At 36.6% G+C, this 67,060-nt stretch overlaps 3 protein-coding genes and 2 long non-coding RNA genes across 6 annotated transcripts in view; all 5 read left to right on the forward strand.

Moving 5' to 3' along the window:
- The window catches only part of LOC124356152 (zinc finger protein 425-like), a 2,774-nt gene extending 998 nt beyond the window's left edge, over positions 1-1,776 (forward strand). The window contains exons 1-2 of one of the 2 annotated variants that reach the window (XM_046807308.1): positions 1-1,029; positions 1,468-1,776. The exon at positions 1-1,029 is cut by the window's left edge and continues 998 nt beyond it. In XM_046807308.1, coding sequence (XP_046663264.1) covers positions 1,020-1,029; positions 1,468-1,667 — 210 coding nt within the window. In that variant the 5' untranslated portion in view covers positions 1-1,019 and the 3' untranslated portion in view covers positions 1,668-1,776. The remainder of the gene's footprint in view (positions 1,030-1,467) is intronic. The other variant, XM_046807309.1, reaches the window with a different exon arrangement.
- Positions 1,777-27,656: 25,880 nt separating this feature from the next.
- On the forward strand, positions 27,657-29,411 carry LOC124356153 (longitudinals lacking protein, isoforms A/B/D/L-like). Its single transcript, XM_046807310.1, has 2 exons — positions 27,657-29,045; positions 29,182-29,411. The coding sequence occupies exons 1-2, from the start codon at positions 28,982-28,984 to the stop codon at positions 29,388-29,390; spliced, it is 273 nt and encodes a 90-aa protein (XP_046663266.1). The 5' UTR covers positions 27,657-28,981; the 3' UTR covers positions 29,391-29,411.
- Positions 29,412-29,845: 434 nt separating this feature from the next.
- Positions 29,846-35,913, forward strand: LOC124356155. The gene is made up of 2 exons (XR_006921821.1): positions 29,846-30,504; positions 32,891-35,913. It is a non-coding gene; the product is annotated as an uncharacterized LOC124356155 (long non-coding RNA).
- A 14,695-nt stretch (positions 35,914-50,608) lies between these two features.
- Positions 50,609-60,536, forward strand: LOC124353452 (zinc finger and SCAN domain-containing protein 10-like). Its single transcript, XM_046803290.1, has 9 exons — positions 50,609-50,665; positions 51,918-52,116; positions 52,811-53,042; positions 53,857-53,861; positions 54,410-54,652; positions 56,855-57,036; positions 58,074-58,224; positions 59,512-59,685; positions 60,325-60,536. The coding sequence occupies exons 1-9, from the start codon at positions 50,609-50,611 to the stop codon at positions 60,534-60,536; spliced, it is 1,455 nt and encodes a 484-aa protein (XP_046659246.1).
- A 2,550-nt stretch (positions 60,537-63,086) lies between these two features.
- LOC124356154 overlaps positions 63,087-67,060 on the forward strand; it is a 4,398-nt gene continuing 424 nt past the window's right edge. Inside the window, exon 1 of the long non-coding RNA XR_006921820.1 lies at positions 63,087-65,756. This is a non-coding gene — a long non-coding RNA (uncharacterized LOC124356154). The remainder of the gene's footprint in view (positions 65,757-67,060) is intronic.

Here is a 67,060-nt window from a genome sequence, read left to right on the forward strand (position 1 = left end):
ACTGTGACAAGGCTTACTTCCAGAAGCACCACCTGGCGCGCCACCAGCGCTTCGAGTGCGGCAAAGAACCGCAGTTCCAGTGTCCGCACTGTCCCAAGCGCTGCAGGCACAAGTACCATCTCACCTCGCACATGGTCAACAAGCATCGGGAGTTCCTGGACGGCCGAGTGGTTAACATGCACTGAGTGTAGACACACTGTATTACTGGGCGATACGTTCACATTAAACTGTTTCTACAGTCCGTTAGTCTAGTGTTCTGACCCTGAACCTCCAAGGAACAATCTTCGTATAAATCTTAAATGTCACCATCAACATTCAATCGTACTACAGCGGCAATATTTCAAAGCATCTTAGCATTACCATCTTCAACATCAGCAATCGAACCCTCAAGTGTGTTATACTCGTAAGGATTATCATTTGTCATCCAGGATGGCTTCTCGGCAGCACTGTTTTCTTCTTCTGTCTCTGCTCTGGAAACTCTTAACAATAAAGTTGTATAACTCCAAACTGTAAAGTATTACTATACCTCAGTATCAGGGGAATAGGTAGTGTGCGAAACATTTACGTCACAATTCTCTGTTTTTGTTCTCTTAGGACAAGAAGCTTATGAAATGATTTAAGTCCTATAAGAACCTTAGGGCAAGGTTGGGGGTAGGAGCCGCCTCCTATCGAGATCCAGAGCACTACTCTCAAAGTCATGTCTCCCGGAAGAAAAGTAGACCAGCTCTGAACCAGCCTCTCTAGTCAAAGCAGCCAGGGGGTGGCAAACCCTTGTTAAGACAAGCAATAACCTCTGATATTTAGGGAACGAACCGCGCCATCTCCAACAGTTATATCCCACAATACACTATACCTACCGATCTACCCCTGCACCCTAGAAGCCCAACATTTGCGGTTAGTAATGTGCCGCTCCTGGAAATCCATGAGGTTGCCCAGATTTGAGTAACATCGGTTTTCCCTGTGCCCAGTGGTAGGTTCAACTATACCTCTGCTCTTGCTACTTAGCAAGATAATTTGTAATGCGAATAGGTGAGTTATTAGAAATTAAAATATTCTTGAATAGAGTACAGAGTAATGATTTATAGTTATAAACTCTCATGCTGTTTTTGTGATAAAACTTTATATTGTTTTCGTTAGAATATGTTTGATGGAAAAACACGTAGAATTTAACATTATACATATATACCTTTGCCTTGTTCACAAATATATTCCATTGTTATTTTTGAGATGTCATGACATAAAACCAACTTAATTTTTAATTCTGGAAAATTGTGTTATTTCATGTTTTCGCCATGAAAGAGAAAAAAGAATCCCTTCATGATTTAGATTGTTTAATGTTACTGTTACTTCCACAAGGATGAGCCGTCTCAGTTAATTGTTCCTGATGTCTGCCATCAGACGTCTCAGTTAATTGTTCCTGATGTCTGCCAGCAGGCGTCTCAGTTAATTGTTCCTGATGTCTGCCAGCAGGCGTCCAGAAGCCATTCCAGTGTATGCGGTGTAGCCGCGCGTACTCACGGGCGTCAGACCTCACGAGGCACCTCCGACTCGAGTGTGGCGTAGAGCCGCAGTTCCAGTGTCCACACTGCCCCAAGCGTTGTCGCCACAACTACCACCTCAACTCTCACATCATCAACAAGCACAGCACGCTACTTCCGGGAAACTGATGACCTTGACCTCAGTGTGTAACTACATGTTTCCTGTTTACCAGACCTAACTATATGTGCAATAATTAACTAAATTCCATGTTTTGTTATTAAATTGTTGATGTTTTTAGATTTTGTATATTTATTTATTTAGAATAAAGACTGACAAATGTTAATTCATTGTGTGTTGAGTATGGATTTGTTCAAGGTGCAAAACAGTGCTCAGTCAAATTAAAATTGTAGCGCTGCTTGTGGATAAGATGAATACTATACAAAGTCACTTTACATGTCAACCACACATGTTTCGTGACACGAGAATGAGTAAAGCTATAACTAAGGATCAAATGCAAAGGAGTGCCAAAAACTGGTGATGTGGGTTTGAATTTAAAAAATGTTTAATTGCCTGGGACATGCTTATAAGGCTTTATTTTAAAAATCTGGTAAAACTGTATTTGAAAAAAATATTGTACTGTTTCGAAATGGTGGGGCAAATAACAAAATTAGTGGTTTACAAAAATGTAGTTTAGAGTTCCAAATTTTATGCACACTGAAGGGATTTATGAAGCTAAGAGATGTAACAAAGATTAAATGGACAAAGTTGTGCGTAATAACAAGACCAACAAATCAATGGTTGCAATCACGTCGTTCACTCGCTGCGCTCAAAAACTGTTTCTGGTCCAAAATTTCAAACTGTCACAGTTTTCTTATTAGTTCATATTATGAAACTGATTTATATGAAATCTGTATGAAATTTCTTCTAGTTTTTAAATATTATAATGAAAAGATTTTTCAAGACCAGCAAGCAGGTGCTGTAGGGTTTGAGTAAATATTATAACGCTACAACCCATTTGTCACTTAATCAAAAGAAAGTATATTGTTTTCTGATTTGAAAAATACCATATGTATTATACTTTTCTTGTGGTTTCGTCAAATAATGATCTGCAGGATAAATTAAGTCGGAATATGTCCGGAACGTCCTCGTCACAGAAAGCTTCCTGGCTATTATACTTGCAGAAACGTTTATAGACATTTTGTGTTTATACCACCTATAACTGGACTAAGATGTTAAGAGCCGTTAGTTTTTAGTTAAAAGACCTTGAGTTTTTCTTCAGAACAATGTTAAACCTCATGCACTCCGTCCGTAGAGTTATGGTTCTCATTTTGGGATCAGCAATACGGATGCAAACGCTTTTTAGTTTTTCTTGTAAAGTTTATAGTTGCTCATATTTAAACAGTGACGTACAAAAGATTTTGAGATTTCTTTCGGAATGACCAATAAATACACGAAGAAAAATAACAAAGAAGTTTGGATACATATTAATTGTATATTTAAAATGAGACTATAATTCTATAATTCAAAATAAGTTTGTAAAAATACATGAGGTTACCATTGTTCTTATGGGGTTATCAAGATGACTGTCGCTACAGCCTGGTCTTAACTCCAGTTTCAGTGTGAGCACTTCATCCTACAATAACATAGTTGTAATACAAATGCTCATGACGACAACCGTAACCTCTATCAGATTCCAATCAAAATAGGTACAGCAAGTTTGTACCTCGCTTATACTCGTATTAACCTTAAATCTGTATGCCAGCTTGCAACCGTTTGCATTACACCGAGTTTATCTCGACTGCTTCACAATATGGAACAAGGTTTCATCTTTTTTAACTTAAAGCAATTTAAAATGTTCATGTAACAGTGTTTATCTCGTAAGATATCAAGATAGTGTCGGTTACAGTTTAGACAGAGAATAGTTATATCTTAGCTATAAAAAATACTAGAGCAAAGAGAAGACGTGTTTAGAATCCTGAGGTGCTTGCAACGTTCATTCATATATGTGTCTTGATATCTGTTGAGAAATTACAAGGTTTCAAAATTAAATCAAACACAGCACCAACATGAGTAACACATTACAATAAACAAAGCTGTCCATTTAGTAGTGTGGAGAAATATACACAGTGATATACAGTAGTTGGTTTCTCATGTTTACAACATTTATCTCTATATGTTTACCTCTCACATATAAAATGAAATGAAAAACTAAGTAACAGCTATTTTGTTAAAAAAATCTTACCTTTTAAGATGTTATAGCTTCTAAGTACTTCAAAATCTTACCATTGCAGGTTTCCATATCATGAACTCTTTTAAACTTAACAATCAAAACCAATGATGAATATTCCACTCTTTTTATTTCAAAAGGACTGTTATATATATATGCGATATCAGCGTTCTACAATCGATTGGGATATTGTCAGCAAACTGAAGGCAAACACTTTGAACATTTGTTATAACTGTTTTGGTAAGTGATTTGAAGTAAAAGAAGTAAAATAAAAGATTAAGTGTCTCAGTTTTCTCTAACAACCAGAATGTTTGCATTTGAAAAATTCTGTATTTTATAATCTTTGAGTGTCCGCCATTTTGTAATGCGTCAACTGTTTTACGTCAGATTTTCGCCAAAATGTTTCTAATTAAAAGAGCTTTAATTTGATGTATGACTCGACCTATGCTTCTATTTAAGAATTTTCACCAACCCCTAGCGGGACGTCCCCCATAAGCAGGATATCATGGTGAAATACATAAAATAATAGTTTTATATGAGCAAAAGCCTGATGTAAATTTTGGTTCTTATATTGTAATTAGTTCAAAAGTTATTAGACCGTCCCGGGACTTTTCAGCACCCCTGTATATATATATACGTATGTATGTATATGTTCTGGAAGAGATGTTTCGTTAGAAATCGAGCTATTAACTGATTTGATCTTCTGATCTTTTCTATCTCTAAAAAATCTTAACTAACTCGTGATATTTCTTTTCATAATATAATTCAGTTTACATTACTCCAATTTGATTTTTATTTGTAAAAGAACGTCAACATTTCTTATTCACAAATTGTCTTAGTAGTAACTATTTTTCTTTTTATTGACAGTTTTCTTTTTTTTATGTTTGCCAAGAGGTCAATTATATTTGACTTTTAAAAATACTCATATTATCGGAGACAATTTGTTTTTCTCTATCACTTAAAGTTATTTATTAACAATTCAATAAAAGTTTGGTGTCCCAACCGGACCAAATATCATCGTCAATGAAACCTTGCTTGTGTGAGATTATGCTGATCTGAAGTGAGATTCTGAAGTCCTAATCAGCCTACCATCGCAGTACATGTTCACAAAGCTTCTGGAATGACTCACTAAGAGGAAAATTGACTACAAGTATTCAAGCTAATTACAGAACAGCTCATTCATCTATGCATTATGAATTTAGAGAAGCGCAGCATACTTTCGGTGGCTTTTCAGGGTGGTCGAAATGAAGGCTTGGCACTTGTTTCTTTGGACATAAAATACGCCTTGACAAGACCAATAGGTTAAGCTGTAACAGGCGATTTATGTTTAGCGGCATCGTATCCTAAGGATGGAGTACTATATTCACTACCTAGTGTGAATGTATTCTATTTATTTATGATAAAGAATTTACGTTTCATGTGGAATATGAAGTAAATGTGGGTTTGTAAAACATAAATTAGGATGCAACGATTTTGCTCAGGCATTTTGTACATCAATTTATAAGTTGTCATTGTTATTTTCAGGCAAAATAATTGTATTCTTATTGTACATTGTTGTTTTAGCCATTCTAGAGAACCTGATGGACGACGAGATACTGCAGGCTCCAACAAGTCCAGACTTGTCTGGGTCGTCGCACGGCAGGCCGTACGTGTGTTGTAGTTGCGATTGCTCCTACAGTTATAAGAGGGACTTGGTGCGCCATGTGCGGATGGAGTGCGGGATCGATCCACAGTTTCACTGTCCTTATTGTCCAAAGAGGTTCAAGCGGAAGTATCATCTGGACAGGCACATTGCGCACCGACACCAAAACAATGTACTATATAAAATTCCCTAGTAGAAACTCATGTCAAATTGTAATAAAAAATGTTATAATTAGTTAAGGTTTTGTTTCAAATCATGCGCCCAGGCACAGAGTATGAATACAGATCTCTCATTGGGTAACATTTTGCAGCGCTGTCCTACTGCAATTATTTTTATAACCACAGACTGGACCTGCAAGTGCCTCCAGTTTATAGAATACTTGTGAAAGTATCAGTATATCAAATTTTCTTGTACTATAGTGACCAAATAATAATGATTATATTACTCCATTGGCAAGAATAATGTTTTGACCATATAGATTGTAGATTAGGATTGGGACACATACAAGCTTGGTACATCAGCACAACGGCCTATTGTATCATCCTATGTATAGCCTTAAAGAGACCTATTACAGTTCTTTCCACAAGATTCCAGAACTCAGATGTTAGCGGTGCACAACCATTCAAAAGACCAGTGTCAGACAACACAAGGTATTGCCATAATAATTAAAAACGAAGTGTTGTAAATGTCCCATTACGAATCTCCTATCACCCTTTGCCAACTTATACAGAAACGAATTAAGTTTACATGTGGATTCCATGCAACACTTTTTCTAAATCTGTTACTAATGACAAACACCCAGAATTATAGTATTGTAATTCATTGGCATGTTAACGTATTTTTTTTTCTATGACAGAGAAAAAACTTCACTTGTGTTCAGCATAGAATGAATTCAGTCGATGGTGTTAGACGCCCTCTCTGGCAAAGCTTGACTCTCGCGAGTTTTGACCAAAAGTCGACTTATTTTTGTAATTTACAGTCTAACTAATTGATGACTTCTGTATTGCACATATGACGTTATTAGCTGTGAATATTGAATCCTATATGTGCGATCTCTTCTAGCGAACATGTAGTCCTTTACAGTTTGTTTTTTCAATAAATATATTCAAGTACCAATTAAAGTTGGGTTCTAATGTAGACGAGGTTTTACGTATTGTGAAGAAACCTATTCCAATTATAGTATAAAGTATCACGAACAGCCCAAGAAGTTCTAGCATGACTTGGGAAATGTAGTTCATTTCCACTTATCACGTTCATCCATGCTTCTGAACTGAAGAGAAGTACAGTTCTACGTTTGTGTCTAGCTCAGTGTGTAGCATATAAAGTGGATATTCCCTAGAGGTACCCAGTCTGGGAAGGTTTTACCTTAGATATCTATTCTCTATGATTGTCTTAAGTCCTTGATCCGATATCTGTTCGTGGAAAACTCAGATGCCCTCCCCCAGTGCTATATGCCTGGTACCACTTTCAATATCTTATTTGATCAGTGTGCATACACTTCAAGGTAGCTCCAAAGATCACAGTCCATAGAACAGTTAAGGTGTGCTCCTATCATACTAGATGCTATAGCCAATTCAATCAAAGCGTCAAACGTTTAATTTCTCACGATTTACTCATGGCACAGAACCCAACAGACTAACATTTAGTTCCTTACGGATGGAAGATCCCAGACAAGTTTGGAGATTAACTCACAGATATCCAACCCCTTCTAGGATGTCTGGTTATAAGTGAAGATGTTTAATGCCGTTCCCTCTAAATTGACTAAGAAAATTGAAAGTTGTAGAACAATACCCCATAAGGAGGACAAGATAGCCAGCTCCTCACATGGGCTCGTTCCTGCAATTCTGGCGTATACAACCTTTTAGCCTTAGAACCTTACGGACAAATTATTTGCCCATTTGTATTTTATAGGTAAACAGTTTTGACTGTGCATTAATGATGTGTTCTCCATCCTAGAATATCGCCCGGATAACAGGATCCTGCTGGCTCCAACAAGTCAGAACTTGTGTGGGATGCTACAAGAGAAGCCCTTTGTCTGCTGTAACTGCGCTCGCTCCTACACCACTAAGAGGGCCTTGCGTCAACATGTCCGCTTGGAGTGCGGGATCGAGCCTCAATTCCATTGCCCTTACTGTCCGAAGAGGTGCAAGCGGAAGTATCATCTCTTTAGGCATATTGGGAATCGACATTCAAATATAAAATACAATCATTTAAAAATAAATTCTTCCACTAACAAAATATTGTAAACGTGAAATGTATGTTTAGATTTCTTCTTTCTTCCTAATCTTGTATATCTGTGACAAATATTTGTCGTTTTTGCTTTTAATATACTATTTATATTTCTTTGTTATCAGTCATATATTTCTCCCTACCCTTGATATGAATTACTTGTTTTATTACCCGTATCGCCATTTAATTATGAGCTTGAGCTAGTAATACATAATAATTACGTTTAAAACCGTACAAATCTATATGTCCTTTTAACGCTTTTTATCTTTTACTTCATTCTCCTCCACACATACCGTTGGAGAGGCAGTGTTCTTTCCAAACTTGCAAAGGAATACTTGCGTACTTAATGGAACAAGTCAAGCCTCTCGTCCTGGCTTCGCAATTGTAGTATAAGGAAAAATAGGGATATTACTGAAAATTACATTTTTATATTTTACATTGTGGGAGTGACGGTTGGTGATTCTTGAGCACATTGGGTAACGGGCATGTAAGCTGAGTTAGTGGATAATGAAAACCGATAAGCATGGCATAATTGTATTATCGTTTATGGCAATTATTGTATATAATTGATAATTATATTTTGTATGTAACATGTGTGAAAATACCGCCATGTTCAATAAACAGAGGAATAATTATTTTGATTTTTGGAACTCTCTCTTATTTCTTACACCTTGCACACAGATGGATAGTTTTATATGCGTTTTGGACGCGCAGTTTTGATGTAATAGCTCGCACATTTGACATAGCTAGTAAGTTGGTTTACCACTTTGACTCGCTCCAGGTCACAAATTTATCATCTGCAAAAACTGTTGCAACCAAGCTGGGATTTAATATGAGTAATTTCAACGAGCTGAGTTGTACTCAACAGAGTAACAATTATGAGTGTGGACTAAGTGTTCTGTATAAACTGTTTATCGAGGGGCTTTATAGTACCTTAGTTACCAACTATCATGAGTCGTTACTTGTACAGCCTACTGCAACTACAGAGCTCTCTGCTGATGGCTCTAATTGCTCAAAAACCAATGTAAATATTAGTGATATTGATAATTACTCGTTAAATAGGCATAACAATGTTGAATGTAAAGAGGTATCAGAGAATCATTCGGAAACTTGGACAAGGGTCAAATGTAAGAGCAAGCGTAGTATTAAGGACAGAGAATGTAAGTTTTCTCTACAGAACAACAAAACAATACAATGTACCAATCGATTTCATGTGCTTGAGTTGGAGGGTAATGATGTAAATGAAACAATTAGGTGTAATTCATCAGGAAAATGTAAGAGCAAGCGTAGTATTAAGAACAGAGAATGTAAGTTTTCTCTACAGAACAACAAAACAGTACAATGTACCAATCGATTTCATGTGCTTGAGTTGGAGGGTAATGATGTAAATGAAACAATTAGGTGTAATTCATCAGGAAAATGTAAGAGCAAGCGTAGTATTAAGGACAGAGAATGTAAGTTTTCTCTACAGAACAACAAAACAGTACAATGTACCAATCGATTTCATGTGCTTGAGTTGGAGGGTAATGATGTAAATGAAACAATTAGGTGTAATTCATCAGGAAAATGTAAGAGCAAGCGTAGTATTAAGGAACAGAGAATGTAAGTTTTCTCTACAGAACAACAAAACAGTACAATGTACCAATCGATTTCATGTGCTTGAGTTGGAGGGTAATGATGTAAATGAAACAATTAGGTGTAATTCATCAGGAAAATGTAAGAGCAAGCGTAGTATTAAGGAACAGAGAATGTAAGTAAGTTTTCTCTACAGAACAACAAAACAGTACAATGTACCAATCGATTTCATGTGCTTGAGTTGGAGGGTAATGATGTAAATGAAACAATTAGGTGTAATTCATCAGGAAAATGTAAGAGCAAGCGTAGTATTAAGGACAGAGAATGTAAGTTTTCTCTACAGAACAACAAAACAGTACAATGTACCAATCGATTTCATGTGCTTGAGTTGGAGGGTAATGATGTAAATGAAACAATTAGGTGTAATTCATCAGGAAAATGTAAGAGCAAGCGTAGTATTAAGAACAGAGAATGTAAGTTTTCTCTACAGAACAACAAAACAGTACAATGTACCAGTCGATTTCATGTGCTTGAGTTTGGAGGGTAATGATGTAAATGAAACAATTAGGTGTAATTCATCAGGAAAATGTAAAAATGTAAGAGCAAGCGTAGTATTAAGGACAGAGAATGTAAGTTTTCTCTACAGAACAACAAAACAGTACAATGTACCAATCGATTTCATGTGCTTGAGTTGGAGGGTAATGATGTAAATGAAACAATTAGGTGTAATTCATCAGGAAAATGGAAAGTTAAGTCCTTAAAACAAAAAATGAAAAAATCTAAACCATCTGCTAACATATCTAACCAATGTTATTCAAATGCAGTCAACGAAGCTTTTTCTCACTGCAGTGCCTTGCAGTCTGATGTAAGAGGAAATGTGTCCAATAGGGTAGATAGTTCAAAGTGTTTAAATAAAACAGAAAACAAAGCACAAACGAGGTCAATGTCAAGTGTTTTATTGATCGGAGATTCTCTTTTGCGTTCCTCGGGGAAAAGGTGTGCAGAGGGAGCTATCGTGGATGTAAATCCGGGGTCGAGAATTAGTCATATAAAGGGTAAGCTTGAAAAATATAAGTCTGCACAACCTGAAATAATATATCTCTTGGTAGGCACTAACGACCTTGGTCGTGGTTACAATGGTGGCCCTGGGTATGACGGTGGCTGGGGTAAGCGTGAGGCACTCCATTCGATGGCCGACTTGTTGAGTACGGCTAAACGGATTTCCCAAACTCTGTTATAATAGTGAATAGCGTTCTCACGAGGAAGGATATCAGTCAGAGAGCCCTCTTCTATTACAATGATCAACTGATGTTGATGTGTAATAATTTTAATGTCGAATTTTTTGATGTCACTGAAGTGATAAGGCCCTATCATCTTGCACGTTATGGAACACATCTGAATAGAAGGGGTAATGAGTGTTTTGGTAACCTCATTTTTCTCTCACTGAGAACGATTCATGAAGCAATGTCTAATGTGTCAAATGTGTGTCCCAACTTTCAGGTATCGGCGGTGACTGATGATGTGTGCCCCTGTATTCAATCGCCATCCGATTCAAATCTGTGCCTTAGTCTTCAGTCATCTGCTGATGTGAGCGTAGCACTTTCCAGTCCTCGGTTATCACATGAGCAAAATAAAGTGCTTCCCAGTGCTTCTCATTTGGCTCAACTAAATGATTCAATTCTGTGCTCTTCGAATATTGACCAGTCGGGAAACGACACAGACGTGCTGCCGGCAGTTGTAGGGTAGCACATCCCCCCGGAGACTCTGCAGTGGCAGATCCTGGACATCTAGATAGCCCGCCTGATACTGTGAAGATTCTGCATCAAAATGTTCGGGGTCTCAGTAACAAGATTGATAATTTTCAACTTTTTATTGACGCCGAAAATGTAGACATAATTTGTTTATCTGAACACCACCTGAGAGATTTTGAGTTTGAGGTTTTGTGACTGCATGGTTACACTGGTGTTGCAGCTTTCTGTAGGACAATTTACCAAAAGGGAGGTGTTTGCATCTTAAGTAAATCTTCAATAAAACACAATGTTTTAGATGTCTCCCGATTTTGTTAGGAGGGTAGGTGTGAGATTGCGGCAGCGATCTTTCAGTTCAGACAGTTTCCTCTTCTTGTTGTTGCCGCTTATAAGCCGAAACCTTTTTCAACGTCAGCGCAAGAACATGAGATGTTTTATGAATGTTTATCCGATTGCCTTCACAATATCACAAATCCAGCAGTTAGAACTGTTGTTGTGGGTGATTTCAATGTTAATCTCTCTGTTCTTGACATAAAAGTAGATAAGCTTTAATCCATGATGGCATCTCACGATTTAAGCAATAAAGTAACTTCATTTACGAGGTAATTTAAAAACTCCCGGTCCCTAATCGATCATGTATATACTGATCTTTCTGAAGACATTTTCAGTTGCTCTGTCGTGATAAATGCCTTGTCCGATCACCATGCACAAATCTCACATGTCAGGTGTTTATCTGGTCCTGGTTGCCCTAAGTTTATGCTTAAGCGATCATTTGTTGAGGAAAATCTTCGTATTTTTAGACATCTTCTGGGTGGGGAAACATGGCATGATGTTTATGCGGCTAGAACAATGGATGATAAAATGAGCTTGTTTATGTCCTCTATAGAGTTTTATTTCATTCAGGCTTTTCCTGAGAAAAGAGTTCGGATTCGTGGGCGTTCTCCAAATGCCAAAGTGTCTTTAACCCAGGAGCAAATTGAGCTACGTGATTTGGTTGTGTATTGGTATTATAAAACTAAAGACCTGAGTTCTTCTGATGAGAGAAGAAAATACTACCTTTCTTTGAAGAGGCAATTTAGTGCTAGTGTAAGGGAAGCTAAGTCATCTAAAGTTAAACATTTACTGCAGACTTCCTCAAATAAAGTTAAGACTGTGTGGGACATAGTGAACGAGCATAGAGGTAAGGCAAGAGTTTCAGCAGATATCCCTCGAACCATCAAGGATAGTAATGGAGTCATTGTTAGGGATCCGAAAGACACTTCCAACTTTTTCAATGATTTCTTCATTAATGTGTCGAATGCAAGTTCATCTTCCACATCGTTGTCTCTTCTTCAACAACAATCAAGTGCAAGGGTGTCTTCATTTTTCTTTTCACCTGTTTCTGAAGTGGAAGTATCTGACATCATCAGATCTATAAAAGCAAAGGCTTCTTCTGGCTTCGACAATATATCATCGAAGCTTCTTAAATCATGTACGGAGTATTTTGTTAGGCCACTTGCCCATTTGATAAATTTTTCGTTTGAAAATGGCGTGTTTCCTAACATTTTAAAGTTGTCTATAGCGAAGCCATTGCATAAAAGGGGACTAGTTGAGGAACTTGATAATTTCAGGCCTATTTCGATCGGATCGACATTTTCTAAGGTGTTTGAGAAGGCAGTTTTGATAAGGTTAACGGCTTTCCTGGAGAGTAATAACGTTTTGTTTGACAAACAGTTTGGTTTTGTCAAGGGAGGCTCAACTGTGAAGGCAATGTTTGCTCTCTTGGATAAAGTTGTTACAGCTCTTGATGAGGGAAAGTTTTCTGCTGGTATCTTTTTTGATTTGAGAAAAGCATTTGACATGGTTTCGCATGAACTTCTTTTGCAAAAGCTTGACAGAGTGGGTGTGCGTGGTTTGGCAAATCAATGGCTGTCATCTTTCTTGAGTCAGCGTAGACAAGTTGTGGAAATTCCATACGTTGACGTAAATACTAGGAAAAGATGCTTTTCTGACGAGCAGATTGTCAAGACGGGTGTGCCACAGGGCTCCATACTAGGACCCTTCCTCTTTATTTTGTATGTGAATGACCTCAGCAGTTGTGTTTCGAGGGGCTTGTTGTGTTTGTTTGCTGACGACACATCACTTGTAATTGATGAGTCTTGCCGTTTCAATATGGAGATGAATACGTTTGTTCAGTGTAATTCAATAGTCCAGTGGTTTCAGAGTAATGGTTTGGCCGTGAATGCTGATAAAACTACATTGCTAGACTTTTCGATTTCATCAAGACGCAATGACTCTTTGAGTGTTTGGGTTGGCGATGCAGAGGTTTGTTCTGAGCAGATGGTCAAGTTTCTAGGCCTAATTGTTGATAGGAATCTTACCTTCTCCTTTCACGTAAATCATGTCGCACGTAAAGTCTGTGCTGGTATTTTTGTTCTTCGTAGACTTTCATCTTTCACGGGAACCGATGTGCTTCTGACGTCATATTTTGCATTGGTTTATCCCTACCTTTCATACGCTGTTGAGATTTGGGGTTTTGAAAATTGCAGAACAAAACATGTCTTTCTTTTGCAGAAGAAAGCGGTGAGAGCTATTGCTGGCATCCGTCAATCAGAATCCTGCAAATCACATTTTAAGAAGTTCAATCTGCTTACTTTTTCAAGTTTATATATTTACCACACATTGGTATTTTTTAAGCAAAACCAGGGCATTTTCGAGTCACTAATTCCACAGTCTAGACATTACCTCAGAAATAGCAACAAATTAAATATTCCCCCCATGCGACCTCTTTTTTCAAACATCACTGTTTTTATAATGCTGTAATTTTTTATAATTCTCTTCCTGTGGACCTGAAGAATGTAAATGATGAAATGGTCTTTAAGAGAACACTGAAGGCTTTTTTAATAGAAAATTGTTTCTACACCCTCAGTGACTTTATTGGTAAATAGTCTGTATGTATAGATATAAAAACTGTACATGTATTTTTTTAATATTTATGACGCAATCCAATGCATGTTATATGTCTGTTTGGAAATAAAGGATATTTGATTGATTGATCAAAAAATACATAAATATCTGAAGACAATAAATTATAAAGTTTCATAAGGGAACTAAAAGAATATGAAGATTGAAATTTAATTCAATAAATAATTACAAAGAAAAACCTACAGGGTCTGTTTAGAAATATCTATGCATTTAGATTTAATTTTAAGTAAAAAAGAATGCTCCAAATCTTCCCTCAACATATTACAGAGAAAAATTTTGTAACTAATTTCCTCAAGACTATCAGTTTCAAAAACATTAATCAACTCCTTATCAAATGTATAATAACTATTTAATCTATAATATAAACATCTGAAATATATTTTTGTGTCCTTTCCATTACATTGATGTTTATGTGAAGGAATTGGTCCTATCTTACTGCAGAAAATGTTAGTATATTACTAATGAGAAATATAAAAATATATAATAGCAAATAATTTTTAATGAATAGAGACTGCTGATTGTATATCATCCCGTATTCTGTTGTGCCCTATCAACAAAGGACGGTCGGCTGATAGGGTTCACTTACAGGTGTTTCTGTTACTCAGGTACCGACATGTTTAGCGAGTCACAACTCCCGATGATCTACCACGACGGGAAGATGACAGAAGCCAGGTTCTGTTGTGCCTTGCCAACCAAGGGAGGACAACTGATAGGGTTCACTTACAGTTGTTTCTGTTACTCAGGTACCGACATGTTTAGCGAGTCACAACTCCCGATGATCTACCACGACGGGAAGATGACAGAAGCCAGGTTCTGTTGTGCCTTGCCAATCTAGGGAGGACAACTGATAGGGTTCACTTACAGGTGTTTCTGTTACTCAGGTACCGACATGTTTAGCGAGTCACAACTCCCGATGATCTACCACGACGGGAAGATGACAGAAGCCAGGTTCTGTTGTGCCTTGCCAACCAAGGGAGGACAAGTGATAGGGTTCACTTACAGTTGTTTCTGTTACTCAGGTACCGACATGTTTAGTGAGTCACAACTCCCGATGATCTACCACGACGGGAAGATGACAGAAGCCAGGTTCTGTTGTGCCTTGCCAATCTAGGGAGGACAACTGATAGGGTTCACTTACAGGTGTTTCTGTTACTCAGGTACCGACATGTTTAGCGAGTCACAACTCCCGATGATCTACCACGACGGGAAGATGACAGAAGCCAGGTTCTGTTGTGCCTTGCCAACCAAGGGAGGACAACTGATAGGGTTCACTTACAGTTGTTTCTGTTACTCAGGTACCGACATGTTTAGCGAGTCACAACTCCCGATGATCTACCACGACGGGAAGATGACAGAAGCCAGGTTCTGTTGTGCCTTGCCAACCAAGGGAGGACAACTGATAGGGTTCACTTACAGGTGTTTCTGTTACTCAGGTACCGACATGTTTAGCGAGTCACAACTCCCGATGATCTACCACGACGGGAAGATGACAGAAGCCAGGTTCTGTTGTGCCTTGCCAACCAAGGGAGGACAACTGATAGGGTTCACTTACAGGTGTTTCTGTTACTCAGGTACCGACATGTTTAGCGAGTCACAACTCCCGATGATCTACCACGACGGGAAGATGACAGAAGCCAGGTTCTGTTGTGCCTTGCCAACCAAGGGAGGACAACTGATAGGGTTCACTTACAGTTGTTTCTGTTACTCAGGTACCGACATGTTTAGCGAGTCACAACTCCCGATGATCTACCACGACGGGAAGATGAAGGAAGCCAGGTTCTGTTGTGCCTTGCCAACCAAGGGAGGACAACTGATAGGGTTCACTTACAGTTGTTTCTGTTACTCAGGTACCGACATGTTTAGTGAGTCACAACTCCCGATGATCTACCACGACGGGAAGATGACAGAAGCCAGGTTCTGTTGTGCCTTGCCAACCAAGGGAGGACAACTGATAGGGTTCACTTACAGTTGTTTCTGTTACTCAGGTACCGACATGTTTAGTGAGTCACAACTCCCGATGATCTACCACGACGGGAAGATGACAGAAGCCAGGTTCTGTTGTGCCTTGCCAACCAAGGGAGGACAAGTGATAGGGTTCACTTACAGGTGTTTCTGTTACTCAGGTACCGACATGTTTAGCGAGTCACAACTCCCGATGATCTACCACGACGGGAAGATGACAGAAGCCAGGTTCTGTTGTGCCTTGCCAACCAAGGGAGGACAACTGATAGGGTTCACTTACAGTTGTTTCTGTTACTCAGGTACCGACATGTTTAGCGAGTCACAACTCCCGATGATCTACCACGACGGGAAGATGACAGAAGCCAGGTTCTGTTGTGCCTTGCCAACCAAGGGAGGACAACTGATAGGGTTCACTTACAGTTGTTTCTGTTACTCAGGTACCGACATGTTTAGTGAGTCACAACTCCCGATGATCTACCACGACGGGAAGATGAAGGAAGCCAGGTTCTGTTGTGCCCTTGCCAACCAAGGGAGGACAACTGATAGGGTTCACTTACAGTTGTTTCTGTTACTCAGGTACCGACATGTTTAGCGAGTCACAACTCCCGATGATCTACCACGACGGGAAGATGACAGAAGCCAGGTTCTGTTGTGCCTTGCCAACCAAGGGAGGACAACTGATAGGGTTCACTTACAGGTGTTTCTGTTACTCAGGTACCGACATGTTTAGTGAGTCACAACTCCCGATGTACTGACAGAAGCCATGTGCCTTGCCAACCAAGGGAGGACGATAGTTCACTTACAGTTACTCAGGTACCGACATGTTTAGCGAGTCACAACTCCCACACGACGGAAGATGACAGAAGCCAGGTTCTGTTGTGCCTTGCCAACCAAGGGAGGACAACTGATAGGGTTCACTTACAGTTGTTTCTGTTACTCAGGTACCGACATGTTTAGTGAGTCACAACTCCCGATGATCTACCACGACGGGAAGATGACAGAAGCCAGGTTCTGTTGTGCCTTGCCAACCAAGGGAGGACAACTGATAGGGTTCACTTACAGGTGTTTCTGTTACTCAGGTACCGACATGTTTAGTGAGTCACAACTCCCGATGATCTACCACGACGGGAAGATGACAGAAGCCAGGTTCTGTTGTGCCTTGCCAACCAAGGGAGGACAACTGATAGGGTTCACTTACAGTTGTTTCTGTTACTCAGGTACCGACATGTTTAGTGAGTCACAACTCCCGATGATCTACCACGACGGGAAGATGAAGGAAGCCAGGTTCAGGTGTCCCCAATGCTCCCGTCTGTATGTCACTAAGGGCGCTATGGTCAGACATGTCAACTATGAGTGTGGTAAAGAGCCCAGCTTCGCTTGCGAATTTTGTCAAAAAATGTTCAAGCGAAAGTGTCACCTGAAACAACACGTGCAGAAATTACACAATTGATATTAAACAGGATACTGATTCGTCTCTCAAACTTTTGATGTTAAATTATCAACTTCATGTTAGGTAAATAAGTTTATTTATATAATTCTTCAAATCAATACTTTATGTGTGATAAGCTGTCTGATATGAAGATTCTAGGTTTTACTAAAACTACGTTTTCTAATAGGAAAGTATATTTTAAATTTGTCACTTTGTATTTATTGGATCTTACCAATAATGTGAATAAAACTGTTGCATTTCTAAAATATTTGTTAATCCTGTTAAAAGATTTTAAATAATATAATTTATAAACCATTAATATTCATTGTGTCTTATTCTTAATACCAATGACCAAACTGTTAAAGCTTTTATATCATACTGGAGTTGTGAGACAACGTTTACTGCATATCATACTGGAGTTGTGAGACAACGTTTACTGCATATCATACTGGGGTTGTGAGACAACGTTTACTGTGATAAATTACATTAGTACTATTTGTGATGCCTGATATTCTAACCTCCGTAATTCCGAAACACTTGCTGATCTAATCAATGGTTTACTTGTCACACTTTTAGTTGGCAATAACTCACAAACTGAGGAATAACCGCTTACTCATGGATTTAGTAGTATGAGGAGCTGTCTGGAAAGTGACTTTTTTGAGCTTTAAAAAACACAACAGATATCAAAAACTTATTTAAAACAATATTTATAACATTCAATATCTATAAAATATAAAGATATTTTCCTAACCGATTAAAACACGTGTCGTAAAACCAATTTAGAAATTTTCCGATATGGCCGATTGTTTGAAAGGATTTTTCGGCTTAGTGAAGTGGTATGACTCTACATCATTGATTGTTTTTTCAACGCGGAAATTGAGTACAATGCGCTAGTTCCACCACCTCCCAATAGGGATTCTAATTTTGTGTTATAACGAGGAAGGCAAAGTCCTAGAAATTTCTTAAAAACCTGCTGATTATTCGTCCGCTCTCTCTTAAACGACGAAGACCAATTGCGCACACCAATGTTATATATCACATATCGGTACATAGCGAAACTCACCAATGAATGTCAGTAGCTAAGGTGTAGCTATTATTACAGTAAGGATTCACCTGTAGAAGTATTTTATTTGCAATGTTGGTATTTATTGATTTCAATATTAATTAACATAGTAAACAAATTTCAAGTGGCGCGAACTTCCCTCCTGACTTAAAAATAGTATCTTTAACATTCCTCTTTATATTTTCCGACCAATTGAAGCATGTGTCGTATCTCAAAATCAGTCTAGTATTATTGGTGACAACTATGTGGAAGTAGTACGTGTGTCAGTACATTAACACATCGGCACTTTCCGGACATCTCTCCTACTCTTAACATAAATCAAGGCTTTCGATACCATATACATGGGAGTACACGAGTTGCACTTAAAATTACCAAGCATGACTGTTAATTGCAGCTTTTACAGTTTACCTTTTAGATTGATTTTAAAAATTAAAGTATCGGTTAATCAAAGTCATCGGTTCATAGCTACTCATCTGATACTGTTTGGTTTTCCTGCAGATCCGCTGGCAGAGGAGTGGCTACCTCGATTCGACGGGTTGTCTGTGCTGGATCCCGCGAGGTCTTCTGTGATGGACTCTTCGAGACCTTCGATGCTGGACCCCAACAAGCAGTTTCACTGTTACAAGTGTGAACGTTCGTACATGACGAAGGGAGCTCTTCAGAGACATCTGAAATACGAGTGTCAGAACTACCGCCTCTTCACGTGTCCGGTTTGTGGAAAGACCTTCAAAAGATCTTGTCACGTAAAGAATCACGTGTGGTCAGTTCACTCGATGAACCCCAACATTGCACCTTCCTACCCGGAACACCCTGTACCTTACGAGTCGACAGGTCTGGTGAAAACGACGCGCAAACGGCCATCGCCCAAAAAGTCGAAGTCTGAAGAGATCAAGTCAACATAAGCGTGATTTGATGTTCCTACTTTTTCATCTTGCCTTCGAATAACATTTTATTTTATTCATGCAGAATCTCATGTTATTTTTAATGAACAATAGACATGACCAATTTCTTACATTATATAAAGGACATAATGTCTGGTGACAGGTTGCACTCCAACAATGTATTACACATAAAAAGTCGAAATAAAATTTTAGCTACAGTATTCCATTCAGAAAGATATACATGTTACTAATTGTTTCTAATGTACGAGTTGGTCTGTTTTAAACAGCTAATCTTTAACCTCATAATTGGTCTAGCGCATTGTTGGAAAACTAAGATTTTACTTACTTCCCAACTCATCCAGCACAATTGAACTTGAACTTTCTCAAATAATCTACTCATATGTTAATTTAACATTTCGATACAAAGTCATTACATTTTATTCCTCCTCCTGTTGTCTGAAATTTTAAAAGTGTTGTTTCAAAATTAACACTAAATTTTCATACATTTATATAACATTCGTGTAAAATTTCAACTTACTAAATTGGAAATATTCTTTGGAAATATTCCGATATATGCCAAAATTGTTTGAGTTTTTTTTTTAATTATGACAAAAGTGATCTTGTTTTCAATCCAAGTTTCTCACGCATTTTATGTGTTATTTTGGTGCTTTGAAATCTAGTCTGAGTCAACCTGTGATACTAGTGTTATGTGCCGAAGCAAAGGCTATAGACAAAAGGCTCAGATTATCTGCAGATGCCTTATGTTGCATCAGTTACACAGGTGACGGATCGTTTATACGCACGAGCTGTGCTGTGGCCCGAGAGGTTAGTTCTGAGAGACAACGTTCACCGTCCACCGCTTGCGCATGTTCGATCTTCACAAGCGTATTATGGGTGATGGTGTTGTGCGTGGATCGTGTCACCAGTTTAAAGATGGCCGATTGTCAAATGACAAGGATAAATTCGAGAAATGTCAAAGCTGAAGCCATTCGACGATTTTGGTGGTTGTCAGTCAACATCTTTGGCTTTCTACACCACTCACGTTCAACACCATCACTCGTAATGATTTCTCCGTAAACACAGCACATTCTCAATGGATTTCTGCCGCACTATTCTCTTTTGCTTGGAGGAACGAGTAAAGCTCCTTAATTCACATTTGGCGGGAGAATCAATTTAGGCGGCCGTGTTTATGCGACTGCAGCTCAGAGAAAACTGACTACTTAGTACTTACAAGTGTTGTAGCGGGGAAGATGCGCGATCGACTACTGCGCACACCGTGCACCTGCCACGTGTCTGGCCGTCACGGCGTGAGATCGGAGGTTGAAAAAATGGCTCTCTTGTCGTGAAAGATTTATCTAAGAAGTGAGTAGAATTATGTTCGATGCACAGAAAATGTGGGTACTTTCCTGATACACATATGTGTTGTATGTGCCGCTTCCTCCCCTCTAACGGTAACATTTCAACAGTTGACTAATTTTAAAATTTTCCTAGGAATATGTAATAACATCACGGTGACTTTTTTATGAATTTATAATTAGATTGAGTACAACCGTAAAATCTACAAGCAAAACCTAATGAGGTGATATAAAACATATGGTTGTCCATGTATTAAAATGAAATGTTCAGTTGTATTATTCAACAATACCATATTCGTTTAATTGTATCGGGTCTTTCATGTAAGAATAGTGTTTAAATTATAACTTGTGAAATGTACTCAATACCGTATGAACCATTTAGTAGAGTATTATATGATTAATGCGTACAATCTTTAGTGCTTCTCAATCATAGAGACAGGGAATCTTCATTTGATATTCATATACTGTAACAGTATCGCCTTTTATTGTGATGACTGTTCGTTAATGGTTCAAACAAATCTTTGTATATTGTATACTTTTACTTGTAGTTCTTGAATTTAAGAAACCAAAGCTATATTTAGAGGTCATTAAATTATATAATTTTACTAAGTATAGCTTAATACTGTATGAATATGAATTTGTTACGTTTTTAATGCTTTACTGTTATTTGTCTTTGCTGTACATGTTCTTATTCGATTTGGTACAATTTGTTTTGTAATTTAATCCACAGGCATGAATATTGTTTATGTATACTGTACATTGTTTATTAATAGTACTCTTTATGTTGCAATTAGATTTATGTAATCAAAACAAAATGAGTCATGCAATTTAAAAGAATTAAATTCCAAAATGTTTTAAAAAGGTGTATTTAAAAAAAAAAAATTTTTGTATATTGTTATTTTTTTGGATTTTATAAATTTTATTTTATTCACATTTTAAATGGATATAAATTATATCTAAAAAGCCATTGTTATAGTTATTTTTCCATATAACCAATGTGACATTTAAAGCAATAAATTTAAGTAATTAATCTTTTAATAGTCTCCGTAGGTATACTGGAAATAATACACTATGCTGAACTTTAATTCAAAAGATATTATGCGTATTTTAATATTAATAATAAATTGAAACATATATAAACTTTTGCTTGTATATATGTAATTTAACTCTAATAGACATATAAAAATTTCCATTTAGAATGTATTTCATTCAACTGACACTAATATATGAAAATTTATTATAGTTACCCTTTCGGTAAAGGCTGTATATAAAAGTGTATACAAATATTTTGGCCACAAAAATTAAATAGTTTGGTTATGAACATTTTTACTTTATAAAAAGCCTATGAGTTATTACAAAAATTTGACAACTCAATTTGTATAGAATTTAGTTCTGGAGACTAAGTAAAGCCAAGCTGTCTTTTAAGCTGTAATTCATTTATTTCAATACGCTTCATGCTTCTGACAAAAATTACCATGATTTGAATGGATGCTGTAATTTTGGATTAATGCTGGAATCTTCAGTAAAAGTTAGGTTGTTGTTGTTTTTGAGAATGTAAAAGAGATCAAACATGTGTTAAATATCACGGTGCTACTAAATGGAAGGTAAGTTGGTCTAAAAATCACTTGACTGTTATTGCTAACGGCTGAGCTTACACGTCAGGTGTCGTTAGGATCCAAGTCACCTGGCACTTGGTGACGTAGCGTCATAGTCGGTTTAACTGTACCAATACTGTATGTTATTATACTACAGTATTACCGGACACGATACTAATTGCCAGACCTTCATTACTCTACCTTTCCTGTGACCAATCCGAATATCCTCTCACTCCGAAAATTGGATAAAGGACCTTTAGGTGTTACAAAGTGTATATTTTTAATGAAACACGGTTTGAATAGCTCTTGATTTTGAATGCTTCGTCTCTTTGGTTAGGTTGACTGCAGACACCACCAAAGAGATTTGAAGATGTACAAATGTATAATTATCGCTAAACATTTTACAGACATGCCCTCAGGTACTCACCCAGTGGCCACGAGACTCAGGCCAGCAGAGCCCAAGGGTCGAGTGTTCTGCCCGGACTGCGGCCGCAGTTACTCCAGGCCCTCTCACCTCAGGCGGCACCGCCAGTTCGACTGTGGGTCGGTCTCTCGACAGTTCGCCTGCACCATCTGCACCAAGCGGTTCAAGCACAAGCACCATCTCAACGATCACGTGACCTACGTCCATCTCTACCCGCGTCAGGCCAGGAAGCGACTCTGCCTCGACTCTCTTCTAGAACAGGTCGATGGTTGATCCGGGAGATGTCTAAATATGTTCCCACCGTGCCAAAGGGTATCTAACTAGAGTTTTATCTTGATTTCTCGAAGAAATTTTAATTACAAATACTGTAATTTAATTAAGTAATAGGCGTAATATTTATTCTAATACGTGTATCAACATTTAAAGAAATAGACATTGACAAGAAAATTCATCTTATTATACATTGTTTTATTGATTTTTTTTATTTTACAATAGATTGTTTCAAAAGAATTAAAAACAAAACTAAATAAAGTTTTAGTCAAATCTAATAGATGAAATATTTTATACGTTTTGGAAGTCACCTTGTGGTAAATTAAATTATTTTATTTTCAGGTAAAATATTTTTATAAACAAGAATTTATTTGTGCTGCATCTTGGTTGGCATCAATTGTATTGCACAATTAAATTATAATTTTTTAAAGTTTTGTTTGATATTGTTATGTTTGTGTTACGATTTTATATTAAACGTTTTTACATGCTCGCTTGTTTTTTAAATCCTATCTCTATCTTGTTTTTGTAATATAACTTGAGTTGTTGCGTTATTTGGAGAGGTTTTAACTTCGTAATCGTGTGTTTAATTCGTCGCACAAGTTTAATTATACATGTACATAATATATTTTCTATCACTAGTAAACATTACATCCAAACTAGAAATATTTCTAATTATGTAACTTATCAACAAGACTTCGTTTATTCCACTTGAACACTATAACACATATTAAATAATTATTCCCGATTAACATAATTGTATGGATAATGAATCTATGTTTTTCATTTTGTTACCTAGACATATTTATATTAGAACAGGCTTTACATACTGGCTATAATATTAAACACTACGATGTGTTAATGATGTATCTACGTGTATATTATAGATTGGTATATACTCGTATGTATATTCACATATCTCACATGTTGCAATAAATGGATACTTGCCAAGGAAAAGATTAGAAACAACGTATAAGACTGTCAACGAAAATATGGTTTATGAATGAACCTGTTGTATGATGTATCTACGTGTATATTATAGATTGGTATATATATGTATATTCACATATCTCACATGTTGGGATAAATGGATACTTGCCAAGGAAAAGATTAGAAACAACGTATAAGACTGTCAACGAAAATATGGTTTATGAATGAACCTGTTGTATGATGTATCTACGTGTATATTATAGATTGGTATATATGTATATTCACATATCTCACATGTTGGGATAAATGGATACTTGCCAAGGAAAAGATTAGAAACAACGTATAAGACTGTCAACGAAAATATGGTTTATGAATGAACCTGTTGTATGATGTATCTACGTGTATATTATAGATTGGTATATACTCGTATGTATATTCACATATCTCACATGTTGGGATAAATGGATACTTGCCAAGGAAAAGATTAGAAACAACGTATAAGACTGTCAACGAAAATATGGTTTATGAATGAGTCTGTTGTATGATGTATCTACGTGAATATTATAGATGGGTATATATATGTATATTCACATATCTCACATGTTGGGATAAATGGATACTTGCCAAGGAAAAGATTAGAAACAACGTATAAGACTGTCAACGAAAATATGGTTTATGAATGAACCTGTTGTATGATGTATCTACGTGAATATTATAGATTGGTATATACTCGTATGTATATTCACATATCTCACATGTTGGGATAAATGGATACTTGCCAAGGAAAAGATTAGAAACAACGTATAAGACTGTCAACGAAAATATGGTTTATGAATGAACCTGTTGTATGATGTATCTACGTGTATATTATAGATTGGTATATATATGTATATTCACATATCTCACATGTTGGGATAAATGGATACTTGCCAAGGAAAAGATTAGAAACAACGTATAAGACTGTCAACGAAAATATGGTTTATGAATGAGTCTGTTGTATGATGTATCTACGTGAATATTATAGATTGGTATATATATGTATATTCACATATCTCACATGTTGGGATAAATGGATACTTGCCAAGGAAAAGATTAGAAACAACGTATAAGACTGTCAACGAAAATATGGTTTATGAATGAACCTGTTGTATGATGTATCTACGTGAATATTATAGATTGGTATATACTCGTATGTATATTCACATATCTCACATGTTGGGATAAATGGATACTTGCCAAGGAAAAGATTAGAAACAACGTATAAGACTGTCAACGAAAATATGGTTTATGAATGAACCTGTTGTATGATGTATCTACGTGAATATTATAGATTGGTATATACTCGTATGTATATTCACATATCTCACATGTTGGGATAAATGGATACTTGCCAAGGAAAAGATTAGAAACAACGTATAAGACTGTCAACGAAAATATGGTTTATGAATGAACCTGTTGTATGATGTATCTACGTGTATATTATAGATTGGTATATACTCGTATGTATATTCACATATCTCACATGTTGCAATAAATGGATACTTGCCAAGGAAAATATTAGAAACAACGTATAAGACTGTCAACGAAAATATGGTTTATGAATGAACCTGTTGTATGATGTATCTACGTGTATATTATAGATGGGTATATACTCGTATGTATATTCACATATCTCACATGTTGCAATAAATGGATACTTGCCAAGGAAAATATTAGAAACAACGTATAAGACTGTCAACGAAAATATGGTTTATGAATGAACCTGTTGTATGATGTATATTGAAACATTTTGTTTGATACAGTAGACTATATTATTATTCTACATGCTTAAATATACAAGACCTGTACGTATATTTAATATTAGTATATACAAAAACACTTATTTGAAATTTCTCCTAAAAATGCCGAGTCCTGCACAGTATTACAGTATTACAATAGTTACTCCATTGTTATCTTTGCCGATTTAGTCTATTACTGTTATCATTATTGTTATTGTTGTATTATTATTTTTTATTACTTGTTATTGTTATTGCACTATTGTTATTGGTACCACTTTCGTTATGTTTTACATTGTATTAGTTTTATCTTGTTATATCTATTTATTTCACTATGTCGTAGGCATGGTCAATTGCTGAAATTGCTGAACTTGATTTTTCAAACTATACTTTTTTATGAGAATTTATTACTGTTATTACTAGTCATCGTAAGGATTGTAATTTTGCAAAATGGTTATACCGTGGGAATGTAAATAAATAAATAAATAATGCAGTTGGAACATTAAAATCCAAAAAGTTATTTTAGTTTTATATTTATTTATCTGTACTCGTGTATGGACCTATAAGTTATTAATTATTTTATACTATTATAAATTTCACATTAAAACCCCTCATATGTCTTTGTATATTTTTCATAAACATGAAGGTTTATGATACATACAAAAGTTAGTTGACTTTAATTGTTTCCATATAATCGAGGAAATATATAATGTTTCCGTAAAAATTGTAAATCTTTAACCTTCAACTACTCTCTTGAGTGGTTGATTGAAAATTTTAACAGGAACTATTTAAAAGAGGTGGATTAAATTATCTGTAGCAAAGTTATTTTGTTGTAGTCTCGAGAAATATCTGTATAGATTTTTGGATGGAAATGATGAAAATTCTCCAAAAGAGTGATTTGAGAGAGAAATTCATCACGAAAGAGAATCAAAGAAGTTCCCAAAATTAGGACAAAATGCGTATTGTGAGAGTAATCTAACATCTCCCTATCATAATTCCTGCTTGACCTAAAGTTCACAACCAAGTTTCAAAATCAATAATACGAAGAGAAATGAATATGGTTATGGCGCCATCCTAATTGGCATGAGCTGTACCTATACCATTAATATTATTTATTTAGTGTGACAGATGCTACAAGATACTCGACTTTGTCTGATAAGCGCTCAATCTATAATATGTGTCACCTACTCGTTTATTGGGTAATATCTCATGTGGATGTGTGTGTCGTAGCTCGGAGATATTCTCTGCCAATGGCAAACCCTACTTCTTATGGTTTTAGCTTCTAGTGCACCTTGAGGTCCATTTTAGTTTATTAATTGTTAGGAATAATTTCAGATTTCGATGCTTATAACCGTGTCTCACTGTATTTACTAACTTGTTACTGCGTACCAGCCCGAACCAAGGATCATGTCTGCCCACACTGCAGCAGAGCCTACTACAACAAGACCACCCTGACGCGACACCTCAGGTTCGAATGTTCCGTGATCGGTCCAGAACCGCAGTTCCGGTGTCCACACTGTGACAAACGGTGTAAACTCAAGGCACACCTCCAGTCGCACATTCTGCACAGACATATGCCTTCACAGATACGCCTCCAACAGTAGACACCGTACTTGTTTTGTATTTTCATAAGGAGTATACAGAAATGTTATTAAACATAATTGTAATTGTCTGTTATTTATTCCCTGTAATATAGTTTCCTTAGCAAGGTAATACTGGAGTGGAGTCGTTATAGAACGTGTGAGTGGGTTTTGTTCAGGTGATAAGAAAAATTATGTAATTAGTCTCTGTACAAAGTATAAATATAGGTTTATAATAAACTCACCGGCAATACCTCTTAACGTATGAATACAAAATTTGATTTCTACGAAAGTTTATTTGTTCCTTACTTAATTAAATTCACTAAGAAACAGCTTTACTCTCTGACCTCTATAAACATTGCACTGCGGGTAATAAATAACATTTAAAAATAAGTAAACAAAATTCACAGAATTTGATGATTTTTCTAAAACATTTCTAAACTTAATTATAAGGCTACAGTATTCTTTATTTTAACAAATATAATAATTAGTTTTGTATTAAAATGTAGTAATAATTGAGAATTTTTTCGTAAATTTTGTTTTAATATAGCTCTAGTATAAAAAATATTTAATACGCATTTTGTAAGCTTTAACACCTTCATTGTGGCTCTATGATAAGTGATTTTGGTTTTACGTTAATTTTTGTGGCGCTCTGTAGCAACTGTTGCAGATAAAGTGTAAACTGCATCGATTTGATTCAAATTCAAATCCCCAGCTCATACCTTATACCTCATACCTTCTCTCATACCAGCTCATACATACCTTAAGTTTTGTAATTCTGTAGTATCACCTAGCAAAATTCGCAACTCTGTGGCATAACAGCAAATTTCGTAATTTTGAGTATGACAACTAATGTGCAAACTGTCCATGTATCATCTTTATCTTGTCGCTAGACTACTAATGATTTTAGCTTTGCACATCGTCAGCTGAATTCATTGATTCTTATAGGAATCACTCTTTACCTGAGTTGTTTTGTTGTTGTTAATATCCAAAGACATGAGTAAAGGTTTATGGATTTTTAATGGTAATAAAACTCATCTTTTAAAGTAATTGTTTGAATATGCCAGATTTTTAGGACTTTTTAATGGGCACAAACAACTTCTTTGCTTTTTTGTCCCTGTGCTTTTTTTCTAAAAAATAAATTGTATGCATTTTTTGTTTTAATAAGTTTGTCCATATTTTGGGGTTTTATTTAAGCACGTTTAATACTGCTTTGCTGGGCTAAATGTGAAAAAAGTCATCAACAGTTAATAACCTTTCAACATGCAACAGTAGGTAATTGTGATTATTATTTATTATTTTATATTCTGTTGTTTTTGCTGAAAAATGAGATATAATATGATGCGGTTTGGTAATATTTATTTAATATTATGTACTTTTAACATATGCTTGTAAAACTTCTAAACACTAGAGATGAGACGCTTTGAGAGCTACCTATTAAGTGAACAGTGCGGGGAGGGGGAAAGAGAGAGATAGAGATGTGGAGAGGGAGAAGAAGCGCGGACTCACTTCCCCCTCCACTTTCCTTACCAACCACCAACCACTCCTCAGTCGCCACTTTACCACTCGTAGGGTATGTGTTACATAACAGCTGTTTTACAAACCCAGTAATAATAACAACAGCTGTTAACAATAAATATTATTGTTTCAATACTTCTAAATACTTACATATTAAATAGATGCAATGCACTATCCTTAACATAAATAATAATGTATGTTATTGCGTAACAACGAGAGTAACAAAACATAGCGTGATGCTCCATAACACCAACACAGGGATGCAGAGCACCAGCAAGAAATAGATCAAGCAGTGAAGAGGGCGTGGTCAAGCTCCTGCTCCTCCTCCTCCCCCTCCCATGCGCAAGAAATCTTCGCGCAGGTCGCTTTCCATGCGGCTCGTCTATAGTAGCACTACAACAGGTGAATATAGTCAGCACTTCCAGGGTTAAGATAGGTAGTATAAAAAAACGGTCCAGTCAGTTTATTTCTGGATTGATAATCGTTATTATATAACATGTTTACTGATCACTGACCACGTGATGTTGTATGTGTGAAGGAAGTGGCGCGTCTCTGCGGATGACGGTGGGGAGATACGCCTGTAGCCGGTGTCCCCGCACATACGCCCACAAAGGGGACCTGACACGTCACAGCAAGCAAGAGTGTGGGGTCGAGCCCATGTTCTCCTGTCCGTATTGTCTTCACCGCAGCCATCGCAAGGCCAACCTCAAGATACACGTCAACCTGATACATAAGCTCCCTGCGTAGTCAATAAAATTACAAACGTTACAAAAGCGGTTTTATTTCACCTCAGTGGTTAGGTGTCTCAGGTACTTGGTGGGTTGCGATGTGCGCTCTTCTTTGTAATATGGGCATTTTCAAGTTTGATTCCTAACTATGTAAACCTGATTAACGTATTCATTGAAGGAGGAGCTCTCCTTATTGGAAAACACTATTTTCTATTGTTTGATAAAAGACAAGTCACAATTATCCAATAATTTTATTTTTGTCACACGATCCCTTTCGACATGAAAGATGCTATCGTCAGGTGTGAATCAACAATTTGAAATAATGTAAATAGTTTACGATTTAAAACAATTATCAGCTGAATAAAACTTAATTCAAGATTCGTTTAATTATAATTAAAATTAAATAAATATGAATATATGTATAACAGTTGGGGTAAAAAAGAATTTAGTTATTTTCTAAAGGAAGGGTGAATTTTGAATCGGTCCAAAATCATTCTTTAGTATTTTATCTTTATGTTTTTTATATATAATGTTTCATAAGTGTCTGATTATCATAGTTAGTTCATTGCTGGCTTAAGGGAAATATTGAGATTTGTTCTTAACAAATAAAGTTACTGCATTGCTTATATATGGCTCTATGTAAAGGTGACTGATTCATTTTAAGAATACAAAAAGACAAGATCAAATATTACTTTGAAAATATGTCGACAAAGAGTAAAAAGTACAATTATTGTATGGACAAATGAGATATCCACATATTATAACATTACTTAGGAACTGGAAGTGGTTTTCACTGGTGAACGTTCTGACATTTTCATATATATAACATTAATTCTAAACATGTTCCCGCTTGTGTTGGCAGGACTGTACGTGTTCAGCTGCAGCCGCTGCAGTAAACGCTACAAGTACAAACGTAACTTGCACCAACACGTCAAGAACGAGTGCGGGAAGGAGGCTCAGTTCTTCTGTTCCTACTGCGACTTCAAGGCCAAACTGAGCTTCAACTTGTACAGGCACCTCCGTAACGTCCATCACCTGCAAGTCATATGTGGCAAAAACGCAAACAACCCTTCCGTTTGATGTGTTTTCAGTTATTTGCCATTCATAGATTCAACCCTTCCAGCCATAGCTCAGTTGAGTTTAGCTCCTTTTCACCTTCCGCTTAGTGTTCTTAATGGATAAACTCGCCATTCATAGATTCAACCCTTCCAGCCATAACTAAGTTGAGTTTAGCTCCTTTTCACCTTCCGCTTAGTGTTCTTAATGGATAAACTCGCCATTCATAGATTGAATCCTTCCAGCCATAGCTGAGTTATGTGTATGGTTTGAGAGTTGCGTTTAGCTCCTTTTCATCTTCTGCTTAGTGTTCTTAATGGATAAACTCGCCATTCATAGATTGAATCCTTCCACCCATAGCTGAGTTATGTGTATGGTTTGAGAGTTGAGTTTAGCTCCATTTCACCTTCCGCTTAGTGTTCTTAATGGATAAACTCGCCATTCATAGATTGAATCCTTCCACCCATAGCTGAGTTATGTGTATGGTTTGAGAGTTGAGATTAGCCTCTATTCATCTTCCGCTTAGTGTTCTTAATTGATAAACTCGCCATTCATAGATTGAACCCTTCCAGCCATAGCTGTTATGTGTATGGTTTGAGAGTTGAGTTTAGCCTCTATTCATCTTCCGCTTAGTGTTCTTAATGGATAAACACGCCATTCATAGATTGAATCCTTTCACCCATAGCTGAGTTATGTGTATGGTTTTAGAGTTGAGTTCAGCTCCATTTCACCTTCAGTTTAGTGTTCTTAATGGATAAACTCGCCATTCATAGATTGAATCCTTTCACCCATAGCTGAGTTATGTGTATGGTTTTAGAGTTGAGTTCAGCTCCATTTCACCTTCCGCTTAGTGTTCTTAATGGATAAACTCGCCATTCATAGATTGAATCCTTCCACCCATAGCTGAGTTATGTGTATGGTTTGAGAGTTGAGATTAGCCTCTATTCATCTTCCGCTTAGTGTTCTTAATTGATAAACTCGCCATTCATAGATTGAACCCTTCCAGCCATAGCTGAGTTATGTGTATGGTTTGAGAGTTGAGTTTAGCTCCATTTCACCTTCCGCTTAGTGTTCTTAATGGATAAACTCGCCATTCATAGATTGAACCATTCCAGCCATAGCTGTTATGTGTATGGTTTGAGAGTTGAGTTTAGCCTCTATTCATCTTCCGCTTAGTGTTCTTAATTGATAAACTCGCCATTCATAGATTGAACCCTTCCAGCCATAGCTGAGTTATGTGTATGGTTTGAGAGTTGAGTTTAGCTCCATTTCACCTTCCGCTTAGTGTTCTTAATGGATAAACTCGCCATTCATAGATTGAATCCTTTCACCCATAGCTGAGTTATGTGTATGGTTTGAGAGTTGAGTTTAGCCTCTATTTCATCTTCCGCTTAGTGTTCTTAATGGATAAACACGCCATTCATAGATTGAATCCTTCCAGCCATAGCTGAGTTATGTGTATGGTTTTAGAGTTGAGTTCAGCTCCATTTCACCTTCAGCTTAGTGTTCTTAATGGATAAACTCGCCATTCATAGATTCAACCCTTCCAGCCATACCTACGATATGTGTAAGGTTTGACCACCAAGGTTGTTAACCAAATTATTTGTTGAAGTTTACTTACAAAGTTGTAAGACGTTGTGATAATGGAAATTGTTAGGTTATTTTTATCTTAATCTTAATAATGGCTGTGTTACTGTACTCGATTAAATCAAATTATAACAGAAGAAATAGGGGATATTGAAATGACCTAATTCCTCTCAAACTAGTCTTTGTACATGAATCATAATAATGTTAAGTCACATACAGTATTTTTTTAATTTTAACTTATCATGTTTTAAGAGGAAACTCATAATATGGTATCATGGTGATATTCATGATCTATTCCGCATATCTTATGCGTAGAACTCCCGCCAAAATATATCTTTATAGTGGAATGATCACTGATTTCACGACACCGTTAATGCCTTCATATACACTGTCCAGGTGGGTTCATATGAAATAATAACCCATTTTCTTGTTGATATAATAAATATTAGTCCTTTTATTGGTAATGTTCATTTTACGGATTATTTCTCTGGGATTGTCTAGGAGATGTAAATAATCAAATTTGTGATTTTTCTCAAAATGTCAATATTTTTTCATCAATACGTATTTTAATTTTCATTCGAAATTATGGATATTTACATAGGACAAGTAAAGTATTGTTGTATTCTTATCAATAGAAGATGGTTGCATTGAAATGTGTCTGTCCATAAACAATTTTCCATGATTGAAAATTATAATTTAATGTTTTTTTGTGATGTGCCTGGATTAAAATACATGTTATAATATCAGATTTACTGGTTTAAATGATTTTGAACGATTTTTACGGTCCACTTTACGTTTTCACAGATTGTTTCCTAATTTTGTAGGGATGAAGAAAAGTTTCCGTGATGTAAACTCACCTAACTCCATCGTTTGCAGGGTTGGAGGTGGACGTGGTGGCTGTTCTACACGGGGACCTCAGTACTGCGGGGAGGTATAGCTCAGTGATCTGCCAACTAGAGAAATACATGTTACAAAAACATGTTATTGCAGTGTGAATACTGCAAAATGTTCTCGTCGATTCCTATTAAATGCCACTAGGACAAGAACTGCCTACCGGCTCAAATGTGCTATCCCCCGCTTTCCAGTAAATTCTTCTGTTGTTAGCCTCTGATAAGTTCTGCTTATGTTTTCTCTTGTATAAGTGTTTTCTGTCGACAGGTAAATAAAAACTTACAGTAGTGTTGTACTACTACTGATCTGTGTACTGAAGAAAATAACTCTATTGTACGTTTTCAGTTTGAACATTAACGCTTTGTTACATATACCAGCATTTTTGTATTTCTTGCTGCTGGTATGTAGATGTTATACTCTTTCCGTGCAATTTAATATTATGTGATCTACACATTATGTTTAAAAAAAAAATCAAACATTTGTGAAGATATTTAGTTGTATACCCTTTTTACATTCTTTTATCCATGAATTATGAATGTAAAAATACAGTATCGTGTACTGACTTGTATTGAAGTATTATCTGAGATTTCACTTTAATAGCGGTAGTGTAGAGTGTAGAGCGTTCTCCAACATTGCAGACTAACTCCAACTGAAAGGTTTGTAGAACTGTAGCTGATTTCACTCGTAGTAGGTTACACATGGTAGCACTGTATCCACTGAGCTTCCGCTTGTTGTGTAGATGTCTTGTAGCTTGTCGTCGCCTGCCTAGACCGTCCCGAGAGGGAGTAGAGAGAAAATGTATGTTCTGGCACCAAGGTCATTGACCTCATGTTCTGTTGCGGCAGACGCGGAGAGGACACTGCACCTCGACGTCAGCATCTTCTTCTGTCAAAAGTGCGGCAAGAAGTATAAGTGGAAGGGGAACCTGACGTACCATCTGCGGTACGAGTGCGGTAAAGACCCGCAACATTTCTGCGCTCTCTGCAGTTACAAGACGAAGCACTCCTCGTCTCTGTCCCGACACATGAGGAACATTCACAAGACTGGCGGTGACTACGTGTTCGGCAGAGACTGCAAGTGATCGCAGTACTTGGCCTGGCTCCAGTCCTACTTGTAGGCAGGGCCAGCTGCAACCTACTTGTATGCGAATTACACTTCAATACGTGGTATATGTAATTCGCTGGACAATGACTAAAGAAGGGATTTGAACTACGAGTTAGTGTCATTATTTAAACCAGACTGATTGAGTATGACTTAAAACAAAATAATAACTTACTAAAATCGTAATTGATTTAAAGCCACTTCGCAAGTGGGAAATGTATTGTACATATAGAGGATCTTGTTTTATTCTACATTAGAATTGGCATTTACTTGCAGAGTGGTCTTATAACAAAAAATTTAGTTAACTCGTCATTGTTTGAAACACTGACAATGAGATGTTTAGTTGTTTCTCATAGAATCCTGAAACCCGATGTTTTAAACTTAAATTATATATACACACTCATTTCTATTGTGAATATAATTCAAAACGTGTAAGTAAATAAAAGTATCCACAGCAAAATAGTAATTTTATGATGCTTCGAATCCTCTTGTTGAAAATGGTATAATTAAGTACACACAATTGTTCTTACCAATCAATGGTGCATACATTACATGGTACAAACACTTAAAGGATTTTGGATTTAAATAAACGTCAAGTTTTAGTGTCCTAAGATAGTTTTTAAAATATTTCTCTAAACAACACATACAAATTGTAATTTTAAATATAATTTAATTCCAAAAATAATACTGATAATTATTATTACGTCTTAACTTTGTAAGTTCCATAATTTTGTTCGATTACTCAAGTTTAAAACATTAGAAGTAACGTTTTGCTTAACCCTAGTCAATACTCTTAAGTCTTCAAATAATACCAAGTAGCTGAAATGGATTTAGATTATTAGAATAGCTTAGTTTAATTTATTTTTCTAGTCACACTATTATTATTGCATTAATAGTGTTAGTAAATATTCTATAACTAAACTATTTACTGTATTGTTACAATATTTCAGTTTGTGGTCAAGTTGTACTAAAATATTAAAAAAATAAAGTACCTCCATATTGGTCTACAGATTACCAATTTTGCCGAGTTACAAATTCATATAATTTCGTATGTGGCTATTTATTACTCAATAACATTAATTTAGGGCTCAATAAGTTTTTGTATTTTATTGATAAACATTTTTAAGTTTTTGTCAAATTAAATACTGTGACAAAATAACCACGGTAATCCAAAACACGTCTTAAGTACAGGTATACTTGATTAACTTTTGGAACATCTTTTACCTAACCTTCCTTAATGGATGGAGATGGTTGGGATTTTGATGTGAAATAATTTACAAATTAAAACTAATGGGTTTTGTTAGTGTATATGAAAATATTATTTTGCCTGATAATTCTTTATGAATATAACAGGAGTATGTGTTACACATTGAGTTATTAATATACTATTGTATAAGTGTATAAGAGTGTAAACCATAAAATAATATCAACAAAATGTAAGATAGTTTAGTGCATTATTAAAGGAGTCACTGAAACGGAGTTGGTGGCCTTATTTGGTGTATTGTTAAAACACACACAGTAAAAACTTATATTAATAAGCTTAAGCATTAATGTATTGCAACCCGCAGTTGCTTTGCTAAGATAATTAACTATTGTAGTGTACCGCAACGTTTTAAAAATTATTGGTTTTCGTCTTAGTTTCATTAATTGCTGTTTATTTAAATTGTTACTCTTTGTATTAGTTGTAGGAATTGAGTTTTAATTAAGAAAAAGACCTCCATACATGTGAATTAACCATTATTAATGTTTAATTTAAGAGAACAAATAATTTTATAGAGTCCATTGTAAAAAATATATTAAGTAAAAAATCAGCTGTTCACATTATTTTTAGAATAATTATTCACCATTTATATAATAACTGCAATTAAATGGATGTATTTTATTAGAAATATACACTTTATCAAAAACTGTGTCTATTATTTACATTCCATCTCTAGTAAATTAGGAGGTAATTCACAACTATTAGAAAGTTTTTTTATAAATGAAACGTACCCTTATATTGTAGTTCTTGTAGCAATATACATAATTCAATAAATAATATTTTTAACTGGTGTAGTAATTTATTTTATTGCTACAGCTTTAAAAGAGCAAGAATGTTCATTATATAAATGTAGATTTAGTTACATTAAATATTTTATTTTTATTGATTTCGTAATAAATAAATAATATTTATATAATTGTTTAATAGTAACATTACGTAGATGTAACCGTATAGACTACAATTACAATAGCTATGCATACTTGATAGATATATATATGTAATGGTATATTTTAGTGTTTTTTATGTTTTAGGAAAATTTGTCTTCATAATTACTAATTATGAAATGAAATGAAATATGCCTTTATTTAAGAGGCGGAGTTAGGGCTATTTAGCCCTCTCTACCACTCAACCTCACATAATATACAGATATATGTACAGTGAATGATCTTAACTAATAACAAATTTTAAATTAAAATAAATGCTTCAAAATTAACCACAATATATACATACTATTTAATAATTACAAATAAAATTTATCACCTTCATATGTAAAATATTCAAACAAAGTTAAATTAAAACTTAAATTAACAGATTACTTTTTAAAGAATTTCTCGTTATTACTACATTCATTCTCTCAAACACACAGCCTGACCACAAGCACGCCACGAGCACCGTCACCCGTCACCCCGACAGACCGGCCAGCAACAAGTCCTTGACCTTTGCCCCAAAACGAGCTCGACCTTCTATTATACGTATATCATCAGGAAGAGAGTTCCAGACATGCCTGAACAGTGAACGACTTACTGAAGAAGTTCGATCTATGAACAGGAATTGACAGTAAGGTGGATCCCCTTCTCGTAAGTCGCTCACTTATATCGGAAATAAATTTGAAATGTTTGAAATGTTCGGACAGGTAAACAGGTGACTTGTTTTTTATAACTGAATATAGAGTTGAAAGAATGTGAAGTTGGCGAAGGTGTTGAAGTTTCAGAAGCGATAGCTGTTTGAAAAATGGAGTCACATGCTCATAACGTCTGAGATTGAAAATAAATCTGATACAATAGTTTTGAGCACGTTGAAGCCTGTCCGAAAGCTCAACAGTCGTGTCACTGATCACAGCGTCACAGTAGTTGAAGTGTGGCAGTATGAGAGTTTTAACCAGCATAACCTTTACACTGAACGGTAGATATAAAGCAAAACGCTTTAAACTGTGAATGCCAGCAAATACTCTATTACACGTTACCGTAACCCGGTCATTCCACTTAAGACTTGAGCTCATAGTAAGATCAAGGGTTTTCAGTCTGTTTTGAAAATTTAGTACGTGGTTATTGAGTTTAAGTTTTGGTGCAACGTTGAAGTCCAAACGGTCGATCAGGGTTTCCCAATACCATTGCCTGCGTTTTGTCTCCATTTAATTTCAACCCATGTTTATTTTTCCAACAAGCAATTGATTCAATGTCGTGATTGAGTAGAACCATAAACGTGTTCAGTTCATCAGGTGAACAGTGTACGTAAATTTGTAAATCATCGGCATAAAGATGAAACTTAGAGTGCCTTATAATATATGTGACGTCATTAATGTAAAGTGAGAACAATAGGGGCCCAAGAACAGAGCCCTGTGGAACACCCCGTTTTACGGTTTTCCATTCCGATATTGTTTCCCCGTTCTTTGACACATTGCTGTCGCCCAGTAAGATACGATTTGACCCAGTTAACACACTCATCGGAGAAACCATACTTCTTCAATTTGATGAGGAGAAGGGGGTAATAAACACAGTCGAAGGCTTTGGAAAAATCAAAAAGCAGTAAAATGGTGATTAGTCTCTTGTCCATTGCCAATCTGATATCATCAGTAATTTTAATTAGGGTTGTGGTGGTGATCTGTGAGTAGGCCTGAATCCAGACTGCCATTTAGATAAGATGTTATAGGTATTCAGATAAGATGAAATTTGTTGATGTACCACTCTTTCAAGGCATTTGGAGAGACAAGGGAGAATACTGATTGGACGTAGGTCAGAAGGGGATTGCGGATTAGACACTTTTCTCAACGGACGAACTAAAGCATACTTCCAGGTTAAGGGAAAGACAGATGAATTTATAGAATAATTGAAAATAACTACTAAAACAGGAAGGGTGATTGGCAATGTATCTTTTAGAAAGCGCAAAGGTATGTTGTCAGCCCCAACTGCGTTGCTGGTCATCCTCGTAAAAGCAGCAAGCCCATCAGCCTCACTCACAGGTGTGAAAGAAAACTGACGGCCAGCAGCTTCCTGAGGAGCAGCCTCCAGCTCAGCAAAATAATCGCTAGCTGCAGATATATTAACAGGGATATTAACAAAGTAATCATTTTTAATATTGAGGTCAAATGGAACAGGTGATATTGGATTTCCCCACAACAAGGTTTTTACAATTTTACTCCACAGTGATTTAGTGGACTGAGGCTCTGAAAGTGTTGTGTGGTAAAATCTAACTTTGGCGTTACGGATTTGCTGCTGCGTGTGATTCCAAGACGTTTATACGCACTCCCAATCTTGAGTGGATTTAGAACGTTTAGCTTTTCCTGAAGGCGGAATCCCTTTGCTTTTGCAAATTTCTTATGAAATCATTCATGGAAAGGGGGCTTTGGTTACTCTTTTAGTTATGATTGGGGCATGTTTATCAAATAAATTAGTAAGAAAAGCATTAAACTTGGTAACCATTTCGTCCACATTATTGGCAGTAGTTACTTCATACCAGGGTAAAGCAGCAGCATCTGTGAGAAGTGAAGCATGATCTATGTCCCTGTATTTGCGATATTTGATTATATTGGGCTTACTTTTGGGGATATGGAGTTTATAGGCACAAAAAATGAGATCATGCTTTGAAAATCCAGGGGCAGGAAATTGTCCGTGGTGTGCAACGTGGGTCGGGTCAGAAACAGCCATGATGTCAAGCCACGTGTCGGTTGTAGCAGTGTGATGAGTGGCCTGAAGTGGTAGCAGAGACATGTTACATGACTGAAACATTGTGGTCAAAAAGGTTTTTTCATACGTGGTAGGCCCTAACAAATCGGAGTTAAGATCGCCCATGACAATGACATGACTGTAACGAGCCATAAGATCGATGTGTGTGTGTTCAAATTCGGCAAGATGGCCGGTATTGGGGGCCCTGTAACATGCACCGACTAAAACATGCGTCCCATTAACACTGACGTCCAAAAACATAAATTCAGGCCGTCCCTCTCTAGATGTATCAGATAAGAATAAGATGGAAGTAGGAAACTGAGACTTGACATAAACTGCGACTCCACCACCACGTTTGTGTAGACGGTCGTTCCTGAAAATGTTGTAGCCAGCTAAATTAACACTCTTGTCGCTTGTGGTTGGTTTTAGCCAAGTCTCAGAGAGCAAGATAATGTCGGTATGTAATGGCTCAAAAATGGAACGAAATTCATCAATATGACTAAACAGTGATTGTGCGTTAACGTGGGCTGCCTTGAGGAAGTTGTAGGGAGCGAGAGAGCGGCAGAGAAGCGCGGGCAGGGAGGGCGAATAGGCGCGATACTGCAGGCAGCGAGCGGCCGGCGGCACACGCGACAGTGACATTGCGGTCAGAACATTCACACACACGCATACCATAACAATAAATAAATATTTTATTGCAATTGACATTTACAATTAAATCTATGCAACCGTCACTTGATTTTTTTTAACTAAAATTTTCCATTCAATCTGACATCGAGGTCCCATTCAAACTTACAATGTTTTCATTCACTCTCTCTCATTCATTCGAATTATTCCACTCTCATCCTAACCCTAGTTTTTTCTGTTGGCAATTACTTGCATCTTCTGTAAATCTTACTTTAATTCATTATTTAAATTTTTGAAAGTGTGAATTAGCCTTTTAATTTTTGTTATTAATAAATTTAACTTCATGTTGTGAGTGAACTGGTGGGGGGGGGGGGGGTAAACATAATGAATCATCTTAAAATAAATAAAATAAATGTGTTGGAGAGAAAATTAAAAACCTAATTATGGGGGAAGAGTACTTGTCCTGAAAGAATAACGTATGTCTTCGGTACTGAATAGTCAAATTAATTTTATATTAAAATGGGTGTTTCAAAGAGACTTGTTCTTTTTCCTAGAGGAAATAAATCCTTTACTGATGTGTCTAGATGGTTGAGAAACGAAAAGTAATTTGTGTTATTTAAGTTATTGTAGGAAAAGATTAACCAATATCGTATGCAGTTGATGTAGAAATCTAGTATCTAAAGAGTTTATATATTTGATATATTGGAGATACGTATCTTGATCACGTTATAGACCATGATTATTTTGGTGCAGTGTGTGAACATTCTAAATGAAACACTCTTAGCACTTGTTTTAAAGTGACATTCATAAAATCTACGTATTACAGTATTAACTTTTATTATATTCTATTGCTTTGAAAAATAAACTTAACCCATGAATAAAACAATTACTAAAACGAAAACTAATTAGCTATCACATGTATGTATATTAGTAGAAACTGAAGATGACGTGAGTACGGTGAAGACACGTGTCTAAGAGGTAAGTTCTGCTCGGTGCAAATACTGTAGGATCTGCTCGCCTGCTTCTTAGTCAGCTTTGTTAATTTGTGTAGATATGAATTAACTAATTTAAATAATTAATTAGTTAATTTATCACTGAAATTATCTTCAGACTTGTCAAGCATGAGCATTTTGTCTAACAGGATTCATAATTATGGCATTACTTCTTAAATTCAGAATCGATTAGATCAAATTTTTATTCAATAAATTCTTATTACATATTCTATATATATTGTTAAAGCATAAACATAATATACGATATAGTACTCATGAATTGTAAAAACGTTTAAAATTTCATTAGAAGAAGTTGTTACATAGTTATATTAATAAATTTTATTTATTTATTATTAAATAACTTTATATATCCAGGTTTCTTAATTAGTTTTTTTAGACATATTTTACTAATTTCAAAATAAAATTGACTTAGTGGTCGATCTGTTAAGTAAAGCCTCAATCAGTTCGGCTCATCCCACTTCACGTGATAGTTGTAGACCAGCATTGTTGAACAATTACACTTGACTTTATCAATTTCTTCACATTGTCTTCATGTTAATTAACACTCGCATTTATTAGTATTTTTGGTTCGACTATTTATTTCCTATCACAAGAATACCGTATACTGTAAACAGTATTTTGTGGTCCCTGTACCATTTGTTAGTTTGGTTTTACGGTTGTATGAGGGGATCTAATGAATTTTCTGCCTATTTTTCTAACTTTTTTCCGATCGTCCCAACATGTAATGGTCTGACTTGTATGTTAATCTTTCTTTGTCTTCAGTTTCTGACTCAAGATGTTTCTATTATTTTCTGTGCATTTAGTTACTACATATTGAGAATACCCATTGTGTATAAGGCCTGGTTAAAGTTTTTCTCTTTCTTCTATTAAGTTCATCTTTGTCTGAATATTGCTCTGCTCTGTCAAACTATAAGTATACACCTCAATTTACTAATTTCTTATGTATTGAATGAAAATCTAGATTTTGACCTGCGTGTGTTTTCTTTGGATAAACTTTTGTCTTAAGGACATCCCTATCTCTTACTACATGTTCGTCATCCAATAGGAAGAGTCTATTTTTGATGCCTACCTCCAGGGATACACTAGTGGGAGAATTTGTGCTGCTGATGTTGTGACAAACCTCCGGATCCTCGGTTTCAATCGAATCGAAGTCAAAAGCTTTTTGATCAAATTCTTCCATAAAGATATGAATGACAGAGGAGACCCTATTGCCATTTCCGATCAGGATGATAGATTTTACCCTGTAGTTCAAAATAATTACATTGAGTCAACTTGTTCTACTTTCAAGTTTTGACTATAAGAAGTTATCGTCATCTATTTATCAGCTTCAATTTGTGTGTATGCTTAACTTTGTGTATTAAGTATTGTCACACCTGAAGAATATTATAGATGTAAGCTTTCTAAATATATTGTTCTATTTTGTAACATATAACAATGTGAAATGCTCCAAACTCTGCTATCCTTTAAAGATATTATACTTGAATTTCAGATTGATCGTGCTATACTAACACGCTTAACTGACAGTAGGAGAGAACCTAGTTGCAAAATTAGAATAAAAATAGTTTCAGCCATTGTTAGTAAACACATTTTGATATTATTGCTTCAGGATAAACTCTGTGTTTTGCGTTGCAAGGGAGTAAAGCACTCTACAGAATAAAGCATGGTGTAAAATAGTATAGTGCATTCTAATGAACCTTAGCACTTTTCAAGTTAGTATTAAAGTCTTTTTAGATAATATGTTTTCTTACTTATCAGTGTAGCATTTATCAGTACATGTTTACCATGCATCCATCCATTCAAGTTATCATATTTAATTGTAGAAAATCTGTGAACTTAATTGAGCTTTTATGTAAACCACAGCTTCAATAGAATTTATTAAAAAGATTAACTGTAATGTTTCATATCATATTTTATGAGGTAAAATATAATGTTTGCCGCTAGGTATCCTTATTGTTTTATTTGTAATAGAATGAATAAATGATTTTTCGCTGAGCATTGAATTGCTCAGCTAAAACCTTTAGAGAGGGTTTTCGGTTACATATTTTCAATAATTTCTCATACGAAAGTTTATATTTAACAATTTAATTATTTGTGTAAAAGAGCAATTGTAGTGTTCAAAAAGTATTACTGTAGTTTTTTAGAACATTATATGTGATCCTTAAAGGGTTATTATAAAAGTCATTTCTTGAATGTTTCAATTAGATGACGAGCAGAATTAACTAGACTGTTTTTTTTTGTGTAGAGTGACCAAAGATTATACCCTTATGTAATCATGCAATTCAATTAGCATTTGAGAAATGATTCCAATATATCTCACATGGGGTCATATTCCATGACTTATGTCACATGGAACTTATGTTAGGGTTTCCACAAGGCAAAGGTTTGGTCACAGTTATAAATATGAACTATCATAGAGTCGCTCTATCCGTTGAACCTTTCCTGGAAGCAATTCTGTTTTCAGATCTCGAGTTGAAGTCTCTGCCGTGGAACTCACTGTACAACTGTGGGCAGTGTCACAAGCAGTACAAGTGGAAAGGGAGTCTGGTGCAACATCAGCGCTACGAGTGTGGCAAGTCGCCCCAGTATGCCTGTGAACTGTGCTCCTACCGCACTCATCACAACAGTCCACTTCGCCGTCACCTCCGCACTGTGCACAAGGTGGAGCTGGAGAGACTGCGCGAACCGCGGCATCCTCAGCGATAGTGCTCCTACCGCACTCATCACAACAGTCCACTTCGCCGTCACCTCCGCACTGTGCACAAGGTGGAGCTGGAGAGACTGCGCGAACCGCGGCATCCTCAGCGATAGTGCTCCTACCGCACTCATCACAACAGTCCACTTCGCCGTCACCTCCGCACTGTGCACAAGGTGGAGCTGGAGAGACTGCGCGAACCGCGGCATCCTCAGCGATAGTGCTCCTACCGCACTCATCACAACAGTCCACTTCGCCGTCACCTCCGCACTGTGCACAAGGTGGAGCTGGAGAGACTGCGCGAACCGCGGCATCCTCAGCGATAGTGCTCCTACCGCACTCATCACAACAGTCCACTTCGCCGTCACCTCCGCACTGTGCACAAGGTGGAGCTGGAGAGACTGCGCGAACCGCGGCATCCTCAGCGATAGTGCTCCTACCGCACTCATCACAACAGTCCACTTCGCCGTCACCTCCGCACTGTGCACAAGGTGGAGCTGGAGAGACTGCGCGAACCGCGGCATCCTCAGCGATAGTGCTCCTACCGCACTCATCACAACAGTCCACTTCGCCGTCACCTCCGCACTGTGCACAAGGTGGAGCTGGAGAGACTGCGCGAACCGCGGCATCCTCAGCGATAGTGCTCCTACCGCACTCATCACAACAGTCCACTTCGCCGTCACCTCCGCACTGTGCACAAGGTGGAGCTGGAGAGACTGCGCGAACCGCGGCATCCTCAGTGACTGTGCTCGTGTACCGCAGTCTGTCCTTACAATATTTAACATCGGTTGCTTGGAGCTACTGATACTCGCTGGTGGCTGTAAACAGTTATGATAGTCAAAGTAATGTTTATGGGTTGAACTTTACAAGGTGTGTTAATACCCCCGTATGCAACAACATGTTAATCACGAAATATTAAATTTGTTTTTAGACAGATGTTACTTTACTTTACGGTAAGCAGACATTTTATAGAATACAATGAAGTTCCTATTGTTAATTATGCCATAAGTGACTCATATGTAAATAGACTAAATAGTTGTAGTATGTGCGATAAAACCTATTTTACTTTTAGTATGCATTTTGTTGTAAATCTCTATTTACGTTATTTTTCTGTAGTCAGGTTAACTGTAAAAGAAGACAACAAGTAGTAGCTCATTCTACTGTCTGTTAAAAGATTGCTAGTGTAAAAGCATAGAAGAAACTAGACTCTAATATTAAAGTTTAGCTTTATATAAGTTACGGAAACTTGGATTGTAATATTTGGTGACAGTAAAATTTTATTTTAGATGACAGGTATTGTATTATATCTAACTTCATTCTGGCTCCAGTTGCTAGTTGTTGTGTTTTAGAGTATTCAACAAAGTACAGGAAACAAGTTTTATTCACTCTCAACGTCATTGTGTCAACCTAACAGCCTTAACTGCGTATATTTTACTTAATCGGGGAAACAAGTTTTTATCCACTCTCAACGTCATTGTGTCAACCTAACAGCCTTAACTGCGTATATTTTACTTAATCGGGGAAACAAGTTTTATCCACTCTCAACGTCATTGTGTCAACCTAACAGCCTTAACTGCGTATATTTTTTACTTAATCGGGGAAACAAGTTTTATCCACTCTCAACGTCATTGTGTCAACCTAACAGCCTTAACTGCGTATATTTTACTTAATCGGGGAAACAAGTTTTATCCACTCTCAACGTCATTGTGTCAACCTAACAGCCTTAACTGCGTATATTTTACTTAATCGGGGAAACAAGTTTTATCCACTCTCAACGTCATTGTGTCAACCTAACAGCCTTAACTGCGTATATTTTACTTAATCGGGGAAACAAGTTTTATCCACTCTCAACGTCATTGTTTCAACCTAACAGCCTTAACTGCGTATATTTTACTTAATCGGGGAAACAAGTTTTATCCAAGGTTTTAACAGCCTTAACTGCGTATATTTTACTTAATCGGGGAAACAAGTTTTATCCACTCTCAACGTCATTGTTTCAACCTAACAGCCTTAACTGCGTATATTTTACTTAATCGGGGAAACAAGGTAAACTCAACATTGGCGTCGGAAATACAATCCATTCGAACCAGAAGTGCTCGTACACATACACAGCCTACGAAATTGTGTGCGAAGCCGCGAGTAACTGCTAGTATTTGTATACAAAAGGAACATACAACGTTATTGTTGAAACAAAGGTACTTGGACCTGTAACACTACACTTGGTGCAAGCGCTATTTTGTGATTTCCACCACTACTTGTCTAAACTTTTATTTCAGATCTACAGACAAATATATAAAATCAAAAAACATGTAATGCATGTTTTAACGTTATAGCAAATAGCTGTACGAAATTGTTATTGTTTTTAATCTATCAAAAATAATAGTATTACTCCACCCGCCGTTTACACTTCTTTGTTTTCTGCCATCTTTCAACATTGAATATATCACCAGATTTGTCGATTATGCTGATAGCACATTCTATAATTGGATCGTTTCTTCCCCAGCTTCTGTCATTTATTATACTCCCAATCCATCCTATATTAATAATGCTAATGTAGATAGTAATAAATTACTTGACATATGCATCTGACTTCCACTTTGAACTATTCTACACTTACAAACATTTCCTGTACAAGCGAAAGGTCATGCCAGTCCAAAAGAGCAATCAGAAACATAGGGAATCAGCGCAATGTAAAACTATGCAAATAGCAAACATTATGTGCCCATTTAGTTGCCGCCCATGTTTTTTTGTAAGATGTCATAATGTTTAGTTTTTCCTTTTAAGAATATAAATTTGTGAACAATTTGGTGAGATTACATTACAAGACATATCGGCTTGCTATTTATAACAGGCAAAACCAGTCATCTATTATCTATGTTAGCTTATGCAGGAGGTTATTTAATGAAACCAAAGATTGTAGATAGTAGTAGCGTATTTTGAGTATTTGTTAAGCTTTAAATGTTATGAAACACAGTAAGAGGTATATAAAGTATTTTGAAAGGAATAGCAAACTTTTGAAAAATTGTAGGAAAGACATTGACGAGGAAACACTTTTTTAAATGTAAGTCTTCCTTTTTTTGTCAATTATGATTCTATCTCTTTATGCATGAAATCATATTTAATATCAGTTTGAAATACACTGTAACTCTACAGATATATCTTATTAAAACATATCTCTGTGGGAAAAATATACTTATTTAAAAATTAAAGTAGCTTGTTTTATACATGACAAACATCACATAATTACTAAAAATGTAAAATAAAGCCCAGAGTTATATCGTAATAACATGAGTATCCATTTAAAATTACATTACTGTAACCTGAATCATAAGGATGAGTAATAAGGATGGATTAATTTTTAAATTAAATTAGTATACAGACATTAAAAAGGCAGCTATCTATAAATCCCGGAGGTTTTACCAAGCACTCGCAAAATACTTTATATCTTTTGTCAGTTGGAAAGTATTTTTACTACTGTTCGCAAGTCAGGAGACCTGGATGTATCATATACTGTGTAGATGTACTGCCTTACGTGTCTTGAGAACTTCAGGCACCAGATGTGCCTTGCCCACAATACATTTCGGATTTACACAGGTGTTATAAAGCAATCAAATTATTTTGAAAAGCATTTCAGAAAATTCCAGGTCTCATCTCCTAACTTTCCTACAGTATTTCGTCCGTACGATTACTTATTTGTTCACATTATGATATATCATTTTTATTGTTATTTTATGTTCATTTATCAAACGTTGTGCATTCAAATGTATACAGAAATTAGAATTGAACATTGTTTGCTGAATTGTTATATTGTATTCAATAAGTAATAACAATTCGGCGTGGTTTGATAAAATAAAGTATATACTTTGTAGATTTGTTTTGTTATTGTTATTATTTTCCTGTATTTGAAGTCTGTTATTAATTAATTCTGTTTAAAGTCTGTATATCGGCTTGTTCACACTAAATATGCAATAATTTATCGCAGCTTTCTGTTTGTTGTTGTTTGACAATTGAACGGTGATTATTCAACCATTTAATCATAATCTAATTAATAATCATATTCAGTGACGTGACGGGTAACACAACGGTTAAAGTTAGAAAAGCAGTGCCGATTGTCTGATTTACAGTACCGTATTTCATTCCAGAGTTAAATAATTATTATGTTTTTATCAAATGTAATACTGGTATAAAAAATATTGAATTCTCATAGTAACATTTTACAGGTCTATTAGTAATTGAATTATAATACATTCCCTGTTCTAAAATAATATACAGTATAGTCAACTATTAAATGATATCAGCAACTTTGTGGAACAATGATATTGCTGTTCCGTCCAATTCTCATCATAAGATTTACTTATTCATTATTTTCCATAATAAATCTGTACAATTATGATCATTTATGTATGATTATAAAGTATATACTTCAATACTCTAGTCTACATTTACCTGTGTAGACAAGGATGTCTGTCTTTTCCTGGGAGAATGTAGCTGAAGAGATTATTTCGTAATAAATAAAGTAAGTTGCTCATTCATGATGGATATGGAAACTTTTATATCTATACACGTAATTGTACTATTAAATAATGTAGGACAGTAATTGTAATTCTCTACTGTGTGTAAAATTGACTTCCATTTACTATTGTTTAGTTTGCAGGTATTAGTATTAATTGCCTGAAATTATCTACATTATTTACTGGCATCCGATTTGGGCGCAGTGTCTAATGGAACATCTAACCTCTGTTAGCAAACTTCAGCGAAACTTGAACAACTCAACACTGCCAGTGTTAGGTTTTTGTACTCAATAAAAAAATCATAAGATCAAATCCATCACCTTATATCTGATGTAGTTTTTGTTATTCGGTAAAAAGAAAAGTGTTGTAAATTCGTAACGCGAGTTTCTATGTTGTACGAAAGTGACATTGATCTCAATACTCAGTTTGGTCGTGATTGCAGCGCCCTACCAGTGTCTGGGGTGCGGCCGTCGCTACCTCTGGAAGGGGAGCCTGCGCCAGCACGAGCGCTTCGAGTGCGGCCAAGAACCTCGTCAGTGTTGCCAACTGTGCAGTTACAAGTCGCACACTCCCAGCCACCTGAGGAGACATCTCCGCAACGTACACAAGTTGGCACTGCAGCGCGGGAAACTGTCGGGTGTCAAACACCTCCCTGAGATGATTCCACTGAGTTACAATAATTAACCGATCAACCGATACATTTAATGTCTGTGATTTTATTCTAGTCTTTTATTTACTCTGTAATAAATTATGTTTGTTCACTTCTGTTTCTATATTATGGTCATTGATATCGTAATATCCTAACATTGGAAAACAGTTCTGGTACTTGTGTACAATAATATCCAGTTAGCACATTCGCCGCCAGGTGTTACATTGATAGTAAGGTGATGCAAGACTGCGTTGCTCAATAGCCAAAGTATTAAGTCATATTTCCGCTATTTTGCGGCGTTTAGATGTGCCAAACCGACCAGTTCAACAGATTCTGCAAAACTACATCAAAAAAACTGACAAGTAGCGAAAGCTACTAGGGCTTTGACCCTTGCATACACTAAGTAAAAGCCAAATCGGCAGAGGCTTAGAAAGACGTGGGGGAACAACCCCCCCACAGTCACAGTGACAAAATACAAAGGCATTCATTCCAAGAGCAACCAACTATAGAGCCAATAATTTGACGAATGCGTTAGACGTTGTGGACTGTAAAACGTCAAGTCTATAAAAATAAACTTAATTATTTTAATTATATCTACACTGGACACTGCACATACGGCTCGCTGATATATATTATTGAAAACAAACAATACATATCTCAGATACTGGGTTTTAAAAGAAACATTTACCTTTTCGTCTTCATTTTTTAATATACTTGTATTAAAATCGTGGCAAATGCATTTTTAATGTGGCGAAATAACTTTTTACCCATAATTTTAAACAAATTAATTTGGTATATAGCATTCTATCCATACAATTTGTTTTGGTTTTTTCCCATATATTTATTTTGATTTCTCCAAGTGTACCGTTTTGTAGTGAAAGGGCATGAAACTGTTATTCCTAGGTGCTGCTCATTGACAGCTCTATCGAGTCTCTTAATCTCGATATTAACTTTACTCCATTGTTTTAATAAGGCAGTTTTTCTTTTCTACATTCATAATTCATTCATGCATAAAACCCCAATAAAAAGTTATGAACATGTCAAACATGTAATTATTTTATGCAGCACACATTCTGGTTTAATTGCAAATATATGCTAAACAAAAAATATTCTAAACTAAAATAAAATTATTTTAAAGGATTTTTTAGGATACATGTAAGAGATTTTTCACAACTACTACTCTACTAATGTAATAGAATTGGGTTTGTCATTCCTGGCTATCTTCTACAACTTGCGGTTCACGCCAGAACAAGAGATGAAAGCTGGCAGGAGCAGCTACACATCTGCTTATACGAGTACAAGGCAGGAGAGGGGAGCGGAGGTACGGTACGGGTCGAGAGATTCAGTGTGGTGCCCTAGATGCGCGAGAGTGGGAGCGGCGGCGGAGGGGAGTTGGCTCACAGACTTCCCCCTCCACTCCACATGACCAGTAGGCTACTGCGCATCGTCGGGCCGAGGACCACATGGAATATCTCGGCCTGTCTTGTGATTGGCTGGGCGCTAATAATCAGTAATCACTGTTTGTACGGCGCAAGAAAAAGGAGCGCGTTGGAACATAAATTAAAAAAGTCAGTTTAAACTCGTTATGAGATTCAGAAATAAATCGAATCAAGGAAATTAGCATTAATAGTTTTTATAAAGGACAAATATTATTTGTTTTGTTTATTTCGCATTCGGATACCTGTTTTAAGCGTCGTTCTATCCAATCCCTGGACCAGTTTAAAGCTGGGGATGAACATGTGTGACAGCTTGATGTGGAAAATGTCGCACACATTCAGGGCCTATATAAAGTCAAATATACATTTTCAGTTTCAGTTGCCTACATTTTTTGGTAGTGTGGTATTAACCAGAGGTCACTAATTTTGGAAGAGTGTTTCCTACCAGGGTACTAAGCACTACATTTTTAGAAGGAGAAGACAAATTTGACACTTTTAAATTACGTGACATTATGACGATCGGGTCCTGTTTTCTAGCTCCCAAAACGAAGTGTCGGCGAGAAGGAAGACACTATTTCCCTATCTACTATTTGTTATTAGGCTATGTAAGAAGGTTTTGATTAGTTTACTATTATCATAAATGTGTTACCAGTAGTACTGCTGTACCAAAATTAAAGATAATTTTTATGCGCATCCAAGTAATCTGAGCTTGAACGTAAGTACTAGCTCGAGGGATCTTTTTTCGCCAGAAATGCGGGGTGTCGCCGCCACCGAAGCTCGCACTGATGGTCAGGAGCATTACCGAACGGTACTTTGCCGACCTCAGATCACGTTGGCCTTAAAACTAAAAGCGTTTGGATGCGTGTTAATGATATCTAAATTAGATGTATCCCATTATTCCGCTGCCAAAAATAAAGACAACCCGTGTTTGAAGTTTAAATTGTTGTCATGGGATAACACTCAAAAGTTGTTTCATTACAGCTGGCTGTAAGTTTATTTTTTCCGTTAAAAAAGTTAGTCAACAACTTCAAGCTATTTTGCTGAAGGGAAATTTTCTCTTTTTGCAACTGGCAACACTGATTGTGAAAGCAACAAGTCCATTGCTGTTTCTCTCTGTTACTCCAATAAATTACGGTGTTTATCTGTCAGACTTTGAAATGGCGTTTTTACCACTGATTGACGATGATCGTAAAGGAATCAACATGTCTCAACAAAAGTCAAGTGCTCCTTCAGTAAGTTGTTATTTCATCAGTAATTTAATGTCATTAAAACTGCTGTACATTTATGTAGTTAACTACATTTTTTCTTCAAAGTATAACATTCGCCTGCTGTGACAAATCACACGAGGTTCCAGTTTATTAATCAATTAAATTATAGTTCAGAGGCAATAGTTTCAATGCAGTTATATGACCGTCCGTGCGCAAGGTTTTGCGAATCCGATCAACATAGTCATCTTCTGTTGATGAGTTCAAGGCATACCTCTTTGATCAGAAAATTGAACTAAATCTCATGCTGAAAATCGTAATATTGGGTTGAATGCATGTCTGTCCAAACCTGTGAAATGAATGGGGGAGTTAATAGTAATATTATAGTACTAACTGTACTTTATTACTGATTCTCTACTTCATTACTGATACTTGCAGTATGATTTTTTGAATTGTCAAACTGTAATAAAGAACATTTTAATTTTATTACATTGCTTCGCGTATGTTCTTTTCAGACTCCGAAGGGTTTGAGAAGATGGATAACAAAAGAAAAACAGAATGTGATTTAGGCACGCTACTCTAAGTACGTTCCTGGCGAATAAACAGAGTTGGCCTCGTAATAAATTACCTGTAGCTTTTGATGGGCGTAAAGGAAAGAAGCGGCAATGTGCTTAGCGCTTTCTCCTTTGACCTCAATCAATAATGTACGGTAACACTTAAATGACCCGAACAAGTTGTTTGACACGGGGCAGATTTTAAAAACAGGACGTTGTCATTTTTAGACAGTTCGTTAACCTGGCTCTATTAGAATATTTCAGTACCTCTTCGTTACATTGTATTATTCGCCTGTTTTAGATCACATGCGGTTCATCTGCGGGTGCGGGCGACACTATAAGCGGAAAGGAACGCTCGCTTGGCACAGGAAATACGAGTGCGGTCAACTGCCACACCAGCGTTGCCAATATTGCGAGTACAAAACCCATAAGCGGTGTAACCTGCTACGTCATCTCAGGCAGTTCCACCAACTGGACATTCCTCTGGAGCGGCACCGCAGGCCTGCCAACCCACTCGACGCCACTGCTTAAATTTATCATATATGAAAATAAAATATATTGTATATGAAGCAACACAATAAATATTGTTATTTACAAATTTAAACCATATAACTTATTCCTTGACTAATTTCAAGGTCATCCGTATAGATATATACATTTTGAAATTCAATTACGAACTACATTTTTAATGTATACTTATTTTATTCTTAGATTTCATTTTTTCGCACATAACACATTTTTAAATAATGAGGTTTTGTATTACTTAACTGAAGTCTCCCAAGGTTTCTATTTAAAATTAAGTTTTTTGGATTAAGGCAAAAACATGTTCTAGCACATAATTTAAATTGCCGAAATAACATAATTAAGTAACATGTTTGCTAAATGCAATAATATAGCATGTTTCGTGTAGTATTATGAGCTATGGTAAATGGAGTTTATAAGCAGCAAGGAAAGATTTGCTTCCAAAACTGACTATTCAACAATTTTTTTTAAAGATTTTTGTGGCTTATTAAAATGTTTGAATTCCTTGTGGAATAGTCAAAGTATTTTCTTTTCACAGGGGTACAATTAAACATGATAAACACATCCAAGAAATAAATAATCGAATCAAAAACATTTTGCAACATTTCTAAGAGAGCGAAATGATCGTATTGTATGTAAGAAGGTGTGCACTACTAAGAAGCCGTGTTGCAGTGACAGGCAGACGGATGTACGCCTGCGAGATGTGCGGCAAGTTGTACTCGCACGCCGTCACACTGCGGCAACACGTGAAGCACGTGTGCGGCAAGGCGCCCCGCCACTGCTGCCAACTGTGCGACTACAAGACTCCTGTGCGCGGCACACTGCTGCGGCACCTGCGAACAGTCCACAAACAAGACATACCGCCTGAGCGCTTCACTGTCAACAACTCCAAGTACACTACGCGGTAAGAGGCCGTGGGCGTGCCGTGCCAGTAAGTATAATGAAGACGAAAAGAAAATATATTTGCTATCAATTTCTTGTTTATTGTTTACATTATTTCATACCCCTTGTATGTAACCCCATTATCTTCTTAGTAGGCGATCGTTACGTATGACATTGATCAATAAACTACTTTCAATAATTGTCTCTGATCATCTCTTATTTCATAATTTATACAGTATATTATTACGAGTTGGTAGTTTTAATATTTTAGGAGAAGTGGAGATTTTATTCAGATAATAATTGTAATTTTATAGGTGTTTAGTGAGTTTTTATCTTGTTTCTGCATTGATGCTATATCGTGGAGGAAGAAAGTATCTATTTAACCGTACAAGTTTAGCAAAGAAGTTTGGTTTACTTTTAATCTCCCTAGTCAATTTCAATGTCTATCCAGAGATATCACTGATAGTGACCGTTTTAACGTAAGGTAAGTAGACACTTTCACCCTTTCGTTCGTGTAATGGCGTTGATCCTCACAAATTCCAAGTACCAGGAATCTAGTTAAGTTTTCGTTATACAATAGCTAACAAAAATCCTTAATCACCTTCTTAATGGATTGTGTCATGCTTTCACTTGAAACTCTGTATCGTCTCAGGTCAAGAGGTGATATTTATCAACCCATCGTAGCTGTCACCTCATGACAGGGAATAACCCAGATACAGTGGAAACTCTGTATCGTCTCAGGTCAAGAGGTGATATTTATCAACCCATCGTAGCTGTCACCTCATGACAGGGAATAACCTATTAAGATACAGTTGAAACTCTTGAATGTTGCACAGATGTTGTACATTGGACCTTAAATACACCAAAGAAATGTACGCTTGCGGTTAACTAAAGATATCAGTAAGAACTAAACAAAAATATTTTAAATCACCCATATTTTGAACGCTTCAGACAGTGAAAGAAAAAGATTACCTGTAAGGTTAGGAATTTATGAACTTAAGTTAAATAATAATACATCTTATTTCAGCAATTTCTAAGAAATGTATTACTTGCGCTTAGATTCCAAATTTTCTACTGACATATTATCATGAACAACTTCATGAATAAGTGGAATTCCACTGTTGATTTAAACAAATCTGCTGTCTTTGCGTATAAAAAGTTGTATTTTTTATTAGTTAAAGCGTTAAACCTCCCGTATTTTTTTTAAATTGGTACCATATCTCTTACTCATGTATTGTAAACAATGTTACAAGAAAATAATATTGGCAGTAAAAGTGTCGATACCAATATAGGGGTAAATCCACAGAGTTGAGAAGTATTAATATGCTAGTCTCAGACACCAATCAATCACCACTACCTGACCTGTCACTGAACATCTGCTTGTTTCAGTGTTTCTGGAAAGGCACTTATGCACGTGTGGGAAGCACTACAAGAACAAAGCGTCGCTGGTGTGGCACATTAGGCACGAGTGCGGCAAGGCGCCTGCGCACAGCTGTCCTCACTGTGTGTACAAGACGCGCGTGCGTAGTAGTCTACTCCGACACCTGCGCAATGTACACAAGCTGGACGTCCCGCCTGAACGCTATATCTCTCGCCCCACGGAACCGGCCGGCATCGCCTTCATTAAACAATGTGCCGACAAGATGTAAATAACAAATGGTTAATGGTTATTTATCAAGAAGAACGATTTTTTCTACAATTTTTGCGCAGTGATTTAATTTTTATATGAATTTCTAGGATTTAAATATACAATAAATAATTTTGCAATATAAACTATGGTTTTTTTCTCGTCAATTTGAAATTTATTTCCTTCTTACTCCTGATAACATCAAGCCTCTTTTCTGTTGTGTATTTTTACTATCCTATTCTTTGCTTTTTATTTATTTATGTTTATCTAGTAATATAGTTTGATCATTAAACTGATATATAACTTTACAAATATAGGTACTGTTTTTAAGACTGCAAATTGTCGATTTTGTTTTTACCTAGACAAATATAGAAAACTCATTATTTTCATTTCATTGTACTATTCCAATGTAAAATTTATAATTGATGGTGTAATTTAAATCTCTAAGGGTACTAACAATAATTTTATAGTATAAGTAACTGTAACATTTCTTAAAGTAGAGATTGTTACTTTTTGCAATAAAGTTTCAGTTTCAGGAACAGGCGTACGCCTAAACCTTTAATGAATAATAATGTGTCTTGCATTTGGAATAATTACAATTATATATTCACAGTAACAATACTATTTAAAAGTTGATATGTGATAATTAATTAGTGTTAGTAGTAAATTGGTAGTTTTACGATTAGCTTTTGGGTCGTTGTTTGTTTTAAAGCATACTTCACAGTATTAAAGTATATACGAAACGTAATGTCTACTTGATCGTGGGAGACCATTATCTTAAATATCATGTGGTAGTCCTACGATTACGTCGACGTTAGTTTTCTGCATGAAGTCAATATAAGTGGGTGATTATTTAATTTATTTTACTAATAGTTATAGACTAAGTAACGTTAAACATTAATACCGGGTACTTCAGTATCTGTGGGGTTTTATGCTTTGTGCATGTAATTATATTGCTTATAGAGATTGTAGAAATATCTCGAAGTGAAATTGTAACTTTTGGGAACTTAATTGTTTGTGCCATTAGTTCACTCCTTAAGGATATGTTCCACGAGGAGAAAAGGAGCCTTGAATATAAACATTGATGAGTAGGTAATTTGTACAACACTGACTGTATAGTCGCCATAATGGTTTAATCAACTCGTAATACTGTCAAAGCCTTAGAAACTGCGTAATTATAAATAAAAGTAAAGTAAAGGATGTCATTTTTACCACGCGAAGCTAGGGCTAAGAATACCTCTCTAACACTTAATCAGGGTATCAATGATTTAAAGGTGACTTCCGAACCACCACCCCCAACGACCTGGCAGGCGGGCTGCTTGCAAGGACAGGATCGCTCAGCGGTCACCCAACCAAGCAGCAGCCACGCTCGACGTTGCTTGCGATAACCACTGGTCTGCTACACCGCCTTTTGGCAATTCAGTTATGTTAGAACATTGGTTTATATTGTAATGTACACAATGTATTTGTAATTGTTTGTTGTGATTGAATACTTGTCAAACTTTTGTTAGAACTGATAGCGTCGTAACCTGAGATAAAAAAAACACACTTTTTCGATTTTCTCTACTTGAATAATAACTGAGATATATCCATATCTTATCCCAGTCGTTGAACGACCCCCGCTTGATACCTTAAGAGTTGTCGTGGTTTAGTGACTAATAAACCAGTATAAATATTACTAGTGGTTTGGAGCATAAATATGAATGGCCGCCTTATATAATATTTTTAGGTTTCTGTTCTTTTTGTTTTAAGTATTTATTAATTATAACTATATCTATATTGTATTGTTGATCTCAGTAGGCTATATAAACTTTAGCCGTATACTTTGCGTTTCTTTATACAAAATCAAACTGTTTTTATTGACGCTAGCTAAAGACTTTACTCCAACTGTACGTATTATCTTTTTACCACTTTGAGTTTAAATCAACAAAAAAGTAGCTGCCGTGTAAAGAATACCGCATTACAAGTCCATACGTGTCATGAAATTAAATGTCAGTTGCTTCATTATTGTTTGTTTTTAATTTCGTTGTGAATCCGAACTGAGTTTAATCCAGACAGACTCCACCTACAATCATCTAACATTACCAAACGATTTTGCAGAGTGACGTCATCTAGATGTAACCTTCTAACGTTGTTCTCAACGTAAATTCGCCATTTAGTGTATTGATGTGACGTAATAGAACTCCAGAGTTCCGTGTGGTTTCCAGATGGCGGTGACAGGTACACGTGTGACTGCGGCAGGAGTTACAAGCACCTGGTCACGTACCGCCGCCACCAGAACAACGAGTGTGGCCGCACCCCGCGTCAGCAGTGTCACCTCTGCAGCAGGTTCAAGACACACAGGCGCTGCGACTTGCTGCGTCACCTGCGCAACTTCCACAAGCTGCACGTGCCTCTAGAGCGTCATTTCAGGCTCAAGGACGGATAATTGTAACATGATGATAGTACGTTTGTGTTGAAGTGTCTTATGGTATAAAATCTGAATTATGAATCACTAAAATACACACTAACGACTTATAACAATTACTGTAACATTTATGGAGTTTAAACCCAATAATAGTTCGTGCATTTCAATAATAATTAATAGCTACAATTAATTTTACGACACAAATTACCACCTTTATCTGGTCATGTAACGCATTTTAATCTGTTGTAGGACGCTTTTTGATCCTGATAACAATTCTTGTAGTTCAACAATAACCAGTAGCTTTAACGAATCTTGCTACTAAAACTGCTGTTTTATTTGAAATCTCTCTAATACTTGCCGTAATTCGGTCTGAAACAATACATGTATGTAATTAATTTCAACTCGATATCAAACCGATACAATGCAGTATATCACGTAACGATAGTCTTACCGATCCAAAAGAGTGCCTTCATTACGTGACTATGTCAAATGATAAAAAGTCATAAAGTGATAATCGGTTTAATTACAAATTTGATATGCTGCAAATTTCTCCTAGCGCTCATGGTTACTAATAACAATTGTTTTGTCCAAGATAAACCTATTTATCGCGATTCAAGTGTCCTGGACCGTTCTGTCAAGAGCCATCGCGCGAGCTGACAGACAGACAAGATTAAGAAGACCCTGTTGGAACCTAAATTAATTCGTGATTTAAAAAATGGCCATCTCCATTTTGTCAAAGCATGTTACTATAAATAATGGACTAGAAGAAATTAAATTACATTTTTTAAACGATATATAAATATTAAGGTGCAAGGGTTATGTTTCAAGGTAACTTTAAAAAATGTAACCAAGTACAATCTATAGTATGCAAAACAAGATGGAGTTTTCAAATTATTCCTCAATCGTATTTGATTTTGTAACCTTTCCTTTTCTCATTAGATGTTTCGCTTTAAAGAATGAGTTTACTCCAGGAAAATGGAGTGGTTTATTCGTATGTTTACACGATTGTAACGTTTCAGTCACTGTCACGGACACGGGCGGAGATCACGAACGTTTCCTGTGTTCCTGCGGCAGAAGCTACAAGTGGAAAGGAACGCTCGTGTGGCACCAGAAACACGAGTGTGGTGGAAAGGAACGCTCCCAGTGCTGCCACCTTTGTGCCTACAAAACGTACTACCGCTGTCATCTGCTCCGCCACTTGCGCTCCGTACACAAACTCGACCTGCCTCTGGAGAGATCGAGGACTAAACTGAACGAAGAATCTGTTACACATACATACGCGTAGTCGGCAAAACAAACAATGACGAACAATGAATTGTGGCGTTCACTGTGATAACGAATTTGTAATAAATCTAGAGATGTATTTTTTACTAACATTATATTCATTGAAATCCCGTGTTTAGTACATTACTGAGTTTGTTATGAGCTGAATCCTTGGCAGTATTGTTTCTGAGTCCGTTGTTTGAAGTTTCCATTGTAAAGGTGGGTCTGGGAATTATGGAAATGTCCATTCACGGAAGATCGGTACTTACGTAAAGTCTAATAACAGGTTGGCCCAGGCCATCCATCCACCCTGAAATGAGGTTGAGGCACAGTGATGTCTCCTCTCTAGCTGTAATCGCATCACTCGTCCCCATTTTATTTGGAAAGAAGCCGATCAGGGAATTGTCAACCGATTCACGGAGAGCAAAGGGGCTGATTTGACACGTCCATCCCAACTCCAGAGAAATCTGCAAGCGTATGGAGACTGCCGTGGGCCAGGTTATCGGTTTATCCTGACAGAACCGGTCTCCGAATAGTGAAAGGACTGTCGGTGTACCCTACGCGTAATCATAAGGATCTGCCCTCGACATCTCGAGCCAATTGGCAGCTCAGACTCAGAGTGAAAGTGAAGGTACCCGTGAAGACACCCAATCATCGCTGGTGTACAGATATCCGAGGGCACAGAAGAAATTTCTCACCCAGGGTCTCCTATCAGTACTCGGATTTAACATTTTTTGACCATTCCTAGTAACTAGGCATTTCGTATGTGGCTCTTAAGACAGGTTCCTCACTTGCCTTCGAGAGAGAGGTCTATGTGTCATAGCGTCATCCTCTGAATGGTGAGTCTGTTCACTGTAGCAGAGCCCTAAAGCTGTCACGTCATATAGTAAATAATAAAAGGCTAAATTTCCCCACTGAATGTGTATTCCCATATAACACTCCTCGCGATCGTAAGAATCTGAAAAACCTCCCCAAGTAATGATAACTGCAATGTTGGTGATTATTTAAATATTCACGGTTTACGTAACAAGAATAAGTTAGTCGTTGTCTGTGTAATGTGTGTTCCCGCATTTTGGATCATTGATATCACCACTGCGAACAGGTTGTTATAATGTATATTATTATTGTTCGACTCGAGTACAAGGTGCACCTGCAAGACGGTACAGTTCTGACTCGTGTGTGCCCGGGTTTCAGCCGGCCTGCGGAGTCACGAGTGTGAGGACTGCGGTCGCCGCTACACCTGGCCGTCCAGCCTCAGACATCACAAGCTGAGGGAGTGTGGCAAGGCGCCCCCACACGTGTGTCAGCTCTGCCCGTACCGCACATATCGCATCAACGACCTCAAGCGACACAAGGCGGCCAGGCACGGTCTGTTACCCGACTCCACGCCTGACACTGCAGACAATCTCTGAAATTTGTTAATGACCATTACAGATCAATACAATGTTGCCTTTGTCTTTCATTTCCTGTTAATCGGCTTGGGCCACCATCACTGATGTTCAGTTTTGATTTTAAGCGCTCAATGATATTTTACTTTGACCTTTTTCTCCAGCTTCTTAATTATTTTGTATTTTTATATATTTGAAAATTTAAATTTTGCAGCGTTACAGTAAATGTTTCTTATGTCTGCTGTATTTCTATTAAGTGGGCATAATTTTAAAGGAACTTAAATTATAATTTATTGAAATTTTTTTTTAGTGTCTATTAATTGTTATCGTTTCCAATTCACTATTTGGCTTCTAGGCTTACACTGTTCAGGCGTAGTCGCACTCGCTCTGGAAACGTTCGTTACGAAGATGTGGTGTGATATATTGTGCGTTCGTCAGGTGAGTGTAGGATGACGTAAGGAGAAAGTGTCACATTGCTGTATCACGGCTTTACAAATCTACCAATTAACCTCGGACGCTTTGCAACGCTTCACTTACTGGGGTTCCAGGTGTCAGTTAGCGAGTGAGTGAGTGAGTGAGTGAGGACAGGGTATTGACAGTGGATTGTACTCTGCGGTAGGTGGCGGAAGGTACGCCTCCAACTCCACACAGTCGGCGAAGCACAGGTGTACGCAGTGCGGACGTAGTTACTCCTGGCTCTCGAGTCTGAAGCAGCACCTGATCCGAGAGTGCGGTAAAGAGCCCATGTTCTCCTGCCAGGTCTGCAGCTACCGCACGTTCCGCAGCAACAACCTCAAGCGACACTACGCTGCGAGGCACAACATCATTTAGGTAGGCACTACCATTCATTTCTTCTGTAAACTAACCAACTACTTGAGCTGTTAATCTGGTATAGTGATCTTAAGAACGGTACAGTTAGTCTGATGCTTTTTGTCTCGAGGTCAAATGGTGGTTATAAACTTTTATTGATTAATATATTCACCATTAAGTATTTCACAGATGGTCTTGGGATCAGTAGGCTATTTTATACAGTACAACCTCGTTTATCCGGACCTCATTTATACGGATCTCCGAGTTATCTTTATCAATTTTACTGAATTGAGGGATTCAATTTTTAAATTAAAATTTTTATATAATAATTTTTGTTCTTGAAATCAGTTTATTCAGTCTCGTTACACAGTACAACCTCGTTTATCCGGACCTCATTAAATTTATCCGGATCTCCAAATTATCTGCATCGATTTCATAGAGTGGAGGGATCCAAATTTCTTTTAATAATAAGCGATTTTTGTTCTATTTTTAGCTTGATTTGTGTTACCGTTAAAACGTGTTTAGCGTTTGGAATAATACATTATTTTATAATATAAAGTATAATAACAAACTAACATTGTTACTGTAGGCCTACGAGAGGTTGATAATTGTAAATTTTGCAGATGTAAATTATTTGCTTTACACTCCAATAAGGCGAGCGATGACCGACGTAGATATTGTAGGTAACAGAGTACAGTGAAAACGTTCATTACAATGAAGAAGATCTCATGACTCATTATGGTGCCACTGCGCGGCTTCACCGGCTGTTTATTTTGAGAGAGAGTCCGACTCTATGCCAAAGTTAATGATGATAATATTTTATTTCTCGCTAAAATTAATTTCTATATTCGTAACAAAAATTACTTCCTTATTATTTGTAATCTACTGTATTTTTGCTTTATCCGAATTTTTGTTTGTTCGGATCATTTCCGGTCCCAATTTTCCGGATAAACGAGGGTGCAATGTATTTCCTAATAGACGATCCAAGGGAGAGTCCTAATAGAAATGTAGGTTCAATCTGAACGCGACTTTGTCTGTAATTATAGAAGTGGTGTTCAAATCTTTGGATTGTGTTCAATATAAGTGAAACTCACATTATTGAAAGTGTGAACAAACATAAACCAGTAATTTTGATCTTTCAATGCCATTTGCCTGTTTTGTAACACCATTTTAAAATTTTGTGGTACATTTGACTTCTCGAGATACCGACCTATATTCTATAATTGTTTGCCGCTGTCTTTTAGTTAAATACGAACTAATTATGAAGGTTTGAGGAATTCCAAATTTAAAGTACTTTACTTTATTCCGTCTATTTCACTTACTTTAGGGTTTGTTCAATCAAAGCAGATAGAAAAATCTTACTGAATAACCCAAGTTTATAAAGATGTATCTTCATATTGTCTCATAAAAGGCTAAACCTTAGTACTCATGCTGTAACCCTTTACAAACCAATAGACTAAAAATAACGCTTGATTTCAAAGATGCCGTGGTTGGGAAGAACCACAGTGACCTCGCCCGATAACAGAAGATGCTGATCAGCCATGGAAGTCACCTCCCGAGACTGCGATAAGTGCCACACAGCGCCACGTGATCACCGTGAACATATTACAGGCTTAACGTTTGTACAAATGTTTTGAATAAATTTGTTTCGAAAACGTACAATTTTTGTACCCTCTTTTTTAATACACTTGTACTCTGCATAACAAATAAAAACTGCAATAGTTTACATATATATGAACTGGTTAGGACTATTAAGGGTACAGTGCGGATAGGAAATGTAATATTAAAGCTACCGTCACTTAAGATGTTTAGTAATGTTAACCTCAGACACTTTCACTCCCTCACGTATACAAATGCAATAGTTTACATATATATGAACTGGTTAGGACTATTAAGGGTAGAGTGCGGATAGGACATGTAATATTAAAGCTACCGTCACTTAAGATGTTTAGTAATGTTAACCTCAGACACTTTCACTCCCTCACGTATACAAATGCAATAGTTTACATATATATGAACTGGTTAGGACTATTAAGGGTAGAGTGCGGATAGGACATGTAATATTAAAGCTACCGTCACTTAAGATGTTTAGTAATGTTAACCTCAGACACTTTCACTCTCTCACGTATACAAATGCAATAGTTTACATATATATGAACTGGTTAGGACTATTAAGGGTAGAGTGCGGATAGGACATGTAATATTAAAGCTACCGTCACTTAAGATGTTTAGTAATGTTAACCTCAGACACTTTCACTCCCTCACGTATACAAATGCAATAGTTTACATATATATGAACTGGTTAGGACTATTAAGGGTAGAGTGCGGATAGGACATGTAATATTAAAGCTACACGTCACTTAACATGTTTAGTAATGTTAACCTCAGACACTTTCACTCCCTCACGTATACAAATGCAATAGTTTACATATATATGAACTGGTTAGGACTATTAAGGGTAGAGTGCGGATAGGACATGTAATATTAAAGCTACACGTCACTTAAGATGTTTAGTAATGTTAACCTCAGACACTTTCACTCCCTCACGTATACAAATGCAATAGTTTTACATATATATGAACTGGTTAGGACTATTAAGGGTAGAGTGCGGATAGGACATGTAATATTAAAGCTACCGTCACTTAAGATGTTTAGTAATGTTAACCTCAGACACTTTCACTCCCTCACGTATACAAATGCAATAGTTTACATATATATGAACTGGTTAGGACTATTAAGGGTAGAGTGCGGATAGGACATGTAATATTAAAGCTACCGTCACTTAACATGTTTAGTAATGTTAACCTCAGACACTTTCACTCCCTCACGTATACAAATGCAATAGTTTACATATATATGAACTGGTTAGGACTATTAAGGGTAGAGTGCGGATAGGACATGTAATATTAAAGCTACACGTCACTTAACATGTTTAGTAATGTTAACCTCAGACACTTTCACTCCCTCACGTATACAAATGCAATAGTTTACATATATATGAACTGGTTAGGACTATTAAGGGTAGAGTGCGGATAGGACATGTAATATTAAAGCTACACGTCACTTAACATGTTTAGTAATGTTAACCTCAGACACTTTCACTCCCTCACGTATAGTAATGAAATAATTGGAAAAACTTAATTTGAAAATAATTTTAATACACCTAAAACGCCTTCATTGTTGTTTTTTTCGTTATTTACTTGTTTTACTTCGTTAAAAATTAAATGGGTATACACTTTACAAAAGGAAGTCAAGAACGATTGGTGTGTATTAATCACATATTTAAAATGAGGAATATATAATTTAATCATTACTAACAAACTACTAAAGTTTATTATTTGACAATGGAAGGATTGTGAAGGAACTAGGATTTTTCCGGACATTTGTCATCGTTCAGCGATACAAAAAAAACCATCAATGATTTTGTTTGTATCGCTGAACTACTTAAGATATAGTGGCCTTAAGAACGGTAGAGTTAGTCGGATGTTTTTTATCTCAGTCAAATGATGATAGAAACTGTAATTTATTAATATACTTGTTATTAATGAATTCACAGACGTTCTTGGGATTAGTACATTTTACAGTACAGTCTCGTTTATCCGGACCTCATTTATCAGGATCTCCGAGTTATCTTTATTAATTTTACAAAGTGGAGGGATCCAATTGTATATACATTTTGTATGTAATATATTTTTGATATACACATGACATATTGATAGACAAAGTGTCCCATTCAATATGTCAGTATACGAATATATGTGTGAAATACAATAATTAATCACCGAAAACGATTGAATAGTTTATTCAGTGGATTCCTCTTTTTATTCAACCATTGGAACCATTTTAGTGTCGTTCCAAGACCAACTCTCGTAGCTTATGTAGCACAGTAACTGTTTACAATATATCATAACACTTGTTGCTGTGCAGTATAATGTCTCATGACACTTGTTGCTGTGCAGTATAATGTCTCATGACACTTGTCGCTGTGCAGTGTAATGTCTCATGACACTTGTCGCTGTGCAGTGTAATGTCTCATGACACTTGTCGCTGTGCAGTGTAATATCTCATGACCCTTGTCGCTGTGCAGTGTAATGTCTCATGACACTTTTCGCTGTGCAGTGTAATGTCTCATGACACTTGTCGCTGTGCAGTGTAATGTCTCATGACACTTGTCGCTGTGCAGTGTAGTGTCTCGTGACACTTGTCGCTGTGCAGTGTAATGTCTCGTGACACTTGTCGCTGTGCAGTGTAATGTCTCATGGCACTTGTCGCTGTGCAGTGTAATGTCTCATGGCACTTGTCGCTGTGCAGTGTAATGTCTCATGACACTTTTCGCTGTGCAGTGTAATGTCTCGTGACACTTGTCGCTGTGCAGTGTAATGTCTCATGGCACTTGTCGCTGTGCAGTGTAATGTCTCATGACACTTTTCGCTGTGCAGTGTAATGTCTCATGACACTTTTCGCTGTGCAGTGTAATGTCTCATGACACTTGTCGCTGTGCAGTGTAATGTCTCATGACACTTGTCGCTGTGCAGTGTAATGTCTCGTGACACTTGTCGCTGTACAGTATAATGGCTCATGACACTTGTCGCTGTGCAGTGTAATGTCTCATGACACTTGTCGCTGTGAAGTGTAATGTCTCATGACACTTGTCGCTGTGCAGTATAATGTCTCATGACACTTGTCGCTGTGCAGTGTAATGTCTTGTGACACTTGTCGCTGTGCAGTGTAATGTCTCGTGACACTTGTCGTTGTGCAGTGTAATGTCTCGTGACACTTGTCGCTGTGCAGTGTAATGTCTCATGACACTTGTCGCTGTGCAGTGTAATGTCTCGTGACACTTGTCGCTGTGCAGTATAATGTCTCATGATACTTGTCACTGTGCAGTATAATGTCTCATGACACTTGTTGCTGTGCAGTATAATGTCTCATGACACTTGTTGCTGTACAGTATAATGGCTCATGACACTTGTCGCTGTACAGTATAATGTCTCATGATACTTGTCACTGTACAGTATAATGTCTCATGATACTTGTCGCTGTGCAGGAGACTTGACAGCGCCTGTGAAACACTCCTGCGACCGCTGTGGACGCTGCTACTCCCTGGTCGGCAATCTCAGGTCACACCAAGCCAGAGAATGCGGTAAAGAACCCACCCTCCTGTGCCGCATCTGCCCGTACCGCACACACCGCAGCAACAATCTCAAGCGCCATTACGCGACCAGGCACTGTGTCATATAGGTGAACCTTTAACTTTATTAAATATTTACGATGCACTTGTTTCTGGATTTATTGCCAAAGGTAAATTCCTTTTGGTTGTTATGTAGCAACTTTGACCCACCATAAGAAGAAATAATGGTTTCAGGAATGACTATGCCACTCCTAGCTTACAAGAATTAGAAAATTGGCTGAGCGATAGCGAAGTATATCACTTGGTGAGCTGGAACGTTTTAATGTCTATTTACCTGACTACCGAACGGCATCTCGAGATCGAACTGACTAACGCTGGACAGGCTTACCAACTTTTGCGACCCGGGTTTAAATAAAGTTAATTATGTGAGGATTAAGTTATTCTTTCTTTTCTTACAAGTTTAACTGCTACTTACATATACAGGGTGTTCACGAACTCTCCGACAGTATATTGGGGATTTGTTCTACGGATCAAGGCAAACAAAAAATGTAATATAAACAAGGGTCAGAAATGCGTTAGCTCAGCGTCTGTCTATATGGGAGTTTTTATTTCAAAACCCAATAAAAATAAAGGAAAACTAAAAAAGTGTAAAATTTTTTCAGTTTTTCCTGATCAAGAGAAAAATTAATATTATACTCATATTACTGATATACATATCATAATCAAGGTCATATCAATGGTCACTAGTGATACTACTTTATCACTGTTATGTCATCATATTAAGACGGGTTGAAGTTTTTTAAATATTAATGCCGTAAAAACTAATAAGTTTATGAACATATTTAGTGACAGTATTAGCAAAAGTAGCTCAATCTAATAATAAACATTTAGACATCTTGATCATACACATCGGTTTGTAAATAATGTTGATATAAGCTTTTAACGGTTACGATACGCGGTTAAAGATGCCGAAAACAAAGTTAACCTAACCGAGATTATAGGTCGGAGAGTGAGACAAATACAAAGGGACAACATTGCACACGGTAGTATTGGTGACGATATAACAATACGCGGTTAAAGATGCCGCAAACAAATGTTAACCTAACCGAGATTATAGGTCGGAGAGTGAGACAAATACAAAGGGACAACATTGCACACGGTAGTATTGGTGACGATATAACAATACGCGGTTAAAGATGCCGCAAACAATGTTAACCTAACCGAGATTATAGGTCGGAGAGTGAGACAAATACAAAGGGACAACATTGCACACGGTAGTATTGGTGACGATATAACAATACGCGGTTAAAGATGCCGCAAACAATGTTAACCTAACCGAGATTATAGGTCGGAGAGTGAGACAAATACAAAGGGACAACATTGCACACGGTAGTATCGGTGGCAATATAATTCA

This window comes from Homalodisca vitripennis, chromosome 2 (genome assembly GCF_021130785.1).
Source record: "Homalodisca vitripennis isolate AUS2020 chromosome 2, UT_GWSS_2.1, whole genome shotgun sequence".
NCBI classification, from domain to species: Eukaryota; Metazoa; Arthropoda; class Insecta; order Hemiptera; family Cicadellidae; genus Homalodisca; species Homalodisca vitripennis.

Excerpts from the sequence above, each read along its gene's own strand:
- LOC124356153 (XM_046807310.1), top strand. The coding sequence starts at position 28,982 with ATGCGCAAGAAATCTTCGCGCAGGTCGCTTTCCATGCGGCTCGTCTAT. Across the intron at positions 29,046-29,181 it reads CTATAGTAGCACTACAACAG|GAAGTGGCGCGTCTCTGCGG; the intron begins GTGAATATAGTC and ends GTATGTGTGAAG.
- LOC124353452 (XM_046803290.1), top strand. The coding sequence starts at position 50,609 with ATGCGGGGTGTCGCCGCCACCGAAGCTCGCACTGATGGTCAGGAGCAT. Across the intron at positions 54,653-56,854 it reads CATCGCCTTCATTAAACAAT|ATGGCGGTGACAGGTACACG; the intron begins GTGCCGACAAGA and ends TGTGGTTTCCAG. Across the intron at positions 58,225-59,511 it reads CACCTTTGTGCCTACAAAAC|CCGGCCTGCGGAGTCACGAG; the intron begins GTACTACCGCTG and ends CCCGGGTTTCAG.